The 71,666-nt window shown below is 41.9% G+C and overlaps 2 protein-coding genes and 2 non-coding genes across 6 annotated transcripts; 2 read left to right on the forward strand and 2 right to left on the reverse strand.

Annotated features, from left to right (window-relative positions):
* Window positions 1–2,667: 2,667 nt before the first annotated feature.
* RPS6KL1 (ribosomal protein S6 kinase like 1) lies at window positions 2,668–24,122 on the forward strand. 3 transcript variants are annotated; one of them, XM_070754730.1, is made up of 11 exons: window positions 2,668–2,830; window positions 6,093–6,401; window positions 7,276–7,400; window positions 8,068–8,160; window positions 11,012–11,059; window positions 13,113–13,245; window positions 14,509–15,387; window positions 17,306–17,395; window positions 19,295–19,377; window positions 22,343–22,438; window positions 22,543–24,122. In XM_070754730.1, the coding sequence occupies exons 2-11, from the start codon at window positions 6,167–6,169 to the stop codon at window positions 22,654–22,656; spliced, it is 1,896 nt and encodes a 631-aa protein (XP_070610831.1). In that variant the 5' UTR covers window positions 2,668–2,830; window positions 6,093–6,166; the 3' UTR covers window positions 22,657–24,122. The 3 variants fall into 3 exon arrangements, with proteins under 3 accessions (XP_070610831.1, XP_070610837.1, XP_070610845.1); XM_070754736.1 differs by lacking the exon at window positions 2,668–2,830 and adding an exon at window positions 2,977–3,204; XM_070754744.1 differs by lacking the exon at window positions 2,668–2,830 and adding an exon at window positions 3,055–3,140.
* Window positions 24,123–24,975: 853 nt separating this feature from the next.
* Window positions 24,976–52,793, reverse strand: DLST (dihydrolipoamide S-succinyltransferase). The gene is made up of 15 exons (XM_070754753.1): window positions 52,564–52,793; window positions 47,383–47,416; window positions 46,011–46,059; window positions 43,993–44,048; window positions 43,059–43,133; window positions 42,692–42,747; window positions 40,087–40,198; window positions 38,602–38,769; window positions 38,327–38,412; window positions 37,109–37,206; window positions 33,717–33,847; window positions 30,725–30,798; window positions 28,556–28,639; window positions 26,981–27,148; window positions 24,976–26,192 (listed from the first exon to the last, which is right to left on the reverse strand). Exons 1-15 carry the CDS (start codon window positions 52,636–52,638, stop codon window positions 26,058–26,060), a joined length of 1,401 nt encoding a protein of 466 aa, XP_070610854.1. The 5' UTR covers window positions 52,639–52,793; the 3' UTR covers window positions 24,976–26,057.
* A 15,214-nt stretch (window positions 52,794–68,007) lies between these two features.
* On the forward strand, window positions 68,008–68,171 carry LOC139158205 (U1 spliceosomal RNA). The gene has a single exon (XR_011557607.1). It is a non-coding gene; the product is annotated as a U1 spliceosomal RNA (small nuclear RNA).
* Window positions 68,172–69,052: 881 nt separating this feature from the next.
* On the reverse strand, window positions 69,053–69,216 carry LOC139158216 (U1 spliceosomal RNA). Its single transcript, XR_011557618.1, has one exon. It is a non-coding gene; the product is annotated as a U1 spliceosomal RNA (small nuclear RNA).
* Between the last annotated feature and the right edge of the window lie 2,450 nt (window positions 69,217–71,666).

Here is a 71,666-nt window from a genome sequence, read left to right on the forward strand (position 1 = left end):
TTGCTTTTGCATTGGTGAGGTTAGCGCACCAGTTGCTGCCCTCTCTGGATCAGGCGTCTCTTCTCACTGTCACTCACACCCTTATCACCTCATGTCTCACTACTACAACCCGCTCTCCATGGGGCTACACTTGAAAAGCGTTCAGAGACTACAACTGGCCCAGAACGCAGCCGTGCAAGCTGTTGTGGGTGTGCCTAGGTACACCCACATTACACAAACACTCTGCGAGTTGCACTGGCTCCCAATCAGTCTCCGGACGCAATTCAAGGTGTTGGTTATCACCTTTTAAAACCCTACACGCTTAGAGCCAGACTACTTATGGGATCATCTTCTGCCACACATCTCCCGGCGACCAATTAGGGCCCACAGGGTTGGCCTTCTCAGGGTCCTATTGGCTAGACTAGACCTGGGCAAGGGGCGGCCCGTGGGCTGCATCTGGCTCATCCGCTGTCTGTGATTGGCCCACCCGCTATCTGTGACCGGTCCACGGAGGTCGGAGTCCGTTCCAGTGCGAGGATGAAAGGCTTCACTGCGTCTGCCGGGACTCCTCCGGTTCCTGCTTTCCTGATGAATCATGAGGAAAGCAGGAACCGGAGGAGTCCCGGCAGACGCGGTGAGCTCTTGCATCCTCGCACTGGAGCAGACCCCGACCTCCTACCAAGAGCGGCTGATCACAGAAACCACGTAAACACTCCAGCGCAATGACTATATATACTGTATATCAGTGTTTCCCAACCTTGGCAACTTGAAGATATTTGGACTTCAACGCCCAGAATTCCCCAGCCAGCAAATGCTGGCTGGGGAATTCTGGGAGTTGAAGTCCAAATTTCTTCAAGTTGCCAAGGTTGGGAAACACTGCTGTATATAAATAGTATATACAGCATTGGGTAGAACTGAGTTAATTATATTAGTCCGGCCCTCTAAAACCATCCCAATTTCTCATGCGGCCCCATGGCAAAATTAATTGCCCACCCCTGGGCTAGACCCTGACGGTGAACCTATGGCACGCTTGCCACAAGTGGCATGCGGACCCATAGCTGCTGGCACGCGAGCAATTGCCCTAGCTCAGCTCCAGCTGCATGTGTGCACCGAACAGCTGGTTTTTGGTTCGCACAGAGATTTTTGGAGAATGTTTTCAGCCTCGAGCCTGGGGAGCATAGTTCCCTCTAAGCTGAGCAGTGAGCAATCGCTCACTTAAAAATCATCATCAACTCAGAGTTTTCCAAACCTGCCCAGAAGCCGAGAGGGAAATTTTATTATTATTTCTGTGCCGCCCAGTCCTGAAGGGACTGCCGCTCAGACACTATACTTTTCCGCCCACCCCCCCAAAAAATTAGAGAGAACACTGCTGGGGAGGGCAAAAAATGGGCCTACCGGGCCCACCACAAGTCAAGAAACAGGGCAGCAGGGGATCACGTGTGGAGAACTGGGCAGCACAGGGGGGGGTCATGGGCGCATGCATGTGGGGGCATGTGGGGGGCATTGAATTATGGGTGTGGGCATACATGTGCATGCAATAGCAGATGCATGCATCTTTGTGGCACCCGAAGGAAGAAAGGTTCGCTATCACTGGGCTAGTGGGGCCACATGGGAGAGCCTTATCTGTGGTGGCTCCAGCCCTCTGGAACCAACAACCCTCGGAGATCCACACTGTCCCCACCCTACTGGCCTTCTAGGTTATGAAAACTTGGCTTTGGCGGCAGGCCTGGGGCCGGTGAGCTATACCATCTAGCTCCGGCCAAGAAGAAATGAATGTTTTTCAGTTTTAGAGGTTTTAATTTTTTTAAATTGGTTTTTAACTGTTGTACACTACACAGAGTCTGGAAGGAGTTGGGCAGCTTATAAATGAAAACAATTAGAAACATAGAAACATAGAAGATTGATGGCAGAAAAAGACCTCATGGTCCATCTAGTCAGCCCTTATGCTATTTCCTGTATTTTATTTTAGGATGGATATATGTTTATCCCAGACATGTTTAAATTCAGTTACTGTGGATTTACCAACCACGTCTGCTGGAAGTTTGTTCCAAGCATCTACCACTCTTTCAGTCAAATAATATTTTCTCATGTTGCTTTTGATCTTTCTCCCCACTAACTTCAGATTTGTGTCCCCTTGTTCTTGTGTTCACTTTCCTATCATGTCCCCCCTTTTCCTTCTGTCCTCCAGATTGTACAGATTGAGTTCATTAAGTCTTTCCTGATAAGTTTTAAACAGGGTTGGGGTGCTCCCCGGACGGGAGGGTGGGGAGAACGCAGTGGGGTAGTAAAAATGGAGCTCCACCCCAGTGCATACAATTTGCACTGAAAGATGTTGAAAGAAAATGCAGGGTGCCCTGCATAAGCCACGCCCACAGTGTGGTAGTAAAAATTTTGGTAGCCTTTCACTGGTTTTAAATCAAATCAATCCATTAATCCATCCATAGACAGATACATAAATAAATCTCCTACAATTCATTCCTCTCCAAGCCCAGCGCCTTTCTTTCCTGAAGCGGGAAATCCCGTCTCCCTCCCTCTTCCGGACCAGCCCCTCACGTCCGCCCAGGCCCCTCTATACGCTACCTCCTTGGACCCCCGCAGGCCGGCTCCGCAAACGCCGTAGAATCCCGCCGATTGGAGCTCTAATCCACACGGCGAGAGGATGAGCTCATCCTCCACCAATGGGAGGCCACCGCGGACAGCCGCGGCCGCGCAAGTTGCAGCCTCCGCGCACCTGATTCCTCGGACCTCTGCGGCTTCGACTGAGGGGGCGAGATGGAGACTGGCGTGAGACGTCCCGTCGGCTTCGTCGCCGCTCTGATTGCAACCCCGCCGGGGCCGTCGGCTGCTCAAGGTATGGCCGAGGCTGGTGGGTGTCTGTGAGGCCCCACTTCCCCCCCTGCGCCTTTTGGGCATCTGTCCCCCCCCCTTGCCGGTCCGGTTGCCCCGTCACGGGGTTTGCATCACCTCCGGGTTGATTTCATTGGCGACCCGGTCTCGGGGTGGAGTAAGGCAGGGCTAAGGAGAGGTCAGTTCCTCGTTCCCCCCGCGATGGCGAAGCTCACGCACACGAGGCCGCCCGATTGCTAAGCTGGTACCCGGGATTCTGCAACGCCAGCAATGGATGCTTCCTTCTAGCGGCGGCTTACTTCAAGCCCTTTGCAGTAGGTCAAGCCAGGAGGAGCTTCTCCATGCGAGCATCCGTGTGCCTGCACTGCGAGGATCGAGGTCTTGTATGCCTCCATCTTGTCTGGGGGCGTCCAGGGTGAAAATAATAGAATAGAATAGAATAGAATTCTTTATTGGCCAAGTGTGATTGGACACACCAGGAATTTGTCTTTGGTGCGGCCAGACGGTAGGGAAAGCAAGTAGAATGCTTGGCTGCATAGCTAGAGGTATAACAAGCAGGAAGAGAGAAATTGTGACCCCAGAGCGCTGGTTTGGAATATTGTGTTCAGTTCTGGAGACCTCACCTACAAAAAGATATTGATCAAATTGAAGGGGTCCAAAGATAGGCTACAAAAATGGTGGAAGGTCTTAGGCATAAAACTTATCAGGAAAGACTTAATGAACTCAACCAGTATAGTCTGGAGGACAGAAGGAAAAGGGGGGACATGATAGAAACATTTAAATAGGTTAAAGGGTTAAATAAGGTTCAGAAGGGAAGTGTTTTTAATAGGAAAATGAACACAAGAACAAAGGGACACAATCTGAGGTTAGTTGGGGGAAAGATCAGAAGCAATGTGAGAAAATATTATTTGACTGAAAGAGTAGTAGATGCTTGGAACAAACGTCCACAGTAACTGAATTTAAGCATGCCTGGGATAAACATATATCCATCCTAAGATAAAATACAGGAAATAGTATAAGGGCAGACTAGATGGACCATGAGGCCTTTTTCTGCCGTCAATCTTCTATGTTTCTATGTGCATATACTCTCAGTGTACATAAAAGAAAATATAGATTTGTCACGAATCATGTGGTACAACACTTAATGATTGTCATAAGGGTCAAATAAGCAATGAAGAAACAATATTAATAAAAATCTTAGGATACAAGCAACAGGTTACAATCATACTGTCCTAAGTGGGAGGAAAAGGGTGATAGGAATGATGAGAAAAACTGGTAGAAATAGAGGTGCACATTAGTAAAAATCTGACAGTGTTGAGGGAATTATTTGTTTAGTAGAGTGATGGCGTTCGGGGAAAAACTGTTCTTGAGTCTACTTGTCTTGGTGTGCAGTGCTCTGTAGTGATGTTTTGGTGGTAGGAGTTGAAACAGTTTATGTCCAGGATGCGAGGGGTCAGTAAATATTTTCCCCACCCTCTTTTTGACTCGTACAAGTCCTCAATGGAAGGCAGGTTGGCAGCAATTGTTTTTTCTGCAGTTCTAATTATCCTCTGAAGTCTGTGTTGGTCTTGTTGGGTTACAGAACCAAGCCTTTATCATGTTAGATTGATCTCAAGCCCTTTAGCAGCTACAATTTGGTGCCTAGTACAGGAATCCAAAGTAGCTGCTGAATTTGCTCCAGCCTCCTTGCACCATATCTGGACTGAGCTCCATTCATATAAACCCTGGCTGGTGGCAAAGAGTTAAAATATCCTCTTCATTTCTTAGGGCCATTTATTAGTGGTTGGGGTTTTCCCTATTCCAATGGTATATGTATAGATAGGGTTATTTTTTGTCAAGTGGACCAGGTGAAATTGAAGCCTTATTTGAAAAGAAACCATTACAAAAACAACATAATATGATAGGAAAAAGATCTGTGCTCTTTCTAACAAAATAAAAATGAAGGTGATTGAAGGTGAGAAAACAGTGATAGAAAAAAACTTGCTCTTTCTAATAAAGATGATTGAAGGTGGTGAAACAGAACTTTCTATTTTCTCATGTTCAATCACCTTCATTTTTATTTCATTAGAAAGTGCATGATTTTTCTATCATATATGTTGTTTCTTTTCAAATAAGGCTGCAAAAATCAATCAAGTGGACACCTGGTTCACTTGACAAATAATGACCCTGTAGCCCACAATAAGGGGTTACAGGGCTCTTCTGGTGAAGTATCTTTGGACATTTTCAAGGGTGTTGATGTCTGAGATGCGATATGGGTTCCAAACAGATGAGCTGTATTCGAGGATGGGTCTGGCAAAAGTTTTGTAAGCTCTGGTAAGTAGTGTGAGATTGCCAGAGCAGAAGCTACGTAGGATTAGGTTTACAACTCTTGAAGCCTTCTTGGCTATATTGTTGCAGTGGGATTTGGGGATTATCTGTGATTATCTGTGATAATTTGATTATTCAGTTCTCTTTTTCCTTAGACCTTTGGAGGATTTGTTCATTTTGCCCTGACCGCACTACTGGGTTTAGTTCATAAGCAGGTGTCTCCAACCTTGGCAATTTCAAGACTTGTGGACTTCAACTCCCAGAATTCCTCAGCCAGCAAAGCTGACGAATTCTGGGAGCTGAAATCCATAAATCTTAAAGTTGCCAAGATAGAAGACCCCTGGTTTATAGAAGAAAAGTTCCCTATTTTTTCAATCTGCAAAAGGAAATCTTTCTTCTAAGGTGGCACTTCTTGTGACACGTGGAACACTATGTTGACAGTCATAGGTATATCTGTGGCCTTTTAGATGTAATTGAGGTACATCTTTCTTCTTTTTTATCCTGTATGGCTGGTACTCAGATTATACAGAGTGGGCCTTCTCCGGGTCCCGTCGACTAAACAATGTCGTTTGGCGGGCCCCAGGGGAAGAGCCTTCTCTGTGGCAGCCCCGGCCCTCTGGAATCAACTTCCACCGGAGATTAGAACTGCCCCCACCCTCCTTGTCTTTCGTAAATTACTCAAGACTCACTTATACCGCCGGGCATGGGGGAGTTGAGACACCTTTTCCCCAGGTTTTTTATATTTTGTTTCATGTTTGGTATGAATGTGCTGTTTGGTTTTTAAATATATGATAGGGTTTTATATGCTTCTTTTAATATTAGATTTGTTTTGCTATAATATTGTTTTTATTGTTGTGAGCCGCCCCGAGTCTTCAGAGAGGGGCGGCATACAAATCTAATTAATAATAATAATAATAATAATAATAATAATAATAGTGCCTTTGTCTCATGCTTTGCAGGATGTGGATGGTAACAGTCTGTTGAGAATGGCTACTTCTTGAAGAGAGTGTCCTAAGGATAATTTTTTGGGGAAATGGATTCAGAGTCCTGTAACCGAGCTTTCTCCCAGGCCCGCGTATATCTTGAACAAATTCGAAGCCGGGTTGCACCAGGGAGTATTGATATACATGGTCCTGGGAAGCGCGACTACTTGGTGGATGCAGCTAAGCAGATCCGCCTGGCTCTGGAACGGGATGTAAGTGAAGACTATGAAGAAGCATTCAACCACTACAAGAACAGTGTGGATGTGCTGCTCAATGGAGTGCAAGGTAAGATGGGGTTGTGTGAAGTATCTTGGAGAAAGTGGAACTTGGAAGCAAGAAGATTGTTTGGTAGATTGCACTAGGTGATGACTTACATTGATTATCAAGGGTGATTTTCTTCTATTGATTAATCTGTTTTTTAGAATAATTTCAGCAGTGAATTGCTCCTGGTTTGGCCCCGTTCTGTGAACTGGTAGCGAGGCCAGGAGGCTCCGCCCACCACGCGAGACACTTCATGAGTGAACCAATAGCAACGGGATTTACAACCTACTACTGGATAGGTTCCAAATGATTCATCCAGGCACTTTAATGCAGAAAAGTGATCTAGATTGCTTTGGATGGCAGTTTGGGCTATGCTAACTCATAAAATTATAGAAGCGAGGAAAATTAAGCAGTACAATCAGTGGAAAATGAGTAGACATATTGAAAACAAGCCTATGTTTATTTTTCCTATTAGTTAGATTTATATCCCATTTTATTTTGTAAAGTCAAGGGAACCCATACAATGCTCTGTCTTCCTTTTCCCCACAACAGTCCTGTAAAGTGGGTTGGCTGAAACTTTTGGCCCAAAGTCACTCAGTCAACTTTGCTGCTTAAAGAAGGCCTAGAACTCACAGGCTCCTGACTTCTAGGCCAGCGCCTTAACCGTTGCATCATTTAAATAATTTCAATTGTTTCTCAGTGGGGAAGTATAATTTGTTGCTGTTTTTTAAAAAAATACTTTATTTATTTTATTCAATTTGTGTATCTGCCCAACTCAACCAAGTGATGGTGGAATAGGGTATATAAGTGGTTCAGAATTCAATATGGCACAAAAGCCAAATAAATACAGAAAAAGCCCAAGGCCTCTCCATAAATTAATGCACATAATTCTTGACAGTGGATCCCAACAAGGAGCGCCGTGAAGCCGTGAAGAGGAAGATTACCCAATATCTAAAACGGGCAGAGGAGATCTTCAATTGCCACCTACAACGTAATTTGGGGAATGGAAATTCCACTGAAACGGTGAGAAACTCGAGTTGTGGAGAGTTAATAGGACTCTAGGTAGATTCTTTAGTGTAGAATTCCCCAACATTTCCAGCTTTGCGAACCAGTGGAGGGGGGGAGGGACTACATATATTGTTTTTACCTTGAGCCAAGTTTGCATTCCTTTTTACTTCTAAAAAATTTAATTCATTCAAATATCATTGATTTATCTTTCTTCCTTCCTTGTCCCATCTCACAGAATTTTTCAAGGCTTTATCAATAATTATCTAGGACTCTTTGTAATTTTCCCTTTAAATTTTAAAACCTCAAATCAATTTCTTTTGTGGATCTTTTTCTAAGCTATTCACTTGGACCACTTTCAAATATATTGCTTTGGAGTATGGTATCATCCCTACTCATAGCATAAAGTTTCATTATATGTGTTGTAAACTCTTAAATTGGGAAGGAATGGAATACTAGAGGTAGAGAAGATGATGGAGAATTTCCCCTGATACTAATGAAACCTAACCACATGGCCAGTCTTTTACATGTGAGTCCTAGAATGCTTTTAATATTATGATTCATTTGTAATATTTGCAACACATTTAGGCTTGGGAAGGTGAGTAAAGTTTAATTGCTATTAATTGTCTGGCTCCATTTTCTACCACTTCAAACGAAGATGTGCTTCCTTCCTTATTGGTTGTAGGGTTACAGCAGTCTTCGCTTCCGTCCGATAAGGACGCTCAGAACACCAGTGGAGAATCTCAAGCACTGTAAAGTAGTGGGAATAATTGATAAGGTAAGTCACTGTTTATGCTGGAGATATTTAGCTTCAGACAATACAAATATAAATTCCAGGAGAGCACCTGTAACATGGTTGTGACAAAAGCAGGCATGAATGGTCCTAGAGGACCAATGAGCAGTCCTAGAGAATTATAAAAACTAATCTGCCTATTGTAGCAAATGTGTTTTCACACTGGAGCCTCATTAAAGCAAGTGTTTCACTTTGATCAAGACTGTCAAACCCGCGGACTAGTGGACGGATGCATAATGCGCTGGCCACGCCCACACCTGGTTTAGTGAAGGGGGGAAAAGTCGCGATAGGTGATGACCCCATGATGAAGTGAGCTTGATACCCCTGACTTTGAGGAAGATAGTCTAACACAGTGTTTCCCAACCTTGGCAACTTGAAGATATTTGGACTTCAACTCCCAGAATTCCCCAGCCAACGAATGCTGGCTGGGGAATTCTGGGAGTTTAAGTCCAGCTATCTTCAAGTTGCCAAGGTTGGGAAACACTGGTCTAACAAACAGCAATCGATCATAGATGGCAAACTCAACATCTGGAAAGCGGAGGAATTTTCCTTAGAGATTATCTATGTCCAATGTAAAAAGGTCAATAAGGCTAAGCAATTCTGAAATTGGATTGAAGAATCAAAAAATGAAGGATTAGGATGAAATCTAAAGAGTGAGTAGTTGGTGGTGGGCATGCGCACCACAGGTGGCACACGGGGCCATATCGGAGGGCACGTGAGGCATTGTCCTATGTCAGCCCCAGCACGTATTCGTTAGATTTATTTTATTTATTAGCTTATTTATTTATTAGTTAGATTTTCAGTCTTGAGGAAGGCTGTTTTTTTCCTCTGGAAGCTTCCTTGAAATCCTGGAGTGCAAAAAAAACGCTCAACGGGCAAAACGGAAGTTCAGAAAATGGACTTCCGGTTTGCCCATTGTGTTGTTTTTTGCACTCCGGGGCTTCAAGGAAGCTTCCCTGAAGGTTCTGGAGTGCAAAAAACAATACAACAAGCAAACCAGAAGTGCGTTTTTCTGAACTCCCGGTTTGCCCATTGGGCCATTTTTTTTCACCATCCTATGCTTCAGTGAGCCCTATGTGCAAGGGGGGGATTGGGTGCATGCGTGGGGGCAGCACGGGAGGGAATATGCGTGGGAGGAAGGGAATGGTTGTAGGCACAGGCGTGCATGCTAGCTCACACACATATACCCTTTGGGCACATGAACCAAAAAAGGTTCGCCAGCGCTGTTCCAGGGTCTAAAGGCAGATATTTCTAGCTGTAGAACAGTCTCTCCAGTTGATTTCAGGTAGTACCTGAACTAACGACCCCAATTAAGCTCAAAATTTCCACTGTTAAGCACGGTGGTTGTTAAGCCCCATTTTACAACCTTTTTTTGCCCTGATTAAGCAAATCACTACAATTGTGAATCATGTTTAGTGAATTTAGCTTCCCCTATTGCCTATGCTTTTCAGAAATTCTCTGCAAATAATAATTCCACAACCCCAGTTGCTGCAACCATTTGAATATTATACTTTTTGCTAAGCAAGGAAGTAATCATATGTCTGGGAGGGATGCTGAAATGGTCATAAGTGTGAAAATGGGTCAGAAGTTGCCTTTTTCAGTGCTGTTGTAACTGGTCATTAAAAGAATGGTGGACTACGTGCACTGACAGATTAATATTTATTTTTTTTATTTATTCAACTTCTGTGCCGCCCAATCCCAAACGACTCAGGGCGGCTTACAATAATAATATAAATACAAATTCAAATAGATGCAGAACAATAAAAAGAAGTCAAGGTTCGACTACTGCAACGCTCTCTACATGGGGCTACCTTGGAAAAGTGTTCGGAAACTTCAGATCATGCAGAATGTGGCCGTGAGAGCAATCATGGGCGTCGCCAGATATGCCCATGTCTCGTCAACACTCCGCGGCTTGCACTGGCTGCCAATTAGTTTCCGGTCACAATTCAAAGTGTTGGTCATGACCTATAAAGCCCTACATGGCATCGGACCAGAATATCTTCGGGACCGTCTTCTGCCGCACGAATCACAGCGACTGATTGGGTCCCACAGAGTTGGCCCTCTCTAGGTCCCGTCGACTACACAATGCTGTCTGAAGGGACCCGGGGAAGAGCCTTCTCTGTGGCAGCCCCAGCCCTCTGGAATCAACTCCCCCCAGGGATTAGGACTGCCCCCACCCTCCTTGTCTTTCGAAAGCTTCTGAAGACCCACCTTTGTCGCCAGGCATGAGGAAACTGACATACCCCTAGCTATTATGGTTTAGGTATGGTCTGTTAGGTTGTGTGATTATTTTCTTTTTATAATAAACTGTTTTAACATTAGATTTGTACATGATGTATTTTTGTTGTGAGCCGCTCTGAGTCCTCGGAGAGAGACGGCATACAAATATAATAAATTATTATTAATTATTATTATTAATATCTAAAACTATAATACCCCATAATAAAAACCCCATTTGTTATGAAAACAGTCATAATCACATGCACACACACCATTCATGCAGTTTGGCCAATTCATGGCCCCCAGGCCTGCCGGCAGAGCCAGGTCTTCCTGGCCTTACAGAAGGCTAGTAGGGTGGGAGCAGTACGGTTGGTTCCATAGAGCCGGGGCAGCCACAGAGAAGGCCCCCTCGCTAACCTGCATTGCTTAGTCGACGGGACCTGGAAGAGGCCAACTCTGTGTGCTCTTTTTGGTCTCTGGGTGTTGTGTGGCAAGAGGCGGTCCCCCAAATAGTCTGGCCCTGAGCCATGTAGGGCTTTATAGGTAATAACCAACACCTCTATAGGAACAGGCCCATCCTGAGATGTTTTGTTGATATATGTTGTGTTGCTTATAGGTGCAAATAGTACAGGATTCAACTACTGGGGACACAATTATATTGAAGGTATGTGGCTTTCCCTTTTTTCTCTTCTCTTTTTTATGGTTCTAGATATGGTATCACTGTGTAAGTATCATTGAATTATTTTCCCCTGAATTTGTGTTTCTGGGACCATTGCAGAATAGGAGCATACAATGTTTTTTTTAAATGTAACAGTTTTGGGAGTTTGGATTGTTCTAAGCACTGTGACATACACATATGCATATACACATACATGTACATACATACATACACACACTTTTGAGAGTGGGTAACATAATTTCATTTTTAATATGTGCCACCATGCTGACAGTAAAAAATGACATAGAAACATAGAAGTCTGACGGCAGAAAAAGACCTCATGGTCCATCTAGTCTGCCCTTATACTATTTTCTGTATTTTATCTTAGGATGGATCTATGTTTATCCCAGGCATGTTTAAATTCAGTTACTGTGGATTTATCCACCACGTCTGCTGGAAGTTTGTTCCAAGGATCCACTATTCCTTCAGTAAAATAATATTTTCTCATGTTGCTTTTGATCTTTCCCCCAACTAACTTCAGATTGTTCCCTCTTGTTCTTGTGTTCACTTTCTTATTAAAAACACTTCCCTCCTGGACCTTATTTAACCCTTTAACATATTTAAATGTTTCGATCATGTCCCCCCTTTTCCTTCTGCCCTCCAGACTATACAGATTGAGTTCATTAAGTCTTTCCTGATACGTTTTATACTTAAGACCTTCCACCATTCTTGTAGCCCGTCTTTGACTATCAAGGTTATCTATCTTATCTTTTACTTTCTCTTTTATCCTTCTGTCATTTCTTGTACGTTTTTGAAGTTTTAAAAATATTTGTAAAATCTTTTAATGAAAATTATTTTTAAAAGAGAGATAATATATTAGAAAAATTATGAAGGAAATTCTATGTGAAATGGTGCCTTTAAAGGTCAACTTTCATCTGTGTTTTTTTTGAAAAAGGAACATTAAGAACAATGATGGATTTTAGCCACACTGGTAAACTACTGGCCTCTTCAGTCCCAAGAAGATCCTTAGCCTTTTTTTTTTTTTTTGGGATACTATACTGCTCAAAAAAATAAAGGGAACACTCAAAACATCCTAGATCTGAATGAATGAAATATTCTAATTGAATACTGTTCTGCCTGACTGGGCTCAGGCAATGCGTAACAATCCAAGGAAAAGAAATCAAACACACACGTGCTCCTCTAATCAGCAAACTTGTATTAAACAAACAAAAAAGGGTTACTCAAAACAGTCCTTAGTGTCAGGAAACAATGATAGTGCAAGGCTTACTTCAGCCGCATACAAAAACACAGGAAAAAGCAAACAAAGACAACCTGGAATGAGCAAAGACGTTTCAGGAGTCCTTTTGAATCTTTGGAGCAAACAGCAAATCCCAGAGGTTTCACCTCCCATGTGTCTGAAAAAGCTGGGTTGAAAACTCCAAAGGCACGGAACAGAAACTTCAGAGTAGGAACCACAAAATAACACAGATAAACAGCCACAGTTTGCCTTGTGCCTCTGTTCCCTTTTATACCTTTAGCCCTCATTAAGGGAACCACACCCAGCCCTCAGTATAAGAACCACACCCAACCCCGGTGCTACTCTGATGACTTGTAATAATCCTTCAATTGATCCCTCCTCTGCATCGCTCTTCTGCTACGCATGTCTATGAATTGTGCTGCAGAGGAATCCAAGGACGAAAGACTGTCTGAGGGACTGCATGCCAAATCCCCTGGCTGCCTGCTGAGTCCTGCGAACCAGTGGCCTCATCCTCCTGGCTGTCTGCCACGTCTTTCTGGCTGTCAGCCAGGCTTTCGCACTCACTTTGTGCCGCATTTCTCCCATCTGTGGGAGCAATGGCTGGCCCAGGCCCAAACAAAACAAATACTTTGTTCTGTACAAAGTTGAATGTGCACAACAGCATGTGAAATTGATTGTCAATCAGTGTTGCTTCCTAAATGGACAATTTGATTTCACAGAAGTTTGATTTACTTGGAGTTATATTGTGTTGTTTAAGTGTTCCCTTTATTTCTTTGAGCAGTGTATTTTGTTTTTTTTCAGAGTATTCCCAAATCCTATGTGGAGACCCGGGAAAGACAGACCATCATCCCCCATGGAATCCCCTTTATGACAAAATTATTGCGGTATTCTGTAAGTAAGGATTCCATCTTCCTCCACTTGGAACATGTGAAAGGTGAGCATTTATTGCTAGATATGTTGCATTCCTGATTCCATCTCCCAGCCTTGTCTTCTCTAAATATGTTGGGCAATTAATGCATGGGAAATATGTCATTTCATCTTTTCTGATTAATTAAAAAATGCTCCAGTAGTTGGCTAACAATTGCACAATTTGTGTGTCATAGCTCTGGTGCTGCCTTTGCTAGGCTGCCATTCTTCTCCAAAAATTTTTTTGCTTCTGCACATGTTTTTAAGCCAAATTGCACAAGAGGGCGCTCTCCTGTGCACGGTTTTTGGTGACTTTTTTGCTTCTATGCATGCTTGGAAGCAAAATCATATGAGGGGACCCTCGCGTGCAAAATGTCACAATGCGTGCACAGTGCACCAGTGTGAAAATAACTGGAACCTGCTGCTGAAGAAGGACCCATTGACAGCTCTGCAGAAAGCAAAGTTGCAGCCCACATATATAAGCTACTTGTTTGTGATCCAGTAAGAAAGAATTCTTGTGAGCCATCTGAATTCTGATTAATAGTAGTGGCTAGTATTGTCAGGAACAATAGGCAAAGCTAATAGAGATCTGGGGTTGCAATGTTTCCAACTACAGTGGTACCTCTACTTACGAACTTAATTTGTTCCGTGATTAGATTCTTAAGTAGAAAAGTTTGTAAGAAGCAGCAATTTTTCCCATAGGAATCAATGTAAAAGCAAATAATGTGTGTGATTAGGGAAACCACGGGGAGGTGTGGAGGCCCTGTTTCCTCCCAGGAGATTCCTAGAGAGGCCCCATGGAGGCTTCTCCACGCGTTTTCTGCCCGTTTCTGCCCACGAGATTCCTAGACAGGTCCCCCAGAGTCTTCTCTCTGCCTTTTCCGGCCCTTTTTCCTCCCAGGAGAGTCCTAGAAAGGCCCTTCAGAGGCTTCTCCCCACCTTTTCCAGCCCTGTTTCCTCCCAGGAGATTCCTAGAGAGGCACCACGGAGGCTTCTCCCTGGCTTTTCCAGTTACAGTTTCGGAGGCTCGGGTTTGTAAGTGGTTCTTGAGAAGAGGCATAAATATCTTGAACCGCCAGTTCTTATCTAGAAAAGGTCGTAAGTAGAGGCGTTCTTAGGTAGAGGTACTACTGTACTTGTTTGTGATCCAGTAAGAAAGAATTCTTGTGAGCCATCTGAATTCTGATTAATAGTAATTGCTAGTATTGTCAGGAATAATAGGCAAAGCTAATAGAGATCTGGGTTTGCAATGTTTCCGACTATTTCTAGTTACTTTTCTTCCTTTTAACAGGAGGAAACCTCTGGTCATACCTTCGCTCCCATCATGGTTCTGCCTCTGTCCATTCTCCCTTGCTGAGTCCAAAGCTCACTTTGGATATTGGGCATATCAGGGAAGAAGAACACATAGAAAACCTTCATGAAACTGGTTCTGACTCTCAGCAGAGCTGCAAGATCCATCCTGGAAATAATAACAACCCTGTATCGCTAAATCATCCCCTGTTGAAAAAAGTGGACTGTTTGACGTCTATGAAACACTCATCCAGCCCTCTTTCTTCTAGAACCTCAAGTGATCACAGGTGGCATGCTGAAAAGGCAGGTGGACCACGGAAGAAGAATCTAAGCACAACATACCCCTTTCCTGGTGCTACAGAATCTACAAGCAAAACAGTACCTCAAGGACATAGTCCGAGGCTGACTTTCAGCTCCTGTGATTCATTTATGACAATTGATGGCATTGGAAATGCATCTGGGAAAGAGTCACCTCAGCCAAAACCAAAGCTACAAACAAATGAAAGATTTAGCCATGCTTCCCATGAGATAACAAGAAGATACAATAAATCAAAGGCAGAAACTCCATGGCAAAATCAGTTGTATCCTGGAACTCTTGAAGAGGACCTCAGAGAGAAGATAGAAGCAAGAGAAGGAGACACTTTTATGCAGAGGGCACCAATTCTTGATCACAAACATTTAAAAGCCCAGTCGACAATAGGATGGCATGGATCTTCAGTGGAACCAGTTGCCCAAAGCCATACCCCTGTCATTTGGGTCATAAATGAGGAGCAGATCCAAGTTTGGGCGGCTGAATTGATTTTGGCTCTGGAAGGTCTCCACCAACAGGGAATCTTGTGTCAGGATCTCAACCCACGAAATTTGCTTTTAGATGATACTGGTAGGTTTTCCTTAAGATCGAACTGAAGGAAAACTTCAGTCCATCGTGTGGGGCAGCGATATGTGATTTTATTAAAATATCACTTTTCACTAGTCTTTGAGCTTCATACAGGGTGTCCAGCAAACGTGGAAAACAGGGAAATCAGGGAAATTGGCGGTTTGGGAAATATCAGGGAATTGGTGCGGCCCTGTTTGGACAAAGAGTCATTGCTCACAGTCGCTCATGCCCTCATCACCTCGAATTTCAATTACTGCAACGCTCTTTAGATGGGGCTACCTTTGAAAAGTGTTGGAAACTTCAGATCGTGCAGAACGCAGCCGCGAGAGCCGTTGTGGGGCTTCCAAGATTCGCCCACATTTCTTCAACACTCCGTGGCTTGCATTGGCTGCCGATCAGTTTCCGGTCACAATTCAAAGTGTTGGTCATGACCTTTAAAGCCCTACATGGCATGGGACCAGATTACCTCCGGAACCACCTGCTACCGCACGAATCCCAGCGACCCACAGAGTTGGCCTTCTCCGGGTCCCGTCCACTAAACAATGTCGTTTGGCGGGGCCCAGGGGAAGAGCCTTCTCTGTGGCGGCCCCAGCCCTCTGGAACCAACTCCCCCCGGAGATTAGAACTGCCCCCATCCTCCCTGTCTTTCGTAAACTACTCAAGACTCATTTATGCCGCCAGGCATGGGGGAGTTGAAATATTCCTTCTCCCTAGGCCATTACAGGTTATGCATGGTATGTTTGTGTGTATGTTTGGTTTTATTATAAGGGTTTTTAGTTGTTTTATTAATTGGATTGCTACATGCTGTTTTTATCATTGTTGTTAGCCGCCCCGAGTCTGCGGAGAGGGGCGGCATACAAATCCAATAAAGGAAGAAAGAAAGAAAGAAAGAAAGAAAGAAAGAAAGAAAGAAAGAAAAATAAATAAATAAATAAATAAATAAATAAATAAATAAATAAATAAATAAATAAGGAATTCATGAAAAAACCGGAATAAATCAGGAGGGAAAATCAAACTGTATTAAAATATTTAAAAGTCAGGGAAAAATCATGTTTAAAAAAAACGGATAGCGCTGCCTGGCAGAGTCAAGTAAAAATGAGCACAACTGTGGCAATGATTTGCTTCCTCAGCTACCGATATTTCTCCATGGCTTAGCCGTTTGGTATGATGTCATCTACGACCGTGCCTTAACTAGATCGCACGTGACAGGGAAATGTCAGGGAATTTCAAAATGCTTTCCCCCTGAACACCCTGTTCATAGTATGATGTAAAACAAATATTCTTTTATTATTCCATAATATGGTCAAAGTATTGGGAGGACGATGTGTCAGCCCTGGAGGCCATCTTTTACTTCAGGGCTGTCACACTTGGTGGATGGGTGTGCTGAGGGAAAGGTGAGGGGGGTTGGATGGAGACGGTGAGATGTATAGCCATAACAACATTCTTTTCCCTGGAAGTCAAGGACATTCAGCTTGCACCTGGACAGGTGTGACTGGGAAACAACTCCAGTCAGGATGGTGACCTGATTGGACCATGTGGTGGAAGGGTGGGTGCAGGGGAAGGGACTTTGACTTTCCTTTGGGTGGGAAAAACCCGGAGGCTGTTCAGATTCGGGTTTTCCCAGATGTGCCAATGTGACATCTCTAATAAAATGGAACTTTGAGGAAGATGCCTGCCTTCTGTTGGGGGTGTAACTTGGAACCCTGATGCCATGGTCTTTAGAATCATTGCTCTTGGCTCATCTTTGTTTTTTTGCCTTGGACATAAAGGGGAACAACAATGAACTGCAGGCATCATTGTATATTAAAATGGGGGTTTCAGGTGTACACCTGGGATAAATTGAGTCATTCAATTTAAGAAATGTAAAAGAGTTGCTTGGCTTTGCGGTGCTAGCTGGTGATTTTGTTGACATTCTTCATAGGTCACCTCCGTCTCACATTCTTTGGCCAGTGGAGTGAGGTTGAGCCGCAGTTCAGCAGCCAAGCGGTAGACGATTTATATTGTGCTCCAGGTATGGTTAAGGACTGTTGCAAGGGTTGAGTTTGAGTCTGTTAACACCCATCCAGATCCTAACAGCCTCCAGACACCGGCACATCACTTCCACTGCTTCACTGATTGGACATGGGGTGGAGATGTATAGCTGAGTATCACCATGGCATTGGGCCAGAATACATCCGGAACCGCCTTTTACCGCACGAATCCCAGCGGCCGATAAGGTCCCACAGAGTTGGCCTTCTCCGGGTCCCGTCGACCAAACAATGTCGTTTGGCAGGCCCCAGGGGAAGAGCATTCTCTGTGGTGGCCCCGGCCCTCTGGAATCAACTCTCCCCAGAGATTAGAATGGCCCCCACCCTCCTTGTCTTTCGCAAATTACTCAAGACCCACCTTTATCGCCAAGCATGGGGGAGTTAAGATATTATTTCCCCCTAGGCCATTACAAGTTATGCATGGTATGTTTGTTTGTATGTTTGGTTTTACTATAAGGGTTTTTAGTTGTTTTATTCATTGGATTGTTACATGCTGTTTTTTTAATCATTGTTGTTAGCCGCCCCGAGTCTGCGGAGAGGGGCGGCATACAAATCCAATAAATAATAATAATAATAAATAATAATAATAATACTGATGACAACTCACCCTGTGCCCTTGGATGATCTCACCCATCTCCTGCTTTTTATATCTGGGAAGGCTCATATACAAAGATGTTACACCGGGAGGAGGAATTAACAATAGTGTGGTGGAGTTGCTTTATAGCAGCGGCCCCAAACCTTTTGAGCTCCAGGGACCGGTTCTGTGTAGAGAGGTTTTCTGTGGGCTGGGAGTTGCCATAGTTTTGTGTGCAGGCTGCATCATGTGGATGGAGTTTCACTTGTTTGCACAGGCTGGGCTCTGGCATGCTGTGACCTGATGCTGGGTCATGGACTGGGGGTTGGGGACTCTTGCTTTATAGCAGGGGTCTCCAACCTTGGCAACTTTTAAGACTTTAAGCATGGGAGTTGAAGTCCACAAGTCTTAAAGTTGCCAAGGTTGGTGTTCTGTCTGGGTCACTCCAGAAGCCAATACCAACCCAAAAAGAGAAGCCAGACACAATGGTAAAAGGCAAAGGCAGTTTTATAAAATTCAAGAAAAACACAGGTAACAGAAAATGTCCTTACAAACAGGAAAATGCTGTATCTTCAGATATATTCACAAAGGCCAAAAGTCCATGCAGCAATACAGAATTCTTGCTGCCAAGCCAAGGCTGTAGATAGCAGACCTATACCTCCCACGGATCTTCCAAAGCTGCTGGGCCACAAGCCAGGAACAGAGACGCCGAGAAACAAGACAGGATAACGCCACGCCAAGCTGATAACACTCCACATGGCTTAAAGGGCTTGCCTGCCTTTTAAACCTTGCTGATGAGTACCACACCCAAACCCAGCTGTTTCTACTTCAATGGTGAAAATATCTCTTTAACTGCTCCTTTCGTTGCTCTGAACGTCGCTGTCTCATGTCAATGACAGCTTGTGCGTCATCACCTAATGACTCCAAGCTACTGGCTGGGGAGAGCCCCCCCCCCCCCCCCCGGGGCTCTCATGCTGTTCGCCTTCATCCCATTCCTGATTTTCCTCTCCCCCGTCCGACTGTTCAGCCCCCTCCTCTGCGCTGTCATCCTCCTCCGGGCATGGAGCCAGCAGAGACACAGCTGGTCCCTGAGCAGCCTCAGGCTGAATCACAACAGTTGGAGACCCTTGCTTTATAGGACTGCTCCAAAAATATTTCGAGGTTTATTATAAGGCTGCTTCAAAAAAAATTGGGCCTATTATAGGACTGCTTCAAAAATATTTAAAGGTTTTGTCAATATCGGGTGGGGTGGGGAGTTTACATATCAAGGTTTTGATTTAAGTTTATGTGCCGGGTTGTTTTTTTGCAGAAGTGGGTGGAATTTCTGAACTGACAGAAGCCTGTGATTGGTGGAGTTTCGGAGCGCTGCTTTATGAATTATTGTATGGAGTGGTAAGTAGCCTGAATCTATATGTATAATCCAATATTAAGACGTCAGAAAAATGGTTACCAATAAAATGAGCTACAAATGCAACATCAATAGCGCAATTCTAGGACAAGATGGGGAGCCTTTTTTTGGACAGTTTGCCTTCTTTGCTGGAGATGCTGGACCTCATTGCTGGATTGGTGGTGGAATTCCTGACGCCGACTCTTTCTGGAGGATTTCAACTTGCCTTCCTTGGAAGATGGGTCATAGGTGGATCAGACAGTCATTACATCTAGTTTTTATCTTGGAATGCAATCTAAGCTCCGGAACATTAAAAGCTGTCCCGTCGAGGTTAGATGGCAGATTGCTGTGAAGCTGTCTGTTCAGTGTCACAGGCCTTTGTAGATGTTCTGCCGGCGTGTTTCAACCACTCGTAATTACAGGGTAATTAGTCCAGGAAGACACACACCACACGATAAAAGGAAAACCCAAAAGTTTTTATAAATAGAAAAACAGCTCCCTTTTTAAATGTCAAAGGGATTTTCTGGTACACACAAGGCACAGGTGAAATGCAATCCAATTGCTCACCCAATAACTGGGAAATTGAGTCCAATTCTAAAGCCCAGAGAGTCCATACACACAATCCTGAACAGCAAAAACCACAATCTTGACGAAACAATGAATCAGATAAACTGCCATGAGTCTAACACACCAGGCTGCACTTTTATCTGTAGCACTAATTATGGCAGTCCCACTCAACCACAGGCGGTATCATTTTCTCTTGTAATAATCCTTCAGTTGTTGTCTCCTATGCATCACTCTACGTATGCTTGGATGTGTCATTAATTCTTGTTCAGAATCCAGGGATGATACAGATGATTGATCTCCTCCTGGGCTGTCTGCCAAACTCCATTCTTCCCTGTCACTCACGCTTCCTTGGTCAGAGGAGACAGATTCTACTGGAAGCAAAACAGGCCTGCGGCATGTGGATGTCTCCCCCACCTCCACCTCCACATTGCTTGGGGCAGGAGCTGGGCCAGAGCTAACCACAACAGTAGATAGGATGATCCCATTCAATTGGCCTTCTTGAGGTATCAAGTTTCCCTATGGCAATTTTTCCCGCTTTAGCTGTTTTTTGCACTAATAATGGCCTTAAACAGGCTTGAACCCAGTCCCAACTCTGGCAAGAAGGGTCAGGAAGGAGGCATGGCTTTTCAAGCCTCTCCAGGTAAGAGGCTAAGCAGATCAAGAGTTAACTAGAGCAGTGTTTCCCAACCTCGGCAACTTGAAGATATTTGGACTTCAATTCCCAGAATTCCCCAGCCAGTGAATGCTGGCTGGGGAATTCTGGGAGTTGAAGTCCAGATATCTTCAAGTTGCCAAGGTTGGGAAACACTGAACTAGTGCACCACTGGTGTACTATGAATAGTGGTTCTGACATAACATGAACAATAGCCAATATTTGGTTCTATCCTAGGGCAATAAGAGCTATAAAATGTTGATATGTCTCCATTGCTACTGTGCCAGATTGCTACCTAATGTTGTGGTTGGCTCACGGCCAGCTCCTCTGGTCACAGATTTTGAACCAAAGGAGCCGGGTTCGTAGGAGCACCGGAGACCTGTGTGGCTCTCGGAAAACTCAGACAGAGGGACGGAGAGATGGAATCTGAAGGTGCTGGAGAGGTAGAGGTGGAGGCCCCTGCAGTGCCTGTGGAACCCCCAGTTAGAGCCTTGTTTGGGTCAAATGAAGAGGGGGTGATTAATGACCCTATGTCAATGTCTGGGTGCGAAGGATGATGCAGCGACAGGAGCAGCTGCGCAAACGAAGATCTTAAAGCACAGTTGGGAGTAATTAGGATATGCAGCAGCAGGCTTAAAAGGGGAGGTTTTATGGGAGTGCTCTTTGCAGGAATTATCGTTCATGGTTAACAGAGACAATGAAACAAAGTTCGGTCTCTAAACCAACATCTTGCCTCTGGAAAACAGCCCAGGTTTTGTAAACATGTGTTTGGAAAGACAGTAGCTCTTGAACAATAGAGTGAGTACTTTTGCTGCAGCCTACTTTGGAGGCCTTCTAGACAAACCTTGGTTTTTTTTGAGACATTCATTACCAGCTTGGCAGTTAACCCCAACCTTTGGGTCATAAACAGCCTTTCTTCTGCCTTCATTGCAGCTCTCAGCCAATTTGCAAAGCAATATATGTTGTGTTTAGTAAATCTTAAGTTGGCGCCTGTGTTTTGTATTTCCTTGCTGCTCAACCGGCCCTGTCAGGCAGAACAACCAATAGCCCACTTTAAAGTGTTTGGGCCCCTATTGGGTAGGGATAGAAACAGGAAGCACCTGAGCTGGGAGGAATTCTCTAGGCATCTGAAGATAAAATCACACTGATTTGCTTAGATTTGTATGTTAACTGGGCAGGCCAGAGGAGATAGTTGAGGCTTTGTATAGCAAAATACCTGGGTGAGTTTGACCCTGTCAATCTTGATAAAGAGGACAGGGTTATTTATAACCTCAACTTAGCCACTTGCACTCTGAACTCTTGCCCTTCCTGGTCGGTGAAAGCTTTCAGGAAGCGCATGGAGAGCTGGGTTGGGGTGTTAGTGAATGTGTCCTTGAGAGATAGTACTGCACACTCTGAAGAAGTCAATGGTACATCCCCTCATCAAGAAGCCATCAGTTGAACCAGATACTATCAATTGCCTCCTTAGAGGGAACCTAGTGGAGAAAGTAGTTGGGCTGCAGCAGCACCAATCTTGGAAGAAATACTGGATTATCTTGACCTGTTTCATTCAGGTTTCTTACTTGGGTTTAGCACAGACTTTGCATGGATCTTGCTTATGGATGATCACTGGTAGATTGTGACAGGTAATGCTCCCTCCAGACCCTGCTAAGTTTGTTAATACATTGTCATCTTTAAGGCTACAATAAAGGTATCTTATAAGCAAAGGCAACTAATAATCTAATTTCTAAATAGCCCCACTTCTGTTTCAGTCTTTATTGCTGAATCATCCCTCAGGGATCCATCCATACACCCAGATCTATCTTCCAGAAACGCTCAGCCAGCCTGCTTCATCACTACTTTCAGAGGTGAGATTGCTATTCAAGCATGGGAAGAGCAAAATTGGCAAGAAATAAATGTTTTGCATGCAGCACAATTCTAAATTATGATGATGATTATTATTATTTTTTAGCTGCTGCAGTATGATCCGAAGCAACGTTTGGGCTCTGGTGAAAATGGTGCGAACAAGATTAAGTCACACGTATTTTTCAAGTCGATTCAATGGAATAAAATGGTTGCAAACTAAGGGATGGTGGAAGAAGTAATGCTTGAGTAACCAAATTGAGTAGTTTTTCTGTCAAATTGTGCTCCAGATGACCCACATCCATTGAAAAACACTTGTTCCTATAAATTGTGTATGAATCTGAGACACCAGCACTGCTGTCGCTTAGGGAAGAATCCACAGAACTGGGCTGGGATCTGTGTACTCAAAAGAAGTCAAAAGGACTCTTCTGATCTTTTTCTTCTTCCCAGTTGTGTGCCAGCAGCAGCTTCATAAAAATCCTAGGCACGTCAAGTTTCCTACAAGGCAGCAATGACCAATTTAGAGCCTCAAAGATGTCCAGTGTAACCAAATAAGAAATTGAGGTCAAGCATCCTACCCTTGCAGCAAGTTCTGGCACGTCAAAGACCAAATCTGACGTGCCTTAACAATAGTATAAGTAGGGTCTCCTTGTTTTATCCTACTTATACAGATTTTTTCCCCCAACCCAAATATGAGGAGATACCGTATTTTTTGCTCCACAGGATGCACTTTTTTGTCCCTGCAAGTGAGTGGAAATGCGTTATAGATCAGGCCACAGCAGCAGGGAGGGGGGAAGGGGGTTTGTACAGCAGCAGCTACAGGCTGCAGTGACGAATGGCTTATCGCCATCATTGCTGCACCTGTTCACCACTTATCAGCAGTTGGATCGGTATCCCGGAATACCGCTGATCAGCTGTTCCAAGCAGTATGCATCGCCGCCTATCGCTCTTGCCATTTGCAAGGCGAACGGTGGCGGCCATAGGCAGCAGTGATCACCGCCGCTTGGAACAGCTGATCAGCGGAATTCCAGGAGGCTGATCCAACCGATAGGCACCAAACGGCAGCGATAGCCAGGAAATGTTGGCAAAGGCTCAAGCGTTCCCCGGTGGAGGCAGCAGATACAGAGGAGGCAGCAATAGCAGTTTTGGGTTGGCCAGCCCACTGATTGGCAGGCCCACGGAAGGCTGGGGTCCAGCTGTTGCTGAATTGACTGGTAGTGGGCGCAACAGAATGGACCCCTGACGAACCACATGCTGGGGCTGCGAGGCAGATTTTTTTTCTTGTTTTCCTTCCCAAAAGTCTTGTGGTTCGGAGCATCTTATGGAGCAAAAATACGGTAACTTTATATTTTTTTTGATTCCATATCTCATGTTTGGTTCAACTTTCAGAGGGTTATCTTAACTTTTTCTTGCATATATTTTCCCTATAAAATTCATATTTTTCATCCCATTTTTATTTGATACTTTTGCAGGTTAGTGGTGCTTTTTTGTGAATGTACCACTAGGGGGACATTTTCAGTATCACTTATGTGCCACAGCTTGTATTTCCCCTTCAAAAAACCCCATGACTTATTTTGTAGATCTGACGCAACTTTTTACCTTGCAAGAAAGTGAGCAAAAGATTATTCTTTGGACTTCTGTGGATTATCCAATGTCTTATTGTAACATCAATAAAACTACTGGAGCACAGGGACTTGTGTGAATCTTTACAAATGTTGGCACCTGTCACAAATAAAGTTTACAAGCAAGGCCTAGGTGGGCCGTCCCAGAAAAGCCACCGATGCTACTGTTCTAGCAAGGCTCTTTGTCCAAGGCAAGGGTAGGCAAAGTTGGCTCTTCTATGATTTGTGGACTTCAATTCCCAGAATTCCTAAGCCAATCATGCTAGCTCAGGAATTCTGGGAGTTGAAGTCCACATGTCATAGAACAGCCAACTTTGCTTAACTCTGGTCCAAGGAATGGCTAGCTTTGGTACCTGTATGAAAGTGGTCATGCTAACCGGGCCTGTTACAAAGCATACACGAATGCTGAATCAATACGTGATACTACATTTGAATGAAGGAAAAAAATTCTCCCTCAAACAGAAAATGGAAAGAAGTTCTGGTTAATCTCATAAAATATGATTGATTCACTTAATACCATTAATTTGGAGGACAGTACATACTAAATAGTGCCTAAACTAGAGAGACTGGCACATTATTTTTCTAATCATGACATTTTTCTTTAATCATTAACAGTGATTTGTTGGACCAGTAGTTGAGGGTTAGCATACATAAGTCAAACACATTACAGTTTATTTGTTCATGTGAAAGACACTACTTAGGCCATATTTAAATTCCCTGGGGGGAAAACCAACAAGTCAACACAGCTTGACCTCAGCAGCTAAAGATTTCTCATTTTAATTAGCTCATCTGGTTAGATTTTAGAGCAAGTGCAGCAAAAATTCCCAAAAGCTGCCTGTGGGACATTTAATTTCTCTTCCATGAAAGGCTGGAAAAAACTTCTAATCAGCAAAGTGATAATCAGAAACAACACTCATGCATAATTTCTTTGTTTTATTTTGTTTTAAAATCTGTTGTTAAATATTTTAATTACAAGTTCTGTGCGGTGGGCAAGAGTAACAAACCCTGCAGGCACTAGCAACCCTCTTACTCAACAATACATGTGCACACTATTGTACTAAGGATACGTCCCCATGAACCAGCAGTCTTTATGTCAGGATATATGCCAGAGACACTCAAGTCCCAACTCACAATACCACACAATCAGGCCAAACCACTGTTGACAAATAGCTCAAGTCGATCAAGGAGGATTGGATGGAATTTAGAACAGTTGTGGAGATTACCCAGTTTGAACTGGTCCCAATTGTTAAGAAGGGACACCAATTCTGCCTTATTCAAATTTTAAAAGTCGTTCTTCTCGTTTCCCAATCTGAGTTATGCTATGATCTTCCTGTTTTAAAGAACTCGGGCAAAGGAAAACTCTTGAAAGTCATCCTTAAAATGCCTGATGCCAACAGAGGCTATAAAAAAGTTTGTTGTGTTACGGTCTTAATATCAGAAGTGCCTGTAAAAGCGAAAAAAACCCATAAAAATCGGATAGGAGGGGATACAATAAATATCTGATTTTTATTATGGGGATGGTAAGACCAGAACTGCATAAAGAATCATGTTAAATTCGCAAAATATAAGTCATCATGTTAAAACAGACGCAGCAGCAGTTCATCTCTTTTTCTGGCATCTTGCCCCCAGATAATGAATTAAAGCTGAAATTTTGTGCAAGACCCAGTTGGGAGGGAAACTCTAGCTAAGAAGCAAGTCGTTTCTCCTCCTGCAATAACCTCAGGAAAGAGGCAATGTCAGACCTGATTGGATTGGACAAGGTCGGCAGTAAGGATAGGTTATACATGAATAGACCAGGACAGCCTTTGATTTATTCTGGGAATAAAGTAAACTCTTCAGAAGAGAGCGTCTCTCTTAAATTTCCTTTTAAAGCACCTCTTGCAACTAGGGAAGAAAAGACTGGAATGAAGCCCTGCTGATTCCTCAATGTCCTGTTTTATCTGCTGGTGCTGTATCCTTGGTCTACTGGAGGGGGTGAGATAGGAGGACGTGCTGTGACCCTTTATAGGTCAAGCAGCAGAACTCGAGGATCTTCCACCACAGCCTTGATCTTGCGAAGGAAAGTCACTGCCTCCCTCCCATCAATCAACCGGTGATCATAAGTCAGCGCCACAAACATCATTGGTCGCACTTCAACCTAAATCAAGAGAAGTCTCACTGTTAAATTGAACATCGTCTTAGTCTCTGCCTCAACTTGTTTCACTTACTGTACTTTCTCTCTGCTACCCAAGAACCTCAAGTGCCCTACGAATTCAGCCCCCTTCCCAAAAGTTTGTTTAACCCTTTAAGAAAGCCTCAAAGACCTGATTCTTCTGCACCAGGAACTCTGGTGCTTGAGAGAAGAATCCTGTCCTTGTAATTATTAATTCTTTGTATCTTGCCCCTAAGGCATTGCTTTATCATTCTTCCCTTGCTTTTTTAATGTTTTTAACCCTTAGTAAAGTAAATAATCCTGGGTTTTTAATCCTCACCAGAATTGCCTGGTAAGTAGAGGGCTATATAAACTGAATAAACCTATCTCTAACTTCTTGGCAAAGAATTTGAACTTGCAGTACATTCAAATCCTTTTAAAATTACTTGTAGCACAAAAGAATTCTCATAACATGGTTTGACTTCTGAAATAAGTCACAAAAATCAAGGTTTACAGTTACAATGTCTTTTACACTGTTTGATTAAAGCAAACCGATTTTCCCCTTCCTCTCAACTAAAGAATCTTATCAACATTAATATAACCAAATAGGATATACTTTTCTATGAGCAGCATTGAGGAGCTTGGTATTCATTTAGATGGCCATTTAAAAATCCTCTTTGCTGCTTAAAAGAAAAAAAGCCACATAAGAGCTAATCATGGAAAAGTGGTTTTCAGGGATTAGGGTAATGTTAAGAGAGCCCTTAAACTTTCAGAATTGTCTCCACCGAGCATACCTTGCCTCCAATAGCAACAGGCCTGTCAAAGATGCCATGCATGCCCAAGATAGCAGATTGAGGAGGGTTGATGATGGGTGTTCCAAAAAGAGATCCAAATACTCCACCGTTGCTGATGGTGAATGTACCACCATCCATATCTTCAATGGCAAGCTCATTCTTGCGAGCCTGAAATGAGATTTTTTTTAAAAAAAGACCAAAAAGGACTTATGCTGGAATATTAACAAGAAAACCAGGAAACAATAGTGTCTGGGTGTCAGCTCTCAACAGAACAAACATGGACATTACAGAGCAAAGGCAATGTGTTACTGTCCCACCTTAATCATTAGTAAAATACAGCAGTCCCTTCAAAGTTCTGAGGCAGAGAATTGTGAAAACCATCTATTCAGAATCAATAATAAAAACCCCAGAAGAACCCTACCAAAGGTTCTGCAAGCTAAGCTGTTTGAGGACTAGTTAAAAGGATCAGGGCGCATTCAGCATGTAGATGAGAGGATTGAGAGGAAATTTAGCAGTCTTTTGTTTCATGGCCAGATCCAGTGGGTTAGAACTAGATCTCAAGAACTTCCCAACTGCAAACTGTCAGATAAGAGAATGGAGTGCTGTATGAAGCAGTGGGTTTTCTTTCATCAAGTTATCAGTGCTTGATGATCATCTGTTAGAGATGTTATGGACAGATCCTGCACTGAGCAGAGGGCTGATTCGTGGGACATGGTTTTTTCTAGTAGAGAACATATACACACACAATATTAAGAATGAGAAAATTAACCTGTCAATTAACACTGACATAACCTTTCTGGATATGTAAAAAAAAGATTATAGATATATATGGTTCTATCTGGAAGATAATTATTTATTTGTTCCCGACACAGGTATAGTTTTAGAATAATCAGGATCAGTTTGGCATCTGGCTAGAAACCAGAAAACGAGGATCTGCAGGATCTGTCCAAAACATCTGTAACAGATGATCATCAAGTTTTACTCCAGCTTTAATTATGACTCCAGCTGAGTCATCTCTGGCCAGTCACTCTCCCTCAGTTCAATTCATTTCACAGGGTGGTTGTTATGGTGAAAATGGAAGGAAGAAGCAGTATTTGATAAATTAACCACTTTGAATTGTTTATAAAAAATAATAAAGGTGGGATATAAACAAACAAACAAGAATAAAATTTATTTATTTATTTATTTATTGGACTTATGGTATGCTTTTATATTTTTATACTTTTATACAAGTATAAAATCAGTTTTATACTGCGTAAGAAGAGGAAAAAAGTTATTCTCAACACTGGCAGACTTAATGGAGGCATCTTTCTGGCTAGTCTTCAAAACAAAATGCCAGAACTACTCAGATGCTTATTGGCTCAGTTAACAATGGAAGAAGGTCTCATGTTAATCTGTTAAGGTTAGTGAAGGTGAATACCTAGATACTGTTTGTCTTGTCCTCAATTTGATGAATGTGAATTTTGATTGTTACTTTCAATTTCTGCAAGCTACATTCTATTTTTTTATTTCTAAAACAACTTTTTCTACTAAGATTCTACTGTGTCTTTTGAAGATCCCTCCAGAGTGATTTACCTTCTCTCCCAGCTCATTGATTGCACGCTCAATGCCAGCAAAATTCATTGTTTCTACATTTCTGATGACAGGGACCACTAGACCCTATGGGAAATAAAAACCACTGAATAACCAACAATATTAAAACCACTTCCAAGAAATATAGAAAAAGTTAATTAAGTAGCAGCAATTCAAACAGTTTTTCTAAAATGATCTCCAACTATAAGCGCTCATTCATTTCCTTAGTAGGATACAGTATATTTAATATTTTGAATTTAATGTTGAATATATATCTCATGTTATACCAGGAATGTCAAACTCGATTTCATTGAGGGCCGCATTAGGACTTGGAGGGGTGAGGTGGGCGTGGCCACCTCAACATCACTTGTCTTGTGGGTGCCTGTGCTAGCCCAATTGCTCACCAGAGAAAACGGACTCTGGAGCTTGGTTTTTGGCTGTGACAGCCTCCTGCAATCATCTGCCAGTGAAAATGGAGCTTGGGAGGACTGCCTGTAGCCCTTGTGAGCTCCATTTTCGATTGCAATGGCCTTCTGCAACCCTTTGTTAGCAAAAATGGAGCTAAGGAGGGCCACACATTTTCACTGGCAGAGGCACCGTGGGCCAGTCCTTCGCTGTTTCCAGAGTGGCCCCGCGGGCGAGATCTATGCACCCTAGATCAGGCCCCCGAGTTTGACACCCCTGTGTTAGACCATGGCTACATTTATCTGTAAAGTCAAGGCAGAACTATAGCCTTATACCATGAATGAGCAACATGCTATCACATACTTCTAGACTTCTCCCAACAGCAAGTGAGTCATGGACTTGAAAAACTGCCCTGTGGATTTACTGTGAAATGCATATTGGATATTGGGGCTTGTTAAGCCAGAGATAAAGCTAAATGGGGAGTAGTGACACAAAGTGCAAAACTATACTGCTCAAAAAAATAAAGGGAACACTCAAATAACACATCCTAGATCTGAATGAATGAAATATTCTCACTGAACACTTTGTTCTGTACAAAGTTGAATGTGCACAATAGCATGTGAAATTGATTGTCAATCAGTGTTGCTTCCTAAGTGGACAGTTTGATTTTACAAAAGTTTGATTTACTTGAAGTTATATTGTGCTAAGTGTTCCCTTTATTTTTTTGAGCAGTGCATAAGGAATTAGGTTTCTACCACTATGGAGTTTTGTCCAAAAAATAGTACAGGCAGTCCTCGAGTTATAAATATAATGGAGCCTGCCAATTACATTTGTAATCTGAGGATTCGAAGGAGTGAATCATGTAACTTGACCGTGATCACTCCCTGCTTTCGCCCACGCATCTGCTAATGAAACGTGCGGATCATTGTGCACATGAGGTATCACAAGTTGGGTAAGGCCATGGGGGCCTAGCAATGGAACAGGCCATCTGCTTCAAACCACCCAAGGCTTCCCCCAACCCACTGAGATAAGATACCTCATGCTCCCTCTCTCCTGGGGTCCCCACAATTGCTCCTCCAATCCACCCTGTTATGTTGGGTTACTTACCTTGTGAAGATCTGTCTCCAACTTCTCTATCCCGGTTTCTTTGCCTGCTTGCCATCTCATGTGATCTCGCACTACAGTACTTTAGGCCTTTGTTCTCCATGGGGCAAAAGGCTTTCCAAGTGAAGAGTTCTGTTTGCAAAACCTTTTGCAGCGGATCTCGTGCAAGCCTTAAATTTGTAGACAACATAGTCCTAAAGTACTATAGTACAAAATCAGTAGTGTGATTTTAGGCCTCTGTTTTCTCCAAATGCACTGAAGCAGGCAAAGGAACCAATGGCTCACTAGATTGTCACAACGTGAGTCTCCTTTGGCCCAATGGCTGTGGAGTGCTGCTGGGAAGAATAGGCAGGGCGAAAGTTGTAGTGCCTCTGTTGTTCGTGTCATGGTGGTGGAACATTCATAACTGGGTCATAAGTCAGGGGAACTATGTCCTAACTTCAAATAGCCGCTAAGTGAACTGTCATAACTCGGGGATTACCGTATGCAGTTTTTGGGCAGGAGTAACCCTCCTTCATCGGTCATTGCAGAGTAAGACAACTTCAACAGCCTTGGCTTCCATTTCATAAACCCAGCCTTGGTTTACTTCTATCCCCAGCAACCCCTTTTTCATAAATTTGAGCGATCAAATGGCCAGGTGAAAATTGTCTCCGTAGTACCTACCCTAGGAGTTGCCACTGCAACACTGATATCCACGTATTCTCTGTATACAATTTCTTTGGTTGTATCATCAATCACTAAATTGAAAAAGTAAAGTAGGTGTTACACAGAGCAACACCAACAATCAAGACTCGATTTAGAAGAACTGCACAATAATGAGAATCAAGGCCAATCCAGTATCTTCCTATTTGCTGCGAATTAGTTCCTTCAGTTTACTTGAAATACTTGAAAGATATATCTGTGAATTTTAATTTTATTCAGTTTCTAATTATTTTCAACTGAATTTAACCTCATCCCATTTCTGCATTGCTTATCAAAGATTTGGAAAAACGTGTATGTATTTCTGGATATATTTTTCTTAACAAACTGCATATACTTTCTACAACATATTTTTACAATATTCTCTAATGCAAACTTGTCTGTGTATGCCAAACAATATTTTGGGGTCAATGAATATAACTGGAATTTTGATGGTAGGTTATAGTGCTCTTAAATATAGTTACTTTTGGAGTTTGGCTTATTGGTTCATGCAATATTTTCCACAATAGCTATGTCCCACTCATAAGAAAACTTGCTTACCAACTAGTAAGCTGCTGGTTTTAATAATTTTAATATAGATATAAAACTACATCTCAATGCATTTCTTCTAGACCCTAAGATGATCTCTACCACTCAGGACTACTTTTGTCTTTTTTTAACAGCAGTATGTATATATGTATGCATGTATTCATGGACTGCAGTCTATGGCTTTATTCTTATCTAACAATGACTCTTAAAGGAAGACTCAGAAGCATTTTGTAAAGATTGTACCACATGCCATCTTTCTGTGTTGTTTTCAAAATATTTTTTAAAAAACAAGCAGCCTAATAGATAGCAAGAAATACATTGTGGACATATTAGTATCCCTACTGTTGCAGATTCTGAGTGTGTGTGTGAAATATTTACTATTTTAAATGCAGATTTTTAATTTGCATTACAAAATTCAGAAAATAGCAAAGATCAAAATAAAGCTCCACCAAGGAGCATAATAGATAAGTTGAAATTGGACTGGGAAGTTGAAAACACATCCTGGAAAAAGACAGATTAAACCATTATGTGTTGTTACCAAAAACAACTACAAGGGTGAGCCCATGTAGTCATAATGTGTTGAGCTTCTGTCAATTAATTCTTTTTTAAAAAAGGTCTTGCAAAAGCTGAAAAAGTTTTATGATTTAAACAAATTTTCTTCCATCTTTTATATTGGATAAATATAACCATTACCGGTTATTAATTTGGGAACAGTAGCTATCCCAAGTCTCAAACAAAAGATTTCTAGGTAACACATGGAAGAAATTTTATTCCAATCTGGAAAATAGATTGTAGTTGAAATGTATCTTGCTGCTGCTTCCTTCTTTCAAACTGCTTCACATTTTTTCCAAGCCCTCTGGTAAGATTGGAGCGTAAAGTTTTGTACTATTTAAACAATGTTTGAATAAAGTAAGGAATAGCAGGGTGCAGCCTGTTGGCATCCATTATTTGTTACCTTATTCAAAAATCATCAGCCATATGAGACAAACCTCTGTCCCTCTTCTAAGCCTTGGGTACTTGCTAGAGAGCTTAGAAAACAAGTAGACTTTCTTTCCACTTGTAAAGCAGTTTGGAGATTGGAAGAAAGAGCAGAAGAAAATTTAAAAATATATGCTTATTATCAGACATCGTGCCCTTTTGTTGGGACCCTCAGGAGTCTCCCATTCCAATTATTAAAAAGGAAATGCAAAAGAAAGTCTTGTTGATTCATTATTTCCCCCAAAGCTGAACTATCAAATTAGAAGCCAATGGGATAAATGCCTTATGGAAAAGAAAAATACAGTGGTACCTCGTGATACGAACCCTTCGTGCTACGAACCCTTTTAAAACAGCCAGGGGGCTTCTCGCCGTTCTCCCGAACCTGAACCCGAACCCGAACTTTTCGGGTTCGGGAGGCCGCCGAGAAGCGCCGCCGCCCGGCTGTAACCTTCTGAAACAGCCGGGGGGCTTCTCGGCGTTCGCCTGAACGCCGAACCCGGAAGTTTGGATTTAGGTTCCGGAGGCCGCCAAGAAGCGCCTGGCTGTTTCAGAAGGTTACAGCCAGGTGGCGCTGCTCGGCGGAGCGCCGTTATCGGCCGATCTGGAGGCTGGAAAGGAGGTGGGGAATCCCAATAGGGAATTCCATGGGTGGAGCTTTGACGTCTTACGAACCTACTTCCGGAACCAATTAAGTTTGTAAGATGAGGTATTACTGTACTGTAGAGCAGTGGTTCTCAACCTTTCTAATGCCACGACCCCTTAATACAGTTCCTCATGTTGTGGTGACCCCCGGTCATAAGTGTAGTGCCAATTCTCCCAACAGAGCTTTAAGCTGATTGGCAGGAAGGTCAGAGGGACACCCCCACCGTAAACGCCCGATTCGTCGGATTGTAAAAATACGTTCCAAGGTGCCAGAATAGAAGCTTTAGTTCCTGACACCATGGGAAATTTGTCTTTTTCTATGGTCTTAGGTGACCCTTGTGTAATGGTCATTCGACCCCCAAAGGGGTCCCGACCCCCAGGTTGAGAACCACTGCTGTAGAGGCAAGGTCGGAAGCCAAGTTAGAACTATGGCAAATCATGGTGAAAAAATACATTTCCACAAATCATAGTGAAAAATTAAGTTTCTTTGCATCACAGTGCAAAAGTAAGTTAGTATTCTCAAAGTGGGAGAATATCCTCTCAGAAGATACACCGGTAGCCTCAGGAAACAATAATTTCCTAATAAAACCACCTTCATTATTATTGACAAAATGTCTCCAGATGCAGATCAGAGGGTCTTTTTCATCCCCACTTTGATTAGCCTTTTGCTGGGAAAGGGGTTTTTTCACGCAGGGATTTTTACCTAGCAAGTCAAAGTGCTCAATCAGTAACACAGCAGGCCTTCTTAGCAGCAAAAGATTTAATCAGAAAGAGGGCTAATATACATATATAAGCCCTGGCTTCTTACCTGCGTTCACCATAGGCTGCTCTTGCAAAGCAAAGGCTGCAGCTTTCACAAAGGCAGACATAAAACCTAATTTCATATTGTGCTTCTTCAGGAAGCTGTCCCTGTGCCGGGCTCTCATTTCCTGGATGTTACTGCAAATATCATCATAAGAGTATTTACCACAAATTTTACAAAAGATCTTTTCAAATCTACAGTATATTTCATCTGGTATTTATTTATGTATTGGTTTGCATCTCAAACGTTCCATGCATGTTTTTTTTTAATGCAAATACAAAAGCCTCACACAAGCAGTGCATATCCAAAACTCAGATTGAATGGGATATTTTCTAAATTTAAAAAAGTGTTTTAATGGATACCAAGATTTTTAATCGCTTCTGTATTCTTAAAACTATTACCAATATATCAAGAATAATGTTAATGTTTAAGGACACAATAATTCATCTTTCTTTTCAGGAATGAAATGAACTTTTTAAAGATAATAAACAACAAATCAATGTAACCTGCTTTGATAAATAAATCACTGTTCAAAAAGTAGTAAGTAAAAGATTCAATACAATGACAAATTCCTTGTGTGTCCAATCACACTTGGTCAATAAAGAATTCTACTCTAAGCATCAGTCAGAATCTGTTCCCAAAAACAGAAAGCACACTCTAAATTTCTCGTGGTTATTCAATCTAGGATCATAAATCACAAAATAAGTATACAAAAAAGGGAATGGATCTAGAGGAAAGGGAAGATTGGAGAAGTTACAAGTTTTAAAAATAAAGGGTAGCATAGGAAGTGCTTTTTTGGTCATGGTGGTAACAAGGTGAGTTTGCAAAGATATAAAGGGGTGATGAGATAACATAATTTGACTATCTTTTTCAGTAAAGTTTCTTCGATAGCAAGTAAGAGAAAAGAGAATGTCCAAGACTGAAGAAACAATTCAATATCAAGTCAAGATACTTTTATTATTATTAATTTATTATTATTATTATTTATTAGATTTGTATGCCGCCCCTCTCCGTAGACTTGGGGCGGCTCACAACAATAACAAGAACAATGTAAAAAACAAATCTAATGATTTAAAAAACACTAAAAACACCATTATTAAAAGCAATACCAAGTCAAGGGTCTCCTGGAAAGATTGATTTCCAGCAATTTTCCAGAAACTTCAGTATAAGATGTATTAGAATAAAATAAATAATTTTGTATTTTTATGTAAGTTTGGTCTATTTACCATAGACAAATTCATATTTTTATTTTAAAAAGGATCTAAAAAAGAAATAGCACGCCCATTTCTTTGGCCAGGCTTAAAGCAAAGTATGGGAATAGGGCCTTTCAAAGTCTGCAATATAATGGCATTTTGAAAACATCTTTAATCAGAACAGAAAACAGCAATTTCCTTTGTTCACTTACTGGAAGAGAAGCCAGTCACACGAATTAAACTGAATAATTGTGTCATATAATTCTAGATAGATATTGAAGTTTCAACCTTCATCATCAATCTCCTAGACAATTTGGCTTTAGAGAGGCAGTTTTTAGCAAACAGAAATGTCCCTCTGGGCTCAGTCTGTTTATTTTTTCTTTGCCAAATCTCATTTAGAGCTAGGGTTACTGTTCAAAGACATTACTGCCTCCCAAGATACAAGATCTGTAGGTATGAAGTGTTGGCTGGAAAGAGGAAGCCATCAAGAGGAGGCTTCATGGCAGACACCGACCCTGAGTGGGGAAGCGAAAGGCCTCAGTCTCAATCCTTGCAAGTCAGCTCTATGGCATACCGCCAGTCGGTGATCAATGCAAAACATATTACGGATTGCAACAAGAGCACAAGGCCAGAGTAAAGCGACACTTCCATTAGTCTCTAATAGGAGATAAGCTGCATCACTTCCTTTCCAATCATGACTATTTTGCCAACCTTAATATTCTAAGCACAAAATATTTACATGTTTTGCTTTAAGGAGGAGGATTAGATTTCATGGGGCAATTTGATTTGGGCATCATTTCCCTAATGCACTGAAACATAAGCTTCCCCCTCCTCAAATCCATTAGTGCTCAGGCCACCCAAGCACTCGGCTTAAACACTGGCGGCTCCCCCACCTCAAATACTGTCATTAAACTTAAATTAGCGTTCCAGAATGAATGTTGTCTTACCTGAATGTTCCTTCTATGCACTGCGGGAGTGTCCAAGCATGGGTTAAAGTCTTGTCTGTTAGCCAGGGACTGAGTAAAAAAATATCCGGCCATGCCTCCTCCTTGGCCCACACTGAGAAAGTTGTTTTATGAGGACATAGACTTGTAGATAGGCAAATGGAAATCCAGTGTCCATACCTTGGACCAGAATGGCCACAGGGTGGGCTGGACACTCCCGCAGTGTACATAGAGGGAACATTCAATTAAGATAATGTTCATTCTCCTGTGTGTTGTTTGGAGTTTACACGCATGGGGTGTACCCAAGCACATGTGGTCCAGGGTTCCTGAGGTGGATTGAATCCTCTGTCGAACTCTCCTACCAAACGAAGCCTCTGCCAAAGCAAAGGAATCAAGTTTATAATGCCTAATAAACAGTGATAGAGTTGTCCAGGTCAGCACCCTGCAAATGTCCTCAATGGATGCCTACGTGGTCCATGCGGAAGTAGTGGCCACACTTCGTCTAGAATAAGCAGTAATGCAGCCCAGTAGAGGAACAGCCCTGACCTCATAAGCCTTTGCAATACGTGCCTTCAGCCAGCAGCCTACAGTGGAAGGTGAGACCTTCTGATCCATCAATGTTGGTTGAAATGTCACAAATAAGGATTCAGATCTGAGAAAAGCAGTCGTCCGTTTGATATATCTACGGAGAGCTATCCTAACATCTATGGTATGCCACAGCTTCTCCCTAGGATGGGTTGGATTTGGGCAAAAATCTAGAATAATAAGTTCTTGGGTTCTGTGAAATACGGAATTAACTTTTGAGAGAAAGGATTGATCCAATCTCAAAATCACTCTATCGGAATGAAAGATGGACAAGTCAGAACGAACTGATAGTGCCGTTAGTTCCGAAATCCTCCTGGCAGAAGTGATAGGCACCAGGAAGACTACCTTAAAGGTCAGCAACCGGAGCCTAAATAGATCGCCAATACAAGAAGTTTTACCAATACAAGAACTCTAAATTTTTAAGAGGAAAAAAAAATAACCTTTCCCCAAAACGTGCCTATTTTGTTTAAGCTAAACAAAATGTAATCAGCTTGTAACAATAACAGGCTACGGAGAGGGGTGGCATACAAATCAAATCAAATCAAATCAAATAAAAAAATAAAATACAGCTTTTTTTAAAAAAAGCACCCAAATCCAGGATGAATTAGATTGAAGGATCTCAAACACTGAAGTCCAAATCCAGGAATAATTCTGCTTAATGAGAGCAAAGCCCTACCTCATGTCAATTTCATTGAAAGTGGTCAGCATGGCACATGTATTCTGGGCCTCTTTCAGGCGCTGAGCAATGCGTTGACGCATTCTGTTCATCTTTACCTGAAGACAGAAATAAATCACAGAAAAATAGTGAAGACCCTGAACAAATTAAATGCATGTCCTTTTTTCTCTCTCTTCCTGAATAATTTATCTACACATAATGAGTTATCTTTCAGCTATGAATCAAACATTAACCAAAACTCATTTTAGCCTAAAATAATTGCCCAGTTGAAACACACACACACACAAACACACCCCAAATGATATCACAAGGCATCTCAAACTGCTATAAAAAGAAGTTATACAACATAGTGGTTTATGTCTGAAACCTCAAGAAAGCTAGCAGGATAGAATTTAAGAAGCTACCGCATCTCCCCGAAAATAAGATCCTGTCTTATATTTTTTTGAACCCTGAAATACGCGCTTGGCCTTATTTTCATGCACTCAAAAGCTTGATTGGGCTTATTATCAGGAAATGTCTTATTTTGGGGAAAACAGAGTAAATTTCAAATATTCACAGAAGTGATACTTTCTAGAGTGGTTTTTTATTTCTACAACAGGTAATCATGACTTATCGAGCCTGGCAATTATGGTCGTAAGTCAAGGTGAAGCACGTCATCACACGTTCTTTTTTGAGGTAGTTCTGAAGTGAACATTGTGGCTGCAGCCTGCAAGGCTTATGCCATGGTCATTAAGCAAACCTATTGGGATGTTATTTTCTGGAAATTGGAAGTAAATATCAATTTCCAGGGGGGGGAAAACTTAATAAATTCCACATGATGGAGAGAGAGAAGAAAGCTGCAAACAACTGTATATGTGGGCTGGTTGCCAAGCGCCCAAATGCAGTCACACAGCTGTCCCCAAACCCCCCCGCCCCCCGACTTTGTAATATTCAAACCCAGGTTATAAGTAGTTTTGGGGAGTTCAGTCATAAATGGCCTGTTTTAAGCCAACAATTTAACTGTACTGTTTTAGAAACCACTGAGTAAGAACATTTATGAATGAAAAACTTTCTTGGGTTCAACCATTGCCCGTAACTCTTTAGTGTTACTTTGTTGCAGCCTTTCATGAGGCTCTTATGAAAATATTTACTGTTCTGCCTCAATGTTATCGCATTTCGATTCCTTACAGAAATGAATATTCACATCACATCCCATCAGACTGAGAAACCTCCAAGTACCCTTTGCTCCAATCTGGCACCTTTGCCAGTCCCAGGTTCCACAGCAGAAGAAGCTGTTGGCACTACACTTGGCTTTATTGCAGACACTGAAAGTCAATGGAAAAATAAAATGTCAGGGGATTAAGCAAGCAGGAATCCACGTCCTTGACTAAAATGAGAACACTAGTGCTCTGAATTTAAACCAAAGGCTCTAACTGTGTATCATTTCACAATTTTAAGTCCCTGTATCTGAGGATACAGATGGAAAAGCAAGAACAAGAATATTGGGATCTCACCTGGTTTAGCATCAACAGGGAGGGGTGACACTGGGGGCACTGGAGGCATTGTAGTGGGAATTGGTGCTGCAGAGGGAGATGTTGCAGGAGCTGCAGGTGGTGGTGCTGCTGCAGGAGCTACAGGCTCTGCTGTAGGAGCTGTTGCTGGCTTGGCTTTGGCAGGTGCAGCTTAGTAAAAAAAAAGTATTACATATATGGATAATTGAATTGGATGAATGTGGATGACTACATAAAGGGTTTTAGATTTTTATTAATTTTATATGTCTTTTTAAAATAATCAGATTTCTCACATATATTGTCTGCATTTACAATATTGTACACTGCCCTGAGTTGCTTCGAGAAGGGCGGCATAAAAGATAGATAGTTAGATAGATAGATAGATAGATAGATAGATAGATAGATAGAGAGAGAGAGAGAGAGAGAGACAGACAGACAGACAGACAGACAGACAGACAGACAGACAGACAGACAGACAGACAGACAGACAGAAGCATCTTTAAAAGTGCTATTGCTAACATGTTGTAAGCCACCCTAAGTCTAAGGAGAAGGGCGGCATAAAAATCATATATTATATATATATATATATATATATTTTATATATATATATATAAATAAATAAATAAACAAATAAACATACAAATCTTTTTCCCCAAATGATTCTAGCAAAAAAATACTTAATCCAGAATCAACACCAATTCACTTAAAAGGTGCTCTATCTTTCCATTAATGGCACTCATAAACTATTGGCATGACACAGCAATGCGGAAGGTGTATGCTTAAGTAGCAAAATGTGTGACAGACCTATTTCTATTAAATACAGTAGTTTTTCAGGACTCTAAAGCCCTAAAATCATCTATTCCTACCGGAACCAAATCGTGACCCATGGAATTACCATCCAAAGCCATGTCCTTAGGCTTAAGTGGCAGGATCAAGAAAGGGATCCTATTTTAAATAGCTATTTTATTACACTGCTTATTCCAATTGAGTATATACTCTAGCTATAACATAGCCCATAATTAGATCTGATCCTACAGACCATGTTCCAAATTGTTTATCAATGCAAGTAAGATCTTCGCTTTATTTCTACGTTCAGTTTATGGCACAGATCATGCAGCCTTCATTTTTGGTCATTTCAGAAAGTGCTTAAAATCAGATTAGCCAATTTAAGTCCTTCACCTGAAACTCAAGACTTCTTTTTTATGGCAGTTTTCATTAGGGGAAAAAAAGCTGCCTTTGCTCATTCCCACATTTTACCCCTTCGCACAAACTTTACAATCAATTCCCTATATTTACCATTTACAATGCATTAGTATGAAAAACTGATGACATAAGGATGAAAAACTGCCTAATTTATGTGATTTAACCCAATTAGAACTTCATGGTTATATTTTAATTTATACTGCAATTGCATAATGATGTAAGATGAACAGTAGCTAACCCAAGTCACTCAGATAAACAATTTTTGATCACATGGTCCAAATTTACCTCCACTTTTCCTGAGTTTAAATAAAGGTGTTCCTCCTTCTACTTTCCCTCCATCAGGGACAAGAAGAACTTCAATTACACCAGCTGCTGGAGCTGGAACCTGCACAGATGTCTATATAGAAAAAATAAATAGCTATTGAACATAAAAGGGAGATAAATAAACAAAATGTCTGGTCTTGAGGAGAGATGAATTCATGGAATACTGGAAATCAACTTGCTGAATTTAACTCATTTAACATTTAAAATAATTATTTATAGATTCATTAAATTCCTGAACGAAATAAGTGATATAATGTTTAAGAACTTTCATTCTGGTGCATAAAATCCATGAAAAGTGAAGGGCATAACATTCTTAACTAAAAGCCAAGAATGTTATTTATTCAAAAGTTACATTATTTATTATCTGCTTCTACTCAGAATAGTATAGTATAGGGGTTGGCAGAAGAGTTCATGAAGTAACGATAAAAGTAATTTGCAATTTATCAACAAAACTGTTTGAATTCTAGTTGCTTGGAAATAGCAGCACCAATATTATCTCCAGATGCTAGGGAAAAAAAGTTAAAATTGTTGAAATAAAGATAGCTTGACAAATACAAGTGTGTGGAAGGACTATTTTGCAAGATTAGAATGCTCCAATGGATAAAGCACCAAACTAGAACAGCAGAGTCCTTTAAACAAATCTTGATTGAACTCTAAATTTTTAAAAAATGGGAGAAGAGCTATATATACTGTATTATGGTGTTTTTAATTCTTTGATGGAAAGGACAGTACAGAAAGATGGATCTGATGTTGCTTTCTACCGACAAAGTCCTACATGGCAAAAGATCTTGTTATCTGAAGGACCACCTGTGGTTTCTGCTTGTCTAGTACAGTGTTTCCCAACTTTTTATTCACATTTACAAAATCCTGGGGAACATTGAGCGGGGCGGGGGGGGGGAAAGGTTTGGACAAAAAAACTCTCTCTTCCTCCCTTTCGCCCTATTTCTCTCTCTCTCCCTCCCTCTTTCTTTCCCTCTCTCTCTCCATCCCTCTTTCTTTCTTCCTTCCTCTCTTTTTGCTTTCTCCCTGCTTCTCTCTTTCTTGCTTTCTCTCTCTCTCTTGCATTCTTTCTCTCTCTTTCTCTCTCTCTCTTTCTCTGTCTCTCTTGCTATCTCTCTTTTATTCTCTCTCTCTCTCCTTTGCTTTCTCTCTCTCTCTCTTGCTTTCCTTCTCTCTTTCTCTTTCTCTCTTGTTTTCTTTCTCTCTCTCTCTTGCTTTTTTTCTCTCTTTCTCTCTTGCTTTCTCTCTCTCCTGCTTTTTCTCTCTGTCTCTTTCTCTCTTGTGCACCACGCCGGCAACAGAGAGAGCGAGAGAGCGGAGATAGAGTGGAGGGTGGCTTGCCGGTCCGCGGCCCCCTGGATCAGCGGTCCCACATGGCCCCAGCATGGACTCCGCCGTTGCCTTTGCCTCCGCCTAAGAGGCAGCAGCCACATTCACCCCTTTGCCCTCCCAGGTGTCCATGGCGCTCAGCGCCCGGCCACGCGCCGCCTCCGCCTCCCGGTACCCTGCCCAACTTCTACCTGCAGGAATGGGTGGTGGGGCGCCACGAAGGGCGGCGCTTGAAGGCCACCACGGCGCCGTTGTTGTCATCACGGTGCAAAGCCACGCAGTCCCGGATCGCTCGCTTCTCCGTCCAGCAAGCCGGCTGCCTGGGAAAGTGGCGCGCTTTTTAAACGTGCGCTTTTCAAACGCGGCGCTTTCCTGGGCAGCCGACTTTGCTGGCCGGAGAAGGGAGCGATTCAGGACTGTGTGGCTTTGCGCCACTTCAAAAATTTCTGCGGGGGGTTTTCCTAATGGCTGTGCAGGCGCACGCCCACGCAGCTTAGAAGCAACAGTGGCCGGCGCCCTCCCACTGGGCCCCAAAAGCTCATTTGCCATCACCGCCAGGGAAGCTCCAGCCAGGCCGGGCTCGCAGCACACCTGACCATGTCCCACGGCACACTAGTGTGCTGTGGCACACTGGTTGGGAAACACTGGTCTAGTATGACCTGACAGAGTGGGTTACATCCTAGGGTTCCTGAATTAAACAGGGACTCAGAAAACATGACTTCTTTGTTGCAGTGCCAACTATCTGAAATGAGGTTTCCCCCTTGAATTCCACATGGCTCCCATCTTGATAATGTTTTGCAAGACTTGAAAAACCAGCTATCTTCTCAGGCCTCAGGTAGGGTGGATGAGATTCTTATGTATGTCATATTCTTTGTTGACTTGTTTGCCATCTTGTAATTATTTTGTAGCTACATTTTTACTTATTTCTGTTAATTCTTTGCATTCTGTTGTTTCTGTTACTCTCATTGCCGTGATCTGTCTAGAAACAGCTGGAGTCAGCTGACATCAAAATTTAATCAATTAATCTGAGTAAATAGTACAGATCTGCAGTTAGGGGGTCTCACAACTCTGATAAGGCCACTAGATTTCATGAAATTCAAAACACTACTTCTCTGGGCAACAATGTTCACTTTGTCTCTGGTGACAATCATTGCCATGAATAAGGACAAAATATTTAGAGTTGCTTTTTAGTGAAATGGTGGCTATACAAATTTGATTACTAAATAAAAACAATTACCTTGTCAGTTTCAATCTCACATACCACTTCATCTTCTGCTACAGTATCCCCAACAGCTAAAAAATGAAGAGAACAGGACTTAAACAAGGAGTTGTGTTGTGGCGTTTCCTTCCCTAATTTTTATAAACAACTCCTTAAGGAAGAGTTAAAACATCAACACAGGTTAACAAGGCATGGTTTATTTTGTAAACAACTGAACTAGTAACAAATAACAGATCTGATCAATCTTCAACTATATAATAAAGAGTATTCGGAACATTTTTTATTACTTGGAAGTTTAACATATTTCCCTAACAGGCTATGAAAGACATAACATGGAATGGGGAGAAGTTGAGAGTGACTAAAGAGGAAAAAAAAATCCTCTTACCTTTCTCCCACCTGACATCTCCCTCTGTGACAGATTCTGCAAAAGCTGGTGTGTTCACTGTGACAACTTCCTCCCCTGTGAAAAATACATGTAATAAAATGCTTCACATTTTGGCATTTCAACCCTTGAGAGAGGAGGATAAATAGAAGTTAGAGAAAATGCTAATCATAAAGAGGAAAAGTGTCATAATTTAAATAATTCCATGTTATCAGTTCTTATCAGATGTGCAGACCACCTCCTAGCATTCCCTAACCAGCATTGCTATTACTAAGATTTAAATTTTTCATATCTAGACGGAAGATACCATATTACTATAATGTTATTATAGTATACCATAATGTTATTAGGGTTTTTAAAGACATTTTAGCTCTAAAGACATTTTAGTCTATGGAGACGGGCGGCATACAAATCTAATAAATTAATTAATTAATTGGATTTTTAGATATGTATAGTGTATATTGTTTTGATATGTTGTGAGCCTCCTTGACGGAGAGGGGTGGCATACAAATCCAACAAACAAACAAACAAATACTTCTATTTGAGGCCACTTCTCTCTTGAATATCAGTTAAATCCACTTGTTTTTGGATAATTATTTTTTTCTCTTCCATAACGCTGTAATTGGTTGGTCAGCCAATAAAATTAGTCATGATTTATTCAAAATAAAATATTAAAAGGACAAACCATGCATTTTTCAGGTCAGTAGTCCTATACTGTTCTAGATAACATTCATATATTGATGATTTTATTAAAAATATTGCTTGAAGAAGAAAAATGCAGAAATGATGCATTCTGCCAGAGTCCAACTAACATAGCATAAAAAACATACATTAAGCCTTACTTAAGATTAGGAAACAAGTTCACATGATTTTAGCAGGAAGAAAATTGGCGTGTAGCTCAAATGTTCCACTGCCTGCAGGCATCTGGCTTACTTACTGCATACTTTTGAAGTCCTGAAATAACGGATAGTGAAGACACGAGAACCATTTAGCCTGTGGGAGCAAAAAAAGCAATATCAGAGTATAAGTAAAAGACGGCGTTTAAGGGGTGACTTGATTGAAGTGTATAAAATCATGCATGGCATAGAAAAGGTGGATAGAGAAAAATTCTTTTCTCTCTCACACAATACTAGGACAAGGGGGCACTCCCTAAAGCTCATAGGTAAGAAAGTGAGGACAAATAAAGGGAAATATTTCTTCACCCAGAGGGTCATTGGTTTATGGAATTCACTTCCAGAAGATGTCGTGACAGCTGTCAGCCTTGATAGCTTCAAGGCAGAATTAGACAGATTCATGGATGCCAAGCATATAGATGGTTATTGAAACGGATGTCCAAGTGCTGCCTCTATGTTGGTTGAGGCAGGCAGGATTCCCTTGAGTACCACTTGTTGGGGGTCAAGGGAAAGGGAGGGTCTTGCCTTCTCTTTCTGCTCAAAATCCCCATGGACAATTGGTGGGCCACTGTGTGACACAGAGCTTTGGCCTGATTCAGCATGGCTGTTCTTATCTTCTTAAGTAGTAGAGTTTTGTATCTGCTGTCTTGATTGGCTTGACTGTCAATCAGTAGTCTCACCAATATTTTTAACTTGCTCACTGATTCATATACCTGGAGGCATTGATCCTAAAGCATTACAGGAAGGGATAGCTTGTGACTAAATTCATCTGTGTCTGTGTATACATGTATGCACGTGCACACAAATACACACTCACACACACACGAACACACATACTTATATATGAATTGTTTAGCATAAGGTCACAGGAAGCCCTAATCACGGAAGCTGAAACTGGGTACTATCGACATATTGATGACATCCAAATCTTTTTCTCTACAACATTTTCCAATAATGATATGGCTCCTCTGAACATTCACATTTGATAATTGGCTAGATGAGGGAAAACAGTATAAAATCAAATCCTTGTAACTCCAGAGATCCAGCCTTTTCCCAAATGGACAGATGAAATGCAGGCATGATATGCAGGCATTAGATCATAAATATTAGCATTCAGGGATTCTGTATTTACATTGCAGACTGAATGTAGAATTCCACATTCAGAAATCTCAAAAGGTTTTTTTAAATAAGATTTGGAAACAGGAGGGGAGGTAAGGGCTCAACTTCTAGCTATCATGTTATACAGGGTGTGTTCCAAAAGTAATGCTATTTTTTAAAAAAGTAATTTATTGAACAGATTTGCACAAACACTTAAAATTCTTCAAAGTACTGTCCTTGGGCCTCTACACATTTTTCCCAGCGACTCTGCCATGACCGGTACGCACCCTGGAAGGCATCTTCGGGGACCTCTCACAAGGTCTTCGTCATGGCTGATTGGATCTCTTCTATGGACGAAAAACGGGTTCCTTTCAGGGCTGCCTTAATCTGAGGGAACAAAAAGAAGTCTGCTGGGGCGATGTCAGGACTATAGGGGTGGGGTGGGGCAGCGTTGGCACCTGGTGTTTGGCCAGGAACTTGCGGACTCGTAGCGCGTTGTGGCAAGGCACGTTTTTCGTCCATAGATAAGATCCAATCATTCGTGACAAAGACCTTGCGAGAGGTCCCCGAAGACACCTTCCAGGGCAAGGACCAGTCATGGCAGAGTCGCTGGAAAAAATGTGTAGAGGCCCAAGGACAGTACTTTGAAGAATTTTAAGTGTTTGTGCAAATCTGTTCAATAAATTACTTTTAAAAAAATAATTGCATTTCTTTGAAAATGCACCCCGTATATTATGTGAACTACTCAAATAAATTATGTAACATAGATGACATAGATAATAACCTATTTCAAATATGCAAATGGCTTAAAAATTCTGTCATTTTTGGTTCAATGTCCGATTTGCTCTGGCACATGGTATTTTCAACCAAAGCCTCTCTGCAAGTATAATCTAGCTGGCAACTGGTTCTGAGGCAATTCGGTTATGCCAATTCACTTGCTGACTTCATTAAGTTAGATACTTACAAATGCTTCCTGCTGTTGGCATACACCAGAGCCTGGCATCGAGAAATCCCTGTAAAGCAGAAAGTATTTTAACTTAAAGTATCAGGTTATCAAGTCACTTAGTACAGTCAGGTATAGAAAAGACAAAGAGATTTAAATGGCATAAAAGTCAGAAAGGACAACAGTTGATTGTCACTAAAAACAACTATAGTTGTTCATGCTCAACAATTAATGTATCTTTGTAAAGCCAGCCCCATATTATAAAGTTGACAAAAGAGGTAGATAAAGTTAATGTCTATTAAGAAATAAATAATATGCTGAAGCTACCCAGACTATGTAATGAAAATTAAAAATGCTACAGAATTACTCTATTCAATTAATAGTCTTGACTATCTGATATACACATAGCTTTAAAGGCATAGTTGTGTTTTAGGCCTTTTAAAAAAACAATCACACCGAATGGGTCATCTCATTAATGCAATAATTTGCTATTCAACAACTGACTTGTAAATGAACGCTGTTAGTATCATTAGTGTTTGTACTTCCCTACCTACCCACCTATATCTGTCATGTGTCTGTCTGTCTATCATGTCTGTCAATATAATTTACAATTATATTGGAAATGTTATTTAGAAGATATTGGTTATGATTAAATCATCTGGAAAAATAACAAGAGACTCCAAATATTTACAAACCAAACACTGATTCAAACTAATTTGTTGTTGTAGTAGTAGTAGTAGTGAACCTATGAATATGCTTACACACAGCAATTTATGCCAAAATGTATTATCCCACATGTGCTTTTGCAGGATTTAACAATCCTGAATAGAATGAGGATAAACACTAAACTTGATTTGACTTAATTAAAAATTAAATAGAGTAAAAATGATTAATAAATATATAGTTGGAAAAGGTGCTTTTTAGCTGGAGCATCTTGAACACAATCTACGGAGAGAGGCGGCATACAAATCTAATAAATATATATAATCTCAACCAAATGAGTCAGAAATACAAGACAGCTATTTTCTTTTTCATATATATAAACATATGCTGAACAGAATAGAATTAATATTTGCCACTGCCCATTGATAGATCTTAAGCAGAAACGTTATTTATTTAATACTGAAATTACCAGGACTTGGGAGGAAAAAACCATATTACTTTTATATCATTCCTTGTTTATATTACTCTAATTCTTGACAAGGATTTCCTCATTGATTGAACTATTTATTCTATATAACTATTATCCAGCCTTTTTACCAACACAAGAGGATTTTTTCATATTATTGTAAACCATTTAATAGCCAGCTTATTAAAACAGATTTTATTTCTTAATATATTCTCTAGCAAAGTGTTGATGAGATTTTTCTTGTTACGGTTTTATGAAACTCACCAGAGAGCCAACGCTTTGCCTGTGGACAGTTTCCCTGCCAAAGGAAAAAAGTAATACAAATCACCAATGTAAAGAGAAGTTACGAATAATTTGACATGCCGCAAACCTCAAAGAATTCAGTAAGATTTATTCCATGCAACATAGAACGAGTAACCGCAAGATTGACCTAGTTCATACAACATGCAAAAGAAAACCTATCCTTAATTTAAATCTATAATTTAAAAGATTTTGTGAACTGGCCATTGTAATTTGCAAATTACAGTTTGCGACTTAGTACTGTGTCATTCCTGTTGTTAGTCAACAAGCCATAGTCAAAACAATTTATGGCTTAGCATGGAAAATAAGAAAATATACTGTCAATACGACATGCTTTTTAAGCTTCCATATAAAATTGCTCTATATTGCAAAATTGAAATTTTGGGATTGAAACAATTACTGTATTGCCACAAATTATTTTAAGATGTAAGATTATGATTTTTAAAAAATTATATTCACATTACTCGTTATACCATGTTTTGCTTGCCCATAGGTTACTGAACCATCTGCATTCCCTATGTTAAACCTAAATTGCCAGATACAGAGTCAACTGCAGGCTCCAGTGTGCTCTCAAATATATTTTCTTCCTTGAATATTTATTTTTTTTAAAAGAAGTACAAGACGTTTGTATGCTAAAATGCTGCTAACAATATATGTCTTTCTAAAAAAATGGTTCAGAACTCCATATGGGAATCACAAGCTTTCTTTGAAAATAAAAATGTACTTTTGGAGATGTATCCATCTGCACTGCCCCAACCAACAAGTTGGGAAAATGGACTTCTAATAGCTCAGTGCTTAAATGGTTCAGCCAGCCGGACACTCACATGGCTGAATTCCAAATAGGCCATGGCCCCATAGTGGGTCCTGGCCAGGGGTTGGTGACTCGAGTTAATGTAGGTAAACTTACAAAGTTTATAGACATTCATTTTCAACTAATAATTTTAGCATCCATTATTTACATAATGTCATCATTTTTTGTTTCATGGCATAGATTTCCAGTTTAAAAATAGTTCATCCAAAACACTTTTACAATAAAATGTGGAATATTCAATAAAAAGCAGAACAAACTATAAAATAAATTAATTACTTATAGGAGGAGTGTGGTGGCACAGTGGTTAGAATGCAGTATTGCAGGCTAACTCTGCCCATAGCCTGGAGTTTGATTCTGACTGGCTTAAGGTTGATTCAGACTTCCATCCTCTGAGGTCGGTAAAATGAGGACTCAGATTATTGGGGACAATATGTTGACTTTGTAAACTGCTCAGAGTGCGCTGTAAAGCACTATGGAAAGGTGTATAAATCTAAGCTCTATTGCTATTTGGGTAAGAATATTATTCTTTCCTTCTCAATATATCATTTATAGCATTTAGAATTATATACCGCTTCATAGTGCTTTTACAGCCCTCTCTAAGCAGTTTACAGAATCAGCATATTGCCTCCAACAATCTGGGTCTTCATTTTACCCACCTCGGAAGGATGGAAGGCTGAGTCAACCTTGAGCGGGTAGTGAGATTTGAACTGCTGAACTAGAGTTAGCAGTTAGCTGAAATAGTCTGCAGTGCTGCGCTCTAACCACTGCGCCTCCCCGGCTTGGATGACCACAAGAATTCCAGCCAAATTCCTCATTTGCTTTACAACAGATAAATTTCTAACAAAATTTCTATACAATCCATTGGAATGTCTTTCTGGTTGAATAATCTGGTTCAACCTTCTTCAATATGCAGAAAAATCAATTAAAGCATCTTTAATGTGACTCTCTTTTTAAAGCCTGCTGGATGGAGGACCCACAACCTTCACAGGTTGTTCTACTGTACTACAGATCTTATCATAAGGAAGATTTTCTTTGTGTAAAAAAATGAAAAAAAGTCCCTATTTTTTTTCCCCATGGCAACTTCTTTTAAGTCTAGGTCTCTTCGACCCAACAACCACAATTGAGTCCAAAATCTCTGCTATTAAGCAAAAGAGTTAAGTGAGTTTTGCCCCATTTTACGACCTTTCTTGCCAGAGTTGTTAAGTGAATCTGGTTCCCCCAATTATTTTTCTTGTCAGACAGTCACAAAAGATGATCACATGATCCTGGGACACTACAACCATCATATATGGTGCTAAGTGTCTTAATTTTGATCATGTGACCATGGGGATGCTACTACAATCCTAAATTTAAAAAACCGTCATAAATGCCTTGTTTCAAAGATTTGAATTTCAAATGATCACTAAATGAATGATTGTAAGTTGAAAACTACCGGTACAGGGGAGGATTCCTATTACTGCCACTATCAGTGTGTTGCACACGCAGCTTCAGTTAGCTTGCGTCCGCGCATACGCATCCCAGAGTGTTCTGCCTGCGCAGAAGCAAAAACACACTGGGATGCTCATGACATGTTCTTAAGCCCCTGTATCATCTTTTTTTCCTGTTAATCTATTCTAACAATGTGAAATGTAGAATCATATGTAGTACAGTATTACGTATAGAACCATACATAGAATCCACAAGCAGGGTCTTACCAATGCAGAACAGAAGGTAATAAGAATGTTATATCTTTAATATGAGGCTTTTTCTGATGCAGTCTAGAATTGCAAGTTCATATTCATCTTTCTTATTATTGAGGACCACACTCAAGTCCCACTCTGATCTAATGCTCCCAAACAATAAATGCTTCATCTTGTACATCTGCTTTATATATTTTCTCTCTAAATATAATGCCTGTATTCCTCCTACTAGGACACTGTTAATTCTAACTCAACCAGATTAGTTGTCAATTTTGTTGTATCTTCCGGAGTGTTGGCCACCACCCTTTTCTGAGTTATCCACATATCAAAACTATTATCCAGCTGACTCATTAAAAATGCAATGATACAGAATGATACAGAATTCCATTTATTTTTCAACTCCACACAGAATCATTAGTGCTGACTTTTATGACCGGGGTCAGCCATTCACAATTATCCTTACTGTAGTGCTGTGCAAACTATACTTCAAGAACTTGTTGATGAGAATGTCAAAAGCTTTGCTGAAACAGACCGATTATATCCACAACATTCCTCTTGTCTGCTAAGGTACTATCCACACATTCATGAAGTTTGAGAAAACAGATCCATGGAGTATGTGCCATCAAGATAAGTTTAGTAACTACACAGACTTTGTGTGAGATGATAGACAGTATATCATCCTAAATGTAGATGACAATTGCAACTTCCATCTAAACTTTCAATATATTTTAGTCACATTCTAATCTAACACATTCTGTACTTTCTAGTTTTTCTTCTACTTGTAGAAAAATCAATGATCCTATAGCCAACTCACTACTCAAGTTTCAAAAGATAAATAATGCACAAAGTTGTTTTGAACCTGTGCAAAGCTCCCCCTAGCCACAGCTGTCAGGTGTTGATCTAATGTTAGCTGTGAGTCTAGGAAGACATCCAAATTGAGAACCCATTCTGAGGGGGTTAATAGGAAATAGGGAGATTAAATTAAAATAGGAATGGAAGACATCTGGGTGACCTTGGACCAATCACACACACACCTCTCATTCCACCTCACAGAATTGTTGTGCAGAGGGAAATAGGAGAAGGAAAGTGCTTTTGGATAGATTCCTTAAGAGCCAGGGTGGTGCAGTGGTTAGAGTGCAGCACTGCAGGCTACTTCAGATAACTGCTAGCTGCAGTTCAGCACTTCAAATCTCGCCACCAGCTCAAAGTTGACTCAGCCTTCCATCCAGTATTGGGTTTCTGGGGGGATAGGGCGGGAAAGCGTTCCAGTAGGGAAAATGAAATATCCCCAATGCAATTGTGCATGCGCCAATGTGAGTCGGCTTCTGCGCATGCGCAGGAAGGCAAGTCTCACTCGAGGATGTTCATGTGCAAGATTTTCTGCATGTGCAGAAGCAAAGAAATTGCCAAAAATTGGTGAAATATCATGTGTGTGAACATCCTCGTGCGAGAGTTGGTTTCCTGCACATGTGCAGAAGCCAAAGCTCATGCCGATGCATGCGCTCCCACCAGACACACCTGCACCGGTGGCTGCTCACCAGTAGTGCCAGTGATGGGGAACCCTTGCCTGCTTCCATCCTTCTGAGGTGGATAAAATGAAGATCCAGATTGTTGGATAACCCTTCCATGGTACAAGGTGATACAGGAGATGAACCTGTAACCTAGAGGCTAAGACCATTGTCTTACAATGCAGAGGCCCCAGGTTCAAATCCCAGTAAGGGTGTGGTGACCTGATGAAGGCAAATAAGCCCGAAATAGATCTATAGTAGTCTCCCTTCCTTTTCATTATCAACAAAAATGTTATATACACTGCTCAAAAAAATAAAGGGAACACTCAAAGGACACATCCTAAATGTGAATGAATGAAATCTTCTAATTGAATACTGTACTTCGTTCTGTACAAAGTTGAATATGCACAACAGCATGTCAAATTGATTGTCAATCAGTGTTGCTTCCTAAGTGGACAGTTTGATTTCACAGAAGTTTGATTTACTTAGAGTTACATTGCATTGTTTAAGTATTCCCTTTATTTTTTTGAGCAGTATATAAACACATGTTGATTTTGTAAACCGCTTAGAGAGGGCTGCAAAAGCACTACGAAGCGGTATATAAGTCTAAATGCTATTGCTATTCACCAACTAAAGCTTCACTGGAGAGATCCGTGCTGCAAGGTCAACTGTGTGCGTGTGTGTGAAATGCCTAGAATTCTTTTATTTAAAACTCTCCGTTTCTCTTGCACGTCCTGGGGGCCAAAGAGGACCCTCCTCCCCGTATTTCCTTTCAACCTTCAGAACCACCTTCGCGTCGGGGGTGAAGTTGCCTCCGCAAGATTTCCAATTCCCAACCCAACCTCACGTCCTCACCCCTTTTTCCCAAACAGGACTTCGCCCGTCCAACGTGGAAGACGCCGCGTCCTTGCTGCCAGCTGGGCGGGCGGAACACCTTGGGAGCCCCTCAGAAAACGAGCCGCAGTTCCTCGCGCTTCGTATAATTCAAACGCCGGCTACAAAATCAAAAGGGCAGCGGTCTCCTTCTCTCCGCTGCCGCCACCCCGGTGCCCCCCCCGGTGCCCTTGGAGCCGGCTCTACCCCACCCCCGTCTCAGCCACGGAATGACCTCCCTGCCAGCCTCCCGTTCTTTCCCGCGAGCCCCTACCTGCTGAACGGCGCTGAGCGAACGGCCGAGCACCCGGGTGAAGCAACGAGCCCGAACTAGGGAAACTAACAGCATCGCGGCGGGCCGACAACGGCAAAAAAAAGGGGGGGGGAGGAATGCCAGGGCGCGCGCGCCGGAACCAGGCCCCGCGCGGAGGCCGGATACGAGTTGGGAGCGACCAACGGCAGTAGGGGGGTCGACGAATCAAGCGGGACAGTACCAATTGAGGCAAACCGAAGGGAGCGTGTGGCTGGGGTTGGAATCGCCGTTAGCTGGGTGGGGAGAAAGAGGAGTGGCGTCGGGGATTGGCGCCTTATTCGGGGCGTGGGTGCTTAAGTGGTGTGTGGAAAGTCACTGCGAGAAGCAAAGAAGGGAAAAGCCTCTGCTTTAAACTGAAGGACATTGTGAAAACAAGCCGCTTCTTATTACACCCGACGTTAGGCGAAAAGGAGCAACACATTTTAACCCCGAACCTCAGAGTGGATCTAGTGGGCGTCTATGTGGGGAGGGAATGTGACGAAATGGGCGCTGCGGTTGCAACCATGCAAAACCTCCAGCAGCAGAGCGGCCAGACAGACGGGCTGTTCTCTCTCTCTACCGAGCCCTGAGGCTGATGAGACGGGCTGTCATTAGCATTTTGATTGCCATTTTCCCTTCCTCTTCCACTGAGCGTCAACTGCCCACGGAGAAAAACAGCCAACACTTCTTAAGGAAGAGGAACGGTATAGCTAGGTGGCTTGTCCGAATGGGTTGTGGAATAGAATTAGAATAGAATAGAAATTAGAATATAGAATAGAATAGGCTAGGCTAGATAGAATAGAAAGTAGAATATAGAATAGAATAGAAAATATAATAGGTTAGAATAGAATAGAATAGAAAATAGAATGGGCTAGAGTAGAATAGGAATATAATAGAATAGAAAGTAGAATAGAACAGAATAGAGAATAGAATAAAGAGGGCAGGATAGAATAGAATAGATAGTAGAATAGAATAGAAATAGAATAGAAAGTAGAAGGGAATATAGAATAGAATAGTATTCTTTATTGGCTAAGTGTGGTTGGGCACCCAATGAATTTATCTTTGGTGCATAGGCTGTCAGTTTACACAAAAGATTCTTAGTCAAGATTCTTTGTCAAGAATCATAAGGTACAACACTTAATGGTAGTCCGGGTACAAATAAGCAATCAAATCATGTTAGGAACCAGTAATATAAATTGTAAGGATACAAGCAACAAAATCACATTCATACAGTCATTTGTGAGAGGAGATGGGTGATGGGAACAATGAAAAGATTTATAGTAGTGTAGTAAATAGTTTGACAGTGTTGAAGGAATTATTTGTTTAGTGGAGTGATGGCATTTGGGGAAAAACTGTTCTGATGTTTAGTTGTCTATGTTGCCGTTTGTCTATGAAAGGGCACTACTATAGTGTGTCCAGAAATAGCCTGACTGACATCTTCAGAGGAAAGTGGGCCCAAGAAAGTTAAAGGAGTTAAGTTAAAGCACAACCATGTGGCTGTAAATCCACTTCTTTTAGCATAAATAAATAAATAAATATGTTCCATAAAAATGGGTTAGAGTATGGACTGCATGGTTGTGGCTGACATTTTGATCTTTTCAAATCCACATATACCCCTGGCAGCAAGTGACCATAGCTAATATTGGAAATAGCCAAAATGGCATCCACCCCACCCCAGTAAAGTCAACAGTATAAAATGGAATCATGCAAAATTCTGTGTTAACAGAAACAGGATAAAATCTGCAAGGCATTCATCATGGACATAATCAGCAAGACAGAAATTGTGTGTTTGAAGCAGCAGCCAAAACCAGTGCAACAGTTTGTTAACTGTAACAATATTGTCATTTATAGTATAGTATGTTATTAGGGTATGCAAAATAATAACACTTTCCCACAGATTTCTATGCACCTGTTTGTCACAAAATATCTACCAAAGACAAACATTCTAGGAACAATTATTCTTAACCAATAGTACTATTTGTCTAGGTCTGCTCTGCTCTGCTCTACTCTACTCTACTCTACTCTACTTTACCCTACTCTACCCTGCACTTCTCTCTGTGTGTGTACATATGTGTACACACACATACACTTTATCTTCAGAATTATAGCATCTCAAGCCTTCTTGTGTACTGAGAAGATGCAATAGAAAACATAGATTTTGGTTTCTTTTGCATATTCATAGGCGCCTCAAACTGGTTGGCTGTTCTTGATTTCCCTCACTCCCTATCTGTGACTCTGATACAGTGATAACAGGAGGTCTTTGTCGACAGCTCTGCCCCTTTCTCATTTAACAGTAGGCTTCAGATGCTTTCAAAGGACAAGGAAGCCAAGGTGAGTGTTTTATGCCTGGGAACTCAAGAAAAGGGGTCAATGTTTTTCCCTTCTTAAAGGTTTAACTTTATATATTTTTAAGTTCAGCTATTTGTCATGCTTTTTTTGGTAAATTTGTTTTCTTTGTATTATTTTTATAACTAGTTCTGAGGTTAGCTTTGATCAAAGTTACTTTTGATAATTGGTAGCATCTCACTTGATGTGACTTAAAATCAGTTATTGAGAAGTTCCTTTGGAGAGAACATTAAATTGGGGAGTGATTCACTGTTAAAAACTTATATATTTGTCTTCACTCAGAGGAGTAAAGCAAGATGTGAGAGTGCAAGTGATAATTCATAAAGTTAATGTAGTTAGTGAGCATAAATTAAGAGACTGGATTAATGTGTGTCATATTCCAAAGTACTGTAGTCACATTCTTGGAATGCAATTCAGAAAAAGACTACAGTGTCTTGCAGAAAAGTACCTAAAGGAAGCCAGTAAATACAAAAAGATTAAGAAAGAAACCCAGTAAACATCTTTCAATTTAAAATACTTTTAAAGGTTGCAAAATATTATAATACTGATGAGACCGAGCAATACTTTTCAGTGACATTTCAAACAGAAAAGACAATGGGCTGTATAACCTAGACATGGATGAGGTCCAGTAAAACTAACTTTGAAACCTGATAAAATAGGGGCATTTGGGTCAAATATTCCTTGGATTTGAAATTAAAGAAATTACTTGATATGGATCTCCTCCAATTTGAGGGTGATGCCAAACTATTATTGTCAGCTGGATACCTTGCTGATCCTAATATCTATGACCACCTATTGTTATTCTAGATTGGTATACAAGATCTGCCCATTTCTAGACACTACGTTGGGATACAGTAATTCTAACATTTTATATAATCTTAAAAGGGATGATTTATTATAGTATGTGTTGCTGCTATGAGGATTTATGCTTAGTGCAATGAAAATATTAGCTGAGTTATTGACTGACATTCCTTACTGTGCACATGTTGAATTACTCCATATAATCTACATGAGTGATCAATATGCTCTTAATTCTAAACTAACTCACAAATAGTTTATGCTTATGTTATTATGGTTTCAACTTAATTAACAGAAAAGGAATATATATGTGAATAATGCAAGATAATAGCAACTTTAAACCACAAAAAGGAGGGAAAACTTGCAAAATTAACAAACAGTTCCAACCCCCCCCCCATGTTTTCTTCTTGTCCACTTTGTCAAAAACTAATCAAAACACAAAAGAGATAGAGAAACAATAAAAGAAATAAGATTAATTCAAATGGTGCATATCAACAATCCATTTTTGCATATTGGTTTTCAATATTGTACAGGTAGTGCTCAAGTTACAACTATTCCTTTAGTGAATGTTTAAAATTACAAACTTCATTGAAAAAGTAACTTTTGACTGTTTTCAACTTATGACTGTTGCAGCATCACCACCATCCGTCCTGTGATCAAAATTCAGGCAGTTGGCAACTGGCATGTATTTGCGACAGATTTATTTATTTAATTGGATTTGTATGCCGCCCCTCTCCGAGGACTCGGGGGGGGGGCTCACAGCATATATAAAAACAGAACAAAAAGATGCACTATCCTGGGCTCATGTAATCACAGTTTGCAAGCTTCTCAGCTGACTTCCATTAAGCAAAGTCAATGGAGGAGCGGGATTCACATAGCAAACATGTTACTAATTTAACAACTACAGTGATTTAACTAATTTAACAACTACACTTAACAACTGTGGCAAAAATGATTGTAAAATGGGGCAAAACTCACTTAACAACTGCCTGGCTTAACAAGAGAAGGCTGAGCTCTGTTGTAGTCGCCCCATCCTACGGAGAGGGGCGGCATACAAATCTAATAAATAATAATAGTCATTAAATCAAGGATTACTTGTATTATAATTTATGTCCAGAAATCTTGATAAATTCCAAATACTAGGGCTATATCCAAGAAGATAAATAATATAGTGATAAATTAGTTAATCCTATTGCATTGTGAACCTGATAGCAAAGATTGCTTTATTCGTATTCATCTACAAGCCTCTCTTTAGGAATGTTTTAAATTTATTAACTTGGGCAAAATGTAACATTTAATCTAATGTAACATTTAATGTACCAACATGTAGATTAGCAAGTTGTTTTTCTTGCACTGACTATTTTATTTGCAGAGTCCTCAGTATCTGAAAGTTAATCTCATATGTGTTTACATACTAGATAATATATTTTACTCTTGCTTTCTGCTCCAGATTCCTAGCTAATTAAAGTATAAAAACCCAAGGCATCTGTGCTCTCAAAATCCAAAGTTGTATCTCCCTCTACAATTTTCCCTGTTTTGCTGGATATAAATTCCTTGTCCTAAAAGAAGAAAAAGAGATGAATGTGAATCAGTATAATTATATTCCTAGTTCTGTATGTGTAGATGGAAAAAAAGGAGAGTTTTGTACTGAAGGAAATTATTCTTTTCACCCTCCTTATTATGAATCTATTATATCACATCTTCTTAATCGGTCAGAAGTAAATAGTGAGCTAGATATAAGCTTCCTTCTCCCTCGATCGCAGAAAACTGACCACCCACCTTCTATGGAAGCTATTGCCATGAGTCCATTGCCTACCTATGGTTTTGGTAACACAAACCAATTCCATAACGAACAACTACAAGCTAAGAGAGCTAGAGTGGAGAATATTATCCAGGGAATGAGTATCATGCCAAACCCAATAGTGTCTGGTACTCTGGAGGAACAGGATCACAATTTTGAGAAAGGAAAGGAAAGCAGTAGACAGAGCAAGAGGAAACAGAAACTTCCTCAACAGCAAAGTTTACCAGGAATTTCCCTAAGACGACCTCCTGGAAGCAGCATCTCAGCAGAAGAATTCCTTCAGCTGAAGAAACAGCTCCATGCTTTGCAACATCAGTTGAAGCAACTTGGTGAGAGGTTTCTTCAACATGCTGAGGAAGACGATTCTAATCCAAGCCAAGAAAGCATAGAAAGAACTATGGGCTTGTTGAAGATGTTTGATGGAGAGATAGACACCAACAGTCAAGTGTTGTGTTGTGACCAACATAAAGATTATTTATGGAAAAGCACACCCAGAGTAAGAAAACTTGTGCTGTCAGAGAAAGAAGATACAGGCATTCAAAATTTGGAAGAAAAAACACTTTCAGACATTTTAAAAGAAGAATTAACACAGGTGATGACACACGCTGTAGATAAAGTTTTGAAGAAGATCTTGCCTAAATCATCAAGCCTTCCATCTCAGTTGCCCAATAATTCCGTAGGCACAGCTGTTGGAAGAAATATACCCAGTAAGTGGTTGCCTAAGATTTCTTCTCCTAAAGGTCCTATATCATTAATCGCAGAAAAATCTCCATGCTTTCCTATTCACCCCATCCAAACAAAAACGGAGAGAAAACCTTACCAAGCACCAGAGAGTTATCCCTTGATCTTGACCTCTGAAGTTCAAGAAAATGGCATTCTTAGTCAAATGTTATTCTGTGGTCAAAAAGACCACTGGAACAGTCCTCCTCCAAGAATGGTATCTCCTGAGTCTTTAGAAGTGCCATGGCAACCAATCAAACTGAAGTCCTCAGGCATGAAACAACAATGTCCACCTCGCTTGGAAAATTTGTCTTCCCTTCCTTGTACAAGTGCAGTGTTGGCTGAAATGCATGCCTTAGTGGATGGAGTGTACTTCTCAGCAAGAAATATATCCTTTAGGGGTCTTTAAAACCTCTTTCCATTTATGGTAGGAGAGACAGCTTGCATGCAACTCATGAATACCCATTAAATATTCCCCAAACATTTCTGAAGTGGTTACCATCAATCTTTCCTAACACTTTGAATCAAATGAGGGCTTCATTTGTTCCATTTTATTCCCCTTAAAAAGTGACACTGCACAAAAAAGATTGGGTCTTTTTTCCCCAACAGTTAAGGGATAGAGGTGGCTTCCTCCCGATTCAGACCGGTAGCAACCTGCTGGTGATGTCACGATGATGTCATGGAATCGATTTGGTCAGTGCTAGTCGGTCGATGCCGCCATCTTTTTTAAAAAATTGGATTTTAAAAATATATATTTTCCTTTTTTTTCTGAGCGTGCGTAGAAGCTGAGTTTATGGCACTGCACGTGCATCGCCATCTTGTTTTCAGCTTTTTTTGGGGGGGAGTTAAAATTGGCCACATGGCATGGGAGGAAGCAAACCGGTAGCAAGGTAAGTTAGAACCCACCCCTTTTAAGGGACAAAGGCAAGACTTAAGACATTGTCCTTTGGAACCTCCAAAAACATTTTGAAATGTTTTATTTCTACCTATAGCTGTGATGGCGAACGTGAAGCACACATGCCACAAGTGGCATGCAGAACCCTCTCTTCAGACACGCAAGCCCTTGACCAGCTCAGCTCCACCGCACATTTGTGAGTGCCTCCCGCTGACCAGCTGGTTTTCGGGTCAGACAAGCTCATGCTTTCTCCTCACTTTCTGCGGCCCATGCCTTTCCAGATCTCCGGAGATTCCACCCCGGCGCAAGGCTTTCCCCCCTGCCAGCACAGTTTGGGGGGGGGAGGCTTTCCTCCCAGCTCCATTTGAGGAAAGAAGGGGTGAGATGTGCAGGAGGGGCACTGAATTATGTGCGTGGGCACTTGTGCATGTGCAACTGTGCAGGCGCACACTTTCAGCACCCAAGGGAAAAAAGGTCTGCCATCATTGACCTCTAGCCATATCCCTTTAGTTGCCACTTGCCAAACAAATTAATAGTGTATTATTTGTAAGAAAGATGCTTGAATACTATTGCCTTGATCTAAAATCGGAATTGTGCTTATTCTACTCTGTAAAATGAATTTAAATGCCTGCTTAAAATGAAAGCTGTGACTGCAGATAGAAATGTTACACCATACAGTAATACCTCGTCTTACGAACTTAATTGGTGCCGGGAGGAGGTTCGTAAGGTGAAAAGTTCATACGACAAAACATTGTTTCCCATAGGAATCAATGGGAAAGCGATTAATGCGTGCAAGCCGGCTGCCACCACCGAAGGAGGCTTGAGCCTCCCGATCCTCCCCGCCCCTTTGCCATGCATATCATCCTGGGTGAAGTGCTGGGGGGAGGGAGTCAGGAAGATCCTCCTGCTCCCCCCCCAGCCAAAAACACAAAGGCGGTCTGCCGCCGCCTGTGGAGCAATGGGAAGCTGAAGCCGCGAGCGGTTTGAGCCTCCCTTTGCTGCATGCTGCTTCGCCCTGCCTGTGGTGCTGGGCGAAGTGCTGGGGGGAGGGAGTTAGGAAGGTTCTCCTGCACCCCCCCCAGCCAAACACACAAAGGCGGTCTGCCGCTGCCCGCGGGGCAATGAGAAGCTGAAGCCGGTGGCGGTTGGAGCTTCCCATTCCCCAACGCCGCTTCTTCCTCCTGGCTCAAGCAGACGGTGGCAGATCGGCTTTGTGTTTTTGGCTGGGGGGGGGGAAGTAGGACCTTCCTAACTCCCTCCCCCCCAGCCAAAAACCCAAAGCCTGTCTGCTGCCCCTCGCTTGAGCACGGACAGGAGGGGCAAAGTGACGTGGAGGGATGGGAAGATGAAGCCGGTGGCGGTTTGAGCTTCCCATTCCTCCACGTCGCTTCTTCCTCCTGGCTCAAGCGGACGGTGGCAGATCGGCTTTGTGTTTTTGGTTGGGGGGGGAGAAGTAGGACCTTCCTAACTCCCTCCCCCCCCAGCCAAAAACCCAAAGCCTGTCTGCTGCTGCTCGCTTGAGCACGGACAGGAGGGGCGAAGTGACGTGGAGGGATGGGAAGATGAAGCCAGCGGCGGTTTGAGCTTCCCATTCCTCCATGCCCTGCCCCTTCATCCCTGCCCCTCGCGCCTGTGCCCGGCGGGAGGCAAAGCTTCAGAAACCTGGAAGCCGGCCGCCGGCGCGTCACCTTCCCTCCCAGTCAAAAAGGCTGGCCTTCGGGGATAAAGGGGCAGGACTTCCCGGGCGGAAGGCGTGCTCGGCTCTGCGGCTCCAGTCCCTTTTGGCCGAGCCTCCCTGGCCAAGCGGCCACCTTCCGCTGCTGCGGCGCGCAGTGCCTGCGGCAGCGAGGGAAGCCAAGCCGGGCGTGGTGGCGGCGGCGCTGCTGCTCCGGTCGCCCGGTCCTCTCCTGCCTCCCATGCCAATGTTCCCCGCTGCGTTGGGCGCCGCCAGCCCCGAGTCGGACACACCCTCGCCGCCACCGCTGCCACACCCAGTCGCTGCCTGCCCCGTCTCGCTGGAGGTCTAGCCGGAGCCTGAGCTGGGCCTGCTCGGCCGCGCCTCCTCGCCCGCCCAGGATGCTGACCTGCTGCCTCGCCCCACGCCCATCGCCAGCCCGATCCTGCACCTCCTGCTTCCCCCCCACCCAAAAATACAAAGGCGGTCTGCCGCCGCCTGCGGAGCAATGGGAAGCTGAAGCCGGCAGCGGTTTCAGCCTCCCTTTGCTGAGCCTTGCCTGTCATCCTGGCTCAAGCGGACAGTGGCAGACCGTCTTAGTGTTTTTGGCTGGGGGGAGGGAGTCAGGAAGGTCTTCCTGCTCTCCCCCCAGCGAAAAACACAAAGACGGCCTGCCGCCGCCCGCTTGAGCCAGGATGACAGGCAGGGCAAAGCAGCGTGGAGCAAAGGGAGCCTGAAACCGCTGGCGGTTTCAACCTCCCTTTGCCCCACGCTGCTTCACCCTGCCTGTTGTCCTGGGAGAAGTGCTGGGGGGAGACGACAGCTGGGCAGCGGGGCTTCTCAGAGGCCTCCCGAACCCGAACTTCCGGGTTCAGCGTTCGGGAGGCCGCCGAGAAGCCCCGCCATCCGGCTGTTTTTTCGTCTTACGAACGCCAAACCCGAACTTCCGGGTTTGGCCTTCGGGAGGCTGCTGGGAAGCCCTCCGGCTGTTTTAAAAGGTGACAGCCGGGCTGCAGGGCTTCACAGCGGCCTCCCGAACTCCGACCTTTTGCTGAACTTCCGGGTTCAGCGTTCGGGAGGCCGCCGAGAAGCCCCGCAGCCCGGCTGTCACCTTTTAAAACAGCTGGGGGGCTTCTCGGCAGCCTCCCAATGCCGGGTTCAGGAGGCTGCTGAGAAGCCCCCCGGCTGTTTTAAAAGGTCGGGGTTCGGGAGGCCGCTGGGAAGCCCCGCAGCCCGGCTGTCACCTTTTAAAACATCCGGGGGGGCTTCCCAGCAGCCTCCCGAAGGCCAAACCCGGAAGTTCGGGTTTGGCGTTCGTAAGACGAATAAAGTTCATAAGAAGAGGCAAAAATTTTCTGAACCCTGGGTTCGTATCTCGGGTTGTTCGTAAGATGAGGGGTTCGTATCTTGAGGTACCACTGTACTGGGTTACACCCAAGGTTACTTTTATGACAGTTAATTGATGTATATTTTCATCAAACGGATGAAGCATAAAATAAAAAATGGGTCTATGTTGCTCGGCTCCATTGCATGGGGTTAAGACAGTATTTTTGTTGTAGTGGCACTTTTGGACATCTTTAGGGTCTGGTAGAGATGTCACCCTTTAGGCAGGCAAGGGTTCCCCGTTGCTGCCGCTACTGTTGCCCACCTGAGATTTGGCTTCTGCGCATGCACGGTAGCAAAATGATGCCAGAAATCGACAAAATCCTGCATGAGATTTGGCTTCATGCACATGCGCAGAAGCCAAATCTTGTGTGGGCGCATGCACCCGCTCGCCGCTGCACGTGTAGCTCCATTTTCCCTACCGGTGCTATGGCATCAAGTGCACGGGTAGGAACCCAATACTGCCTTTAGGTGTTAATCTGTATTTCTTCACATGTCTTCCAAGATGAGAACCTAGATTTTTTTTTCTCAAAGTCCCACCTGAAAACATTGCTATTATATTGATATAAACACATCAATAGAAAGGAATCTCATTTGGGACATGTAGCATTGATTGGGCTGTGCCAAAGGTGGGGTCTTCCTGGTTCGGACCGGTTTGCCTGAACTGGTAGCAACCTGCTGGTGATGTCACAATGATGTCACGGAACCAGTTCTCTTGGTGCCGATCCGTGGACATCGCCATCTTTTTGGGGGAATTTTTTTGATTTTTTTTTGTTTGAAAACTTTTTTGGGGGGGGGATATTTTTCTGGTCCCCTCCCCCTTCTGTGCATGTGCAAAAGTCGAGTTTCTGGCACTGTCTTGTTTTTGGCTTTTTTGGGGTGGAATTTTAAAAATCTTTTGGCACTGTACATGCGCGCGCCTACACTACATGGAAGGGAGCAAACCAGCAGCATGGTAAGATAGAACACACATACACACCCTCTGTGCAGAGTATCTGATTTGAGGAGTACAGTAGGATTTGGAGCAGACCTGAGCTTTTAAGTATCATCTGCTCCTAGAAACACTTTAAAGCAAAAAAAAAACAAAACTTCCTTGGGCTTGCATGAGAGCAGTATGCAGCTGATTTGTAAGTGCAGGAAAAGTTGTTTTTAATATAAGGCATCCCCAATAGGTGCTACACATCCTGTCCTATGCCTCTGGATAGCTGTACAGCCCCAAGTTGGGCAAATATTTTTTTTCCTTGACTCCAGATTAAATCCAGGAAACTTTGACCCCAGGTCATCTGAAGAAGGCTAAACTGATGTTCTTCTTCTCACGCTATCCCACATCTTCCCTATTGAAAGCTTATTTTCTAGATATACAGGTAAGCTTAACTTCATGTATTTCATTCCTAATGTGTACAGATTCTCCAAAATCCTGCTTAGCGGAGCGTGGATGCTTGTGAAAACTGGAAAGAAAAGCAAAGATGATGCAAAAATGAAGTACCAATTGTATACTTGCAGATTTACTCTGTACACATGACCTTTGATTAATGACCACTTGTTCAGAAACTGTTTGACCTATATCAACACCAACAAAGTGGAACTTATAACCTTGAAGTTCCGACTGTTGCAATATCCCTCGTGCAATTGCAATTAGCTCATGATTATGACATTGCAGCATCGTGTGGTCATATGATCACTGTATGCAATCATCTCTCTCAGCTTCCTACATGCAAATTCAATAAGCCAGAAGAAAGTTTCAAGTGGTGATAATCCAGAGTGATTTGCATAACAACAGCAAGCCAAAGTGCTGGAATTTCTGTCAATGTGCACAATCATGTGACATCATACATTACTACTGTGTTCCTTAGTAATGGATATTCCACTCCCAGTTACTTCATTATGCAAAGACTACCTATATAGGGAATGTTTTTGGGGGAAGCACATACACGGATATAATACAATGTAATGTCCAGAGAAAACAGAAGTTAGTATATAATGCCATGTTAACTGCTCTGTTTTTAACAGTTTACTCGCTGTATCACCTCCCAGCTGATCAAGTGGTTTAGCAATTTCCGTGAATTTTATTACATCCAGATGGAAAAATTTGCAAGGCAAGCTCTCTCTGAAGGAATTACAGAACTCGGTGAACTTATCGTTACCAGGGACTGTGAGCTCTTTCGGATCCTCAATGTCCATTACAACAAAGGGAATGATTTTGAGGTGAGCCTATATTTGAATAGAATAGAAAAATCCACAATCTCTTCAGATCAGAATACCACAGAGATCACCTTTAGCTTGCAAATTATTATTTATTGTGAAACTGATTGAGGAAGCTGAATCTCAGCCCTGCATTCCAAAAAATGGTGAAAATGTTGAAATACTATCTGAATAATCTAACAAGAATAACAGATGTTTCTATTCCAAATACATTCAATGAAGTCCTAACAGTTCTGCTGCTGTTGAATGCACAACCCCATGCATATTGGATTCCTTTGATACATTTTGTTAAAGAGGAGCTTAACATCCAGTGTGCTCTTTTGTTCTGATGGAAATTGATGTTTTTAGACTCTGAACCATATAATTTTTTTGAGAGAGAACAGGTACAAAACAACACATAATGGCATAATTAAATAAGATACTCTTAATGTATGAGTTCCTGCTTTGGGGGATACAGTTCTGATATTAAACCATAAGTAGATATAGGTAGAAGGTTTTAGGACATGAATTGAGAACTTATCAGTTATGGTATAAAATTAATGTTACCTTGGGAAGCATAGGTAATTTCTAACAAAAAGCGCAGTGCAACAGCTTTGCTAAAACGAGGCTGATCATTGATCATTCAGGTGTCAAATTAAGAAACTTTTCCTAAACTTTTCATTCTATCTTTACTTTACAGGTTCCTGATGGTTTCTTGGATGTGGCCAGTATGACTCTTCAGGAGTTCTTTAGTGCTGTCAGAGCAGGGCGGGATTTTGATCCTTCTTGGAAAAAACCAATTTACAAAATAATTTCCAAGCTTGATAGTGAGATCCCAGATGTATTTAAATCCTCTAACTGCCCTAAGGAATTCACCCAAGATTAACGTTCAATGATCATGGCATGTGACTGAAATGATTCTACATTTACTGTTGTGTATGTTTTTACTGTATACTAACACAACAGTTGAAAACTGAATCAACAGAGAAAGCATGATCAGTATTCTAATATTTTATAAATATATGAAAGGGACATTTTGGGATTGTCTGCAGAAAGGTTTTCTAGTGTATCCCTCAGTTGTGTATTTTATTATTTATTAATTAAACTATATAAGCAAACATATAACAGCCCATCTATATAACAGAATATAGTACCGCAAACAAAAAAAGATGGTGAGGTTACAATAAAACTTGCAATCATTTATCCACCATCTTCTCCATTTACTCCACCACTGGATCCAAGTATTCTTCTGAAAGCCAGTTGGGTTGGTGCCTTCTGTATCTCTTCATAAGTCAGGGGCCATGCAGAGAAGGCAAGCCCCACTGAAGGCCTACAAGGCAGCACCATTTCATCAAGGATTGTTTTCTACAATTCTCCTTTGAAAGATAATGCAGAGCCAAGCTTCAGTATGATCAGTCAATAGTATGATCCAATAAATAATAAACATGATGCATTTCCTTGAAACATACTGAATTAAATATTTAGAAGGTAATATTTCTGTACAATTATCTAATACAGAGGTGTCAGTCAAATTCACGGTGTCACGGCATCGTCATGTGATGTGTCAGGACTTTCGCTGGTATGGCCAATCTGTGACACACTATGCCTGCAGACTGGAAGTTTGACAGCCCTTATCTAATACAGTATATCCATTTAAATTATGTTATTTTTTTCCTCAGAATATGCACCCTTAAAATACTCTGTTATCAATCTGAATGGAATTTAGGCACGCTCTACTTTTCTTCAATGGTCCTAATAGAACCCTTAGCATAATGAGTTACCTTTAGAAAACTAATGTTTTAAAAAGAGGGGCAATATATTTATTATTAGCCACCCCAAGTCTTCGGAGAGGGGTGGCATAAAAATCTAATTAATAATAATTAAATAAGCCTCTATATTGTGGGTATCAAACTCGTGGCGTCATGTTGCCGTCACATGATGTTTTTTTCCATTTGTGGAGCTCCAGTAGTTGTAGCCTGCACATGATCATCAGGCCGGCTGGCTGCCAGTTTCATACTTCTGATCTACATTAAAATGTATATTGTATATGTCACTTTTTCAAGAAACATTGTATTCTCATTATATTGATTTCTGTCATTTTCATGTCTTCATTTCACGCTAAGGCCATGAGTGAGACAACCTTAAGTCTTCCTAAGTTGTACCAAAGTTAAAATACTATTTCCCTCCTAAGTCTGACAAAGCTCAAGCCTGAAGTTATGCAAAATCTATTAGTCTACTAAGGGGGAAAACCAGGTGACTTGCAGGACTGGGAAAAGCAGCACCAGATGTAGGAAATGGGTATGTAATGGGGACAGGGAATTTCATGCTGGCATAAAAACAATACTTACTGACTCAAGATGAGTGACTAGAACTTTACCTCACCTGTGAAAAAATACCTTTTGCTTTTAAAGTCTCTTTTGTCTGCATCTCATTCTCTGGCTCATGTCTTAACTAGAAGAGCAGTATGGCTTCTCCTAGACTAGAGATTAATAGTCTTTCCCTAATGTCTCTAATTGGGATCAGAGTAACCAGTCTTTATGCCAATTACCCCATTTCCCCAAAAGATAAGAACATAGGAAATATTTTATATCAGGTCACCCTATCTGGCCATCCAGTGCTATACCATTCAATTGAACAAGAGTTTTCTGCAAGGTCAGTTGTTACCTACATTAAAAATATCACTTAATATTATTCTTTTAAATTGTAAGAAATCTGAAGTTTGTGAGTCTTGCTTTTGGTTCAAATTCTCATCCTGACAACTGGTTGACAGAAATGTTTTCTTAATTAAACATACCTCATAAGGTTGTTATGAGAATAAAGAACTACTGTATACTGTATTTTGAGTTCCTTGGGAAATTGAATTAAAAATGTAATAAATCAATAAATTTTCTTGCTGGATAAATCTTTCTTGCCTGGTTGCATTTTCTTAGGAGATAGCCCAAATAAAAAAGGCCAGCATTTTTATGTTGCAAATTCCTCACAGATTCCATTAGAAAACAAGGAAAGATTATAAGTGGCTCTATAAATGCTGAATGTAGAATTATTTCTAGCTGTAAATAAGTGGGCATAAGATTTATGCAGAAAGCAATTTGGCCAATTCACCTCAGTCAATTCAAAGGAAGGATTGGGTTATAAACGAGATTCGAAAGAGTTAACATTATCAGCAACTAGCGATGTTGTCATAATTTAAATTAATTAAATCATAATTTAGCAGGCAAACCGCCAAACATTGAAAAATCAAAGGCGGGCGGGGGAACAGAGGGCAAGACGCGGAGGCTGCGCTTGCGCACTAGCAGCGTCCTCAGCAAGACGCCTTCGCAGAAAGCCGAGCGAGAGAGGCACCGCCCAGCCCACACTGTCTCCGAGGCGAACGGCCGAGAAAGAGGAGGAGCTCCGCGGTCCTTATGCAGATGAGGCGCCGGCGCCGAGCATTGTGGGGAAGCAGCAAGCGCGGCGCACGGAGAATCGCGAGTGTGTGTGCCTCCCACGGTCTCCTCTCGTGGTGTTCTCAGCATATTTCCGTGAGCGAAAAGCGCGGTCCGGAGGAACTGGGCGGCGTACTATTGGCCACCATGACCTGAAGCGAGTGGAGCGATGGTGGGAAGGCGTCCCGGCGCGAAGCAAAGCATACTTACCTGGCAGGGGAGATACCTTGATCATGAAGGAGGTTTTCCCAGGGTGAGGCTCATCCATTGCACTCCGGGTGTGCTGACCCCTGCGATTTCCCCAAATGCGGGAAACTCGACTGCATAATTTGTGGTAGTGGGGGACTGCGTTCGCGCTTTCCCCTGATTTTTCTGGTTGAAAAGTAGATTAATGCGTTCTTTTCATGCGATAAAAACAGTTGAAAAGGGCGGACTGTGAGGTCACGGGCATCATTTGCAGAGGTCAATGAAACCGTTGCAAAAAAGATGATGCAAGCTTCCCTACCATGGAAAACTCTTAATTTTTAATCGAGTTCACAGTAAAATACCACCACCACCACCACCACAAATAGCCCAAGTACCATGTTAAATTGAACATTTGTGATTTCCAGTGTTGGTTTTCAGCTAGTACGGGATCTCTTAAGGGGGAAAAAAAGTAACCAACTCAATTACAATAAAACATCCATAGTTGACCATCTCCCTACATTGACTACCTCCCTACAATGTCTTAATATGATTCAATATATTTTTATGTATTTTGAATGTTTTGATTATGCCTTCGTTGAGAGGTTGCATTTGTAGTGTTTGGAGATGTAGTGTTTGGAGGCAAACTTTTCAATTTCACCTTTGTAAGATGATTCACTTGAAGATGGCTAGGACAATTGTCCACCACAAGAAGAATGGACCGTTTCTTCATTTCTCAGTCAGTGCCTAAATTTGTTACATTTCCAGGTGACAGGAAGCTCTTTGGGCTCCAGGGTCTTGAATGAGCTCAAAACATTAGGCAGCCCAGCTTCTGCACTGGATCATAAAACGTAAACTCCATCTGCAGAAGCAAAACCCTATGAAAATCAAGTCATTGTAGGGAGGTGGCCAGCGTCAAGGCATCATCTTTTTTGCAACGGTTGTTAACTCCCACTTATTGCAAATCATGCACTTGGTCCAGTCTTTTTCTTTCCAGATTTTCAGCATAAAAATAACGAATGACATAAAATGTATGCATTAATCTACTTTTCAACCAGAAAAATCAGGGGAAAGCGCGAACGCAGTCCCCCACTACCACAAATTATGCAGTCGAGTTTCCCGCATTTGGGGAAATCGCAGGGGTCAGCACACCCGGAGTGCAATGGATGAGCCTCACCCTGGGAAAACCTCCTTCATGATCAAGGTATCTCCCCTGCCAGGTAAGTATGCTTTGCTTCGCGCCGGGACGCCTTCCCACCATCGCTCCACTCGCTTCAGGTCATGGTGGCCAATAGTACGTCGCCCAGTTCCTCCGGACCGCGCTTTTCGCTCACGGAAATATGCTGAGAACACCACGAGAGGAGACCGTGGGAGGCACACACACTCGCGATTCTCCGTGCGCCGCGCTTGCTGCTTCCCCACAATGCTCGGCGCCTCATCTGCATAAGGACCGCGGAGCTCCTCCTCTTTCTCGGCCGTTCGCCTCGGAGACAGTGTGGGCTGGGCGGTGCCTCTCTCGCACGGCTTTCTGCGAAGGCGTCTTGCTGAGGACGCTGCTAGTGCGCAAGCGCAGCCTCCGCGTCTTGCCCTCTGTTCCCCCGCCCGCCTTTGATTTTTCAATGTTTGGCGGTTTGCCTGCTAAATTATGATTTCATTAATTTAAATTATAACAACATCGCTAGTTGCTGATAATGTTAACTCTTTCGAATCTTGTTTATAGCCCAATCCTTCCTTTGGATTGACTCAGGTGAATTGGCCAAATTATAAATCTTACGCCCACTTATTTACAGCTAGAAATAACTCTACATTCAGCATTTCTAGGGCCATTTATAATCTTTCCTTGTTTCACAATGGAATCTAGTGTGCAACCGCAGTCTTCAAAATCTTGGCATCTGTTCTCTCACCTGCCTTTGATTTTTCACCAAAAATTTGCTGGTTTTAATGGTGCCTTGCTTCAGTTAATCTGATACATGCCCTTGAGGGCTGAAATCTTGATCAATTAAGACAAGGAGAAAAGCTCCTTGGAGTAGGTGTGATGTGTGGAAGTTGCAGGCCAGTTGGAGAAGTTATTCCATCTCCCCCTGGAGAGACATTGGAGAGGCTAAGGGATCCTCAAACTTGGGAACTTGCTGGCTGGAGAATTCTGGGAGTTGAAGTCCACAAGTCTTAAAGTTCCCAAGTTTGAAGGCCTCTGGACTACGGAGAACTCTGCTCTTGTCCTGAAATGTAGCCGCGGGGTGCATCTATAAAGCATCTTCACCAGACATTCAATGACCCAGTGTTCCCCTAAATAAGTGTTCCAAGTCTCCAGAGAGGGGCGGCTTACAAATATAATAATAACAACAACAACAACAACAACAACAACAACAACAATGCCTGTGCATTCCAAATACTGGCCTATGGAATAAGCAAGGGTGGGTATGAACTCCCTTGTTTTGTGAGATTGCTTTATTACACATTTTATAGATCATCTGCAAGTCCTCATAGAGGAGTGGAGGGCGCAGGCCTTGTGCATAGAACTGGCAAAGAATCCTTGGGAAATTCACTTTCCTCTGCTTTTCTTATAGCCAAGCCTTGGAAGCAGGAGATGGAGTGAAACTTGGCTTGCTGCCTCTTTGCTAACCAGGGAGGAATTCCATTCTTGTCATATATAAAAAGTTTGGTTTTTTGTTCACAATGTGCATTTATACTGTATTTTTCAGAGTATTTCCCCCACCAGCCTTAACTAGCTGCTAATGATTTTACCTTGCAGGCTATTTCATTGTTTCTCTCTGCAAAAAATGTTTTCCAAGCTCTAAGTCTTTGCAGAGTTTTATTCATTGCTCTAACTTGTTCCAAATAAGTTTCTTTCCAGCCCTAACCAGGTGCTAACTATGTTCCCAGCTCTTACTGGCTTGGAAGCTCTTTCATTGTTACTCTCTGCAAAGAATGTTTTCCAAGCCCTGGATGTTTTCCAAGAAAAAATGTTTTCCAATGTCTTTGCAGAGTTTTTTCCGTTGTTTTACTTGTGCCAAATGTTTCTTTCCAGGTGCTAATGATGTCCCCAACTCTTACTGACTAGCGAGCTCTTTCATTCTTAGTCTCTCAGAATAGGTTTTTTTAAGCCCTAACCAGGGGATAAATTAATATGCTGGCTAAGGACGCTAACTAGATGAATAGCTGGTAAGCAGATTCTTTTCCCTATTTTCCTCCCCCAAAACTAAGGTGCATCTTATACTCCAAAAAATACGGTACATCAATACATATATCTTAAAACATGTCACTAACATACATAATTATACATTTTATCCAATCGATCATGAATCAATATCCTAATGTTGCACCTATTCTATGCTGTTATTTACTAGTCTGTTTTTTTCTTTACACTCCCGTTTCCATCTCCTCTATCTTCTTACTCCTTCTATCCCACTTCTTACTCCCTCCACTCCTTCTCTTCTTCCTTCCCTTTCTACTTCCTCATTCTCATTTGTAATCTTCCAGAGTGATCTTAATCCTAATTCATTTTATATTTAACAGACTGGTAGCATATTCCCATACATCTACAAACGTATCAGTGTCTCTTCTACAACCATTCTGTACTCCTTTTGTATAACTCTTTATTCTAGGTATATGCTATTATTCTAATGCTGCCTTCTGTCTGCATAAATCTCAAAATCTAATTTTGTCACCTGTGTCTAC

The sequence above is a fragment of the Erythrolamprus reginae genome, chromosome 1 (genome assembly GCF_031021105.1).
Source record: "Erythrolamprus reginae isolate rEryReg1 chromosome 1, rEryReg1.hap1, whole genome shotgun sequence".
Taxonomy (NCBI): domain Eukaryota; kingdom Metazoa; phylum Chordata; class Lepidosauria; order Squamata; family Dipsadidae; genus Erythrolamprus; species Erythrolamprus reginae.

Excerpts from the sequence above, each read along its gene's own strand:
- RPS6KL1 (XM_070754730.1), top strand. The coding sequence starts at position 6,167 with ATGGATTCAGAGTCCTGTAACCGAGCTTTCTCCCAGGCCCGCGTATAT. Across the intron at positions 6,402-7,275 it reads GCTGCTCAATGGAGTGCAAG|TGGATCCCAACAAGGAGCGC; the intron begins GTAAGATGGGGT and ends AATTCTTGACAG. Across the intron at positions 8,161-11,011 it reads TAGTGGGAATAATTGATAAG|GTGCAAATAGTACAGGATTC; the intron begins GTAAGTCACTGT and ends TGTTGCTTATAG.
- DLST (XM_070754753.1), bottom strand. The coding sequence starts at position 52,638 with ATGCTGTTAGTTTCCCTAGTTCGGGCTCGTTGCTTCACCCGGGTGCTC. Across the intron at positions 40,199-42,691 it reads GTGAGATTGAAACTGACAAG|ACATCTGTGCAGGTTCCAGC; the intron begins GTAATTGTTTTT and ends TTTTCTATATAG. Across the intron at positions 26,193-26,980 it reads CTGTTGCTATTGGAGGCAAG|GTTGAAGTGCGACCAATGAT; the intron begins GTATGCTCGGTG and ends CTCTTGATTTAG.